Consider the following 72,089-nt stretch of genomic DNA (forward strand, 5'->3'; position numbering starts at 1 on the left):
ACTCCTGTGATATTTTGAGTCAGAAACCTGTGAGTGCTAGAAATGTCAAGAGAGAACCTGTTCTGGCAAGATGCCCAGCTGATCTCTGGATCAAAGAAGAGTTCTGAGAATATTCTGATTTAGAGCTGTGAAAAAAATATGCCATGAAAGCTGAACCACACAAAACTTGTTGGTCTCAGATAGTGTTACAAACTCCAAAGTTGCATAACACTTTTTCAGCATAGGAAAAGTTCTTAGAACATTTTCCTAATGTTCATGAAACCTGAGCCCAAGTTTTAGGGCTGAATTTCAAGCAAACCTGGGCAGATTTATGGATCTGCATCAAAATTGTGCCAATATTTGCAAAGTTTCAACCAGAAACCAGGTGAAGATGAGGAGTTTGAGCTATATTTCGTTTTCAATTTGGTTTCATGTCAAAATAAAACTAAATCACGTATGTGTACATATGCCCATATGGCTCAAAAACCACAAAATACATTCACACAAACCCCTACAAAGTACAATGTGGTGCTTTGCACTGATCTGCATCTGATCAATAATGTGTGAAGTAATGAGTGCTTAGGTGAACCAATCCTCCTGAACCATGGCAGGCTTGCCCATCATTAATCTGTAATGTTGGGCAAGAATGTCACTTCTTACTGCTGTAGAGGACGGATGGATTTAGGATCCAGGTCCTCTAATCCAAGTACAAACTGCTTTGATACTTTGAGCTGAGCTGTCTTTTGCAGAATGCAGGAACATTGCCTTTGCTATAACAGATCAGACCATTGATCCATCAAGTCCTCTGACTCTGGTCAATACATGATGGTTCAAAAAAAAGGCACAATCCCCCACCCCCCCACATTCTGCTACTATTGCATCAATTGTGCAGTGCTGCGAATGGGAGTGGAACAGCAGGACAGATTCCTTCCCAGAGCTCTGCAGTCTGAGATCTGAACACTTTTAGCACATAACTACAGATATTATGCTTGGTAATAATATTAGCCACCGTTTTCTAAAGTCTATTTACGGTGTTTGACTCCTTGACCCCCCCTTTAGCAGTGAATATCAGAGGCTGATGCCACGCTGTATAAGGAAATGTTCCTTTTTAAATTGTCCTAAAAGTACCTGCCACTAATACCATTAAGTGACCTCATGTTTCTTACATTATGGAATAGCAAAAAACCCACCAAAAAACAAAAAATGAATCAGTTTGCACTATACCCTTCAGAATCCAAAGTCCCACGATTAAGCCCTTTTAAACACTCCTGAAGCAAGGCAGAAGATACAGGTGAATAAATACAGAGCTACAAAGAGGCTTGTTATGAAGCAACGTGCAAACATTTCATCTATGAGATGTCAAGGCTTTCCTAAGCCTGAATGTGATATTTGCTCTACCGTATGTGGAACCCATTGTTTTAATCTTCCTCCATTTCCGGAGCTGGTTACTTCCCCCATAACCTGGCAATTCGGAATATCAGTTGCAGCCTTTTGAGTTTGATATGAATGATGCACAGTCAGAGTGATTCTTCCCTTCACTGGGTCTGCTGCAGTACTGCTGCTGTTTCTTGAACATCCCGTTGAATCAAAGGCCTGCTAGCACCTCTCTGGTGAGTTCAGCAGCACAATCAGGTGCCTTCTGTCAGACAGACCTGGAATTCTTGGCAGAAATCAGGATTTATAAAGTTCCTTTTTTAATTTTAAAATATTATTTAGGGATGCCAAAAGCACCCCCCCCATATTCAATTTATAATATATACTTCTTTATCTGCTCCTTATTTACACTGAGTTAAAGTTGGTTAAACATTTTCAAATTTATAAATATTGAAAAAACTTTGCAATAAGAAAAAATTGGAAAAACGTTTGGCAAAAATTGTCCACAAATTCCCCACCACCACCACCACCACTTGTTTTCCAACAACAGCGCTGGCTGACATTTTCAAAAATAGGTGCCTAAGTTGTGGCCACAAAATATTCCCTCACAAGCTCACACAAATAATTTATTTTGCAAACTAGGCAGTTGTCCAGTTTAAGCAGGTGCCTGCTTTTACAAATATATATCCACATTAATTTTTCACATGCCACAGCCTAGTTTGAATTTATAACTACCTATCTGAACATTCACATGTACACTTGCTTTGTATATAGATGCGTGTTTTTGGAAAGCTGGCTATGTCTCCTGGGTCCTGCTGCTGAAGTCATTAAAGCAGAGGGCTGGGAGACAAAAGGATTGGGGTTATAATCCTAATTCTCCCAAAATGTGAGTTTGAACATGCCTGAGTTGCCTATTTCCCCATCTGTAAAACGTGGATAATGATACTTACTCACCTTTGGAAAGCACTGGAGATACTCAGATGAAAGGTGCTAAAAACAGTGCAAATTACAATTGTTAATGTCACATGGAACATACCACAATGGGCACTCTAAACAGATTTATATCTTTTGCCTAAGCGGATGGACTAGAGGTGCTTAGATACAGAAGTGGTGGGTACTATAAGATTAGAACCTCCCAGGTCTCCTCCACCTCTAACTTCTAGAATTCTTCTATGATTCGGCTGAGAAAGGAAGATCACTCCAGGGAATGTCCAGGCCACAGTCCCTTCCCCCTTGCAATGCACACTTAGCCTATCAACAAAAACAAAATTTAACTACTGCCCACACTGCACAGCCAGCAAAGCTGCCAAAAAACGAGCTACATTCTATCATGCCTCATGCACCGTCAGCAAAATCACCAGCTGAATCCAGACTCCAGTCTTTACTGATAGTGACGATTCATGAAGCAGAAAGAAGAATAGAGTTTGGTTTTCACACATCGGGTTGAGCCTGCAGTCCTGGCACAGAGAGAGAGAGAAAGAGAGGATCTAGTTTTGATTTGTAAACTGAGCAAATTGATATGGAAGTCACAGATGGTGAATAAATATGGGGTAAGGAGATGTCATTTTGCAGTCATTTTACCTGACCAGTTTAAGAGGAATGTGTTGTATTTGAGTTTGGTTCAGTGAAAATGTAATCTGTGCAGCCGTTACTCATTTAAGAGGCCTTCATTGTTTCATGAAATATATTGGGGTTTGGTGCAAACACAATGAATTCAGCCTTCTAATATTGTGTCTTACTTTTCGGTGCTTATTCTTTTATGGCATTTATTCGTTCATCATTCTTCTCTCAGGGCTTTAGTTTAAAAAACATTGCACAGCAAAGGAAAAACATTTGAGCAATCTTAACTGGTGTAAAACTCTATCCTAGGACACTGCTCTGAGCTCTGCCTCCAAATCATCTGACAAAGGATATATTCTGTACTAAGTCATTTGTTACACAGGCCTTTTTATAGCACTGATCATGGTAGTATCTAAGCACTGCATTGTGTTTGATACATTACTATCTTGTTACATTTTTAGAACCTGATGTCTTCACAAATAAAAAGTAAAATAAACTAATGGGCTGGTGGAGCAGAAGTGTCTAGGGGGTACAGTAAGGGATGGGGAATCATGCCTGGCAAGAATCTTGGGTTCTAACACCAGCTCTGCCAGTTGAATAACTGTAAACTTGGGCAAATCACTTAAAGTCAGCAGTGCCTCAGTTTCCCCATTTATAAAGTACCACAGCACTTCACCCCCAGGGTGAGGAATCAAGGATGTGATGTAACATAATCCTACCCTAGCCACGATCATTGGCATAGCAAATACCGAATGACCCTTATGGGTACTTGGAAGAAAAGGATCTCCTTGGTCTTCTGACTGCCCTGCGTCAGATGAAAAAAAAAAAAGAATGGAAACCTGAATTCCATCAGCAGTGGAAAACAAAGGATGGGACTGATAGGCTGAAATATAATGTTTCTCTAAGCCAACGTTATGTCACAAGTCAAGAGAATTTACCTCTTGTCTCAGTCTCCACAGAACCTTGCCCAAAGGAGCTTTTCAGAGGGTAAACGGCTTCATCGATCCAGACTGCCTGTAGTCAACAGCAGTATTCAGCACCAAACACTGAAGACTGAACATCCTACTTTGCAGAAGAGATCTCTCGTATTTTGGAAAGTGTCTCAGGTTGCAAGGATATAACCGCTGTCCCCCTGCTGGCCAACAAACAACTCACCTTCGTTCTATGAATACGGCACATTTACACTACTGGAAGGACAAGGCACCTGACCCAAGATCTGTCAATCTGAGCCCTGCCCTTCCTGACTGGACAAAGGGAGTCATGAACAACTAGTGCCCAACTTGACCGTAATAATCTCTGTTTGCCAGAGGCTGGGAATGGTGGGCAGGGGATGGATCACTTGATTACTGGTTCTGTTAATTCTCTCTGGGGTACATGGCATTGGCCATTGTCAGAAGACAGGATACTGGGCTAGATGGAGCTTTGTTCTGATGCAGTATGGCCACTCTTACGTTCTTATTAACCAATGCCCTCTTCCTTCAAACATGCCGTATCCTGATCAACACTTAAGAAATCCAATTTTAATGCATTAGAGCTAATCAATTACCACCTAGTGTCAAATCTTCCATTCCTGAATAAGCTCAGAGTAGCTAGCTAGCTAGCTAGCAGTTAAATGAGACTGTCTCATTTAACTGAAACCAATATCTTAGACCCAGCACAATATGGATTTAAGCCAGGATGTGGGATAGAAACTGTATTTGTGGCTCTGCTGGATGATCTGCTGGTGTTGATAGATGGAGGGCAGATGTCCAGTCCCATTCTCCAGGCTCTCCCTGCAGCATTTGAGACAATAAATCATAAGATATTGCTGTTCTACCTAAATGACATTGCAGAGATCCAAAAGAACACACTGCAATGCTTTGAGTCCTTCCTGGAAGGATGCGACCAAAGAGTTATGATGGGAAACTGCACCTTCACCTCCAGACCCCTCACATGTGAAATCCTACATGGCTTATTTCTCTATCAAGTCCTATTCAGAATTTCCATGCAACCACAGGATGAACAGCTAAGACAGCAGACATTCAAGTGCTAACAATATGAAGCTGACACACAGCTCTCCTTATCCTTCACCACGTACAGCTGTCTCATTACCCCTAAAATGGTGGTTGGTGATTGGACGAGATTAGTTCATGGATTAGGAACTGAAGCCAAAAGCGAGCAAGACAGCAGTGAGGCTTGTTGGCACAGGACAGCACTTTGAGGACTTTGCAGCCATGGTACAGTCTCCTTTTGTTGCAGGCACACACCAGTAATTGCTCCATTTAGTCCAGAGTTTAGAAGTCCCAGATCCTTGCTGACACTCAGTATCCAGGAAAAATGCTTTCTGCTATCTCACTTGGTTAGGAGACTCTGTCCCAACCTGATGGATGATGGCCTGGACTTGTTTATACACACCATCATCTGCTGGCTGGACCACAGTAATGCAGTATACTTGGGCATGAAGTCACTGGCCCTTAGGAAATTCCAATAGTACATACACTACAGGGGCATCTCCTTGGCAACATGGGCTCCTGCAAGCCCATCAGAGCTTGGACCACTCCACTCCTCAGGATGATGGAGCTCTCAAGTGCCAGAAGAATGCTCATTTGTGAGGGAGGCATATCATTCTCAGGGGCCTGTCCAAGGCTGTACAAACAACTCCCAGAGGCACAGAGGACCCTCAGAAACCTCATTACCTTCTACTCCAAGTGTAAAGTGCACTTCTTCACCCTGCCTTCCCCAGTATAAATACAAAGTACAGCAGACATCCAGTTAAAATGATTTAAAAATCCATATAATTTCCTCTTTGTGAGAAAAAAGATGAAAAGGAGAAAGACAACCATATGTGATAAAATGCACTACTAAAAGGTGCTCAGATGCGATGATGATGATGAGAGTCGTAGAAGAACCCGTATAACATAGAACAAGTGTAGTAGTGAGCTGCTGAAAGGTCTCACTGGGCTGTGGAAAGACTTTATTATAGGTTAACTTCACTGATCCTCAACTCACTGATTCCCTAAATTCCAATAACTGAAAGCTGTAGCTAAAAAATTCAGAGTAGAAATAAGAGACAAATTTTAATGGTGAAGGTAATGAACCGTTGGAACAACTTACATACAGATATGTTGGATTCTCCATCATTTCAAGGCTTTAAATCAAGACTGGATATCTTTCTAACAATTATTCTGTAGTTCAGAACAGAAGTTACAGGACTGATGCAGAAATCACTGGGTGATTTTGGCCTGTGTTACTCAAAGGTTAGCCTAAGTTAATTGTATCCATGATTGGTGGATGCATTGGAGAGGTTTTAGTTGGGGGCTGAAGGTGATGGCTAGTGGCGTTCTGTTATTTTCTTTGTTGGGTCTGTCCTGTAGTAGGTGACTTCTGGATACTCTTCTGGCTCAGTCAGTCTGTTTCTTCACTTCAGCAGGTGGGTATTGTAGTTGTAAGAATGCTTGATAGAGATCTTGCCACTAGCCATCACCTTCAGCCCCCAACTAAAACCTCTCCAACACATCATCAAGGATCTACAACCTATCCTGAAGGACGACCCATCACTCTCACAGATCTTGGGAGACAGACCAGTCCTTGCTTACAGACAGCCCCCCAATCTGAAGCAAATACTCACCAGCAACCACACACCACACAACAGAACCACTAACCCAGGAACCTATCCTTGCAACAAAGCCCGTTGCCAACTCTGTCCACATATCTATTCAGGGGATACCATCAGAGGGCCTAATCACATCAGCCACACTATCAGAGGCTCGTTCACCTGCACATCTACCAATGTAATATATGACATCGTGTGCCAGCAATGCCCCTCTGCCATGTACATTGGCCAAACTGGACAGTCTCTATGTAAAAGAATAAATGACACAAATCAGATGTCAAGAATTATAACATTCAAAAACCAGTCGGAGAACACTTCAATCTCTCTGATCACTCGATTACAGATCTGAGAGTGGCTATTCTTCAACAAAAAAACTTCAAGAACAGACTCCAACGAGAGACTGCTGAATTGGAATTAATTTGCAAACTGGATACAATTAACTTAGGCTTGAATAGAGACTGGGAGTTGATGGGTCATTACACAAAGTAACACTATTTCCCCATGTTATGTTTGCAATACAGTTTGCAATACAGTATCCTTGATTTATTTCCAAATCATGACTGTTCACTTAGTGCTAATTAGCAAGGTTCTCCTTGTAATTAATGGTCACACAGCTTTTTGAGATTCTCAGATAAAAAGAGCTATATGAGGTCAGTGCATCATTATTGTATGCTTTGATTACAGAGTATGAAGAGAATATTCTTTTAACAGCTCTGTTTTCGCTTAACATGTAGTTCAGCAAATGAACTCCACTGCATTTCCGCTCCTACAAACAAGAATGCAGCAGAGGAGCTTGTTTGAAGTTTCTCTATGGTTATTTCCCTGTTATGAGTAATCCTGGGGAGGGGGAAATCTATTGTTAACAAGTTTCAAAATATAAATATGAACTGGAGTGATTAGAGCTTTCAGAGAAGTCATCCAGAGATACATATCTATACAGAGGGATTATTAAATAGCTCCTAAAGATTAAAGCAACATGTGATGGTATCTTCTTTAGTCATCGCATTAATCATATCACTGATTAAAAAATGACAGCCAAATTTTGTGTCTTAGAAACTGATAATACAATAATTAGCATTTGTCCTTTTCTTTTGCTGGTATCTGTATGAAGGAAGGGGAGAGAAGGCAGCTGGAAGGGGGCAGGATTTGGTGTTCTGTTATTGTTTAACAGTGATTAAAATTGCGATTAATTGTGACTATTTTTTTAATCAAGTTAATTTGTTTTGAGTTAATTGCTTGAGTTAACTGTGATTAATTGACAGCCCTAGTTTTATACATCATTGAATTCCAATTTCCATCCAAATGCAGTGTGACACAAATCACAAGTAAAAAAATTAATCTAGTAAATAACAAATGAGGCATTCACCATCTTTTGAACATAATAAATATAAAAGTTAAGAGTTTGAATAAATGTACGTAAGATGTGTAACTGCTTAAATAGATATGTATAGCTATAGTGTATCCTCCTGGTTAGCAACAAATGTACCAAATTGAATGGAACGGCTATATTTAGTAGTTGAAAAATCAGCATGTTTAATGGTTATACCAACCAATGAGAATATACCTTTCTTTAGGAAAATAATAAAGGTCCACATGCAAAAAAAAAATCAACAATTTAAATCAAGGCTTCCTGCTTGCTGATTTAAATCTTGATTAAAATTGGTGATTTAAATCACTTCAAATCACCCCACCACACACTGAGTCCATGGAAGAGATAAGATTAGAGCCAAGCCTACTGATTTCCACTCCAACTTCTGATCACACGTGAGTCAGATGACAGTGCGTCCCATGACATAACACCCCATAGCCAGATCATGTTTGAACATGCCATAACATGATCCCTCGCATGTGACTGGCATATTAGGCTGATGAGAAATCTGGAATGGAGTTAGAAGTAGTTTTGATAAAACTGGGGAATACATGAGAGCCGAAAAAAGGGCTAAACTGGCTGACTTTTAATGGCCACATGGCACCAGATTTAGGAGAGCACTGGAGTGTAAAGGCTCCCTTGAGATTCAAATATTCTAAATCAACAATGCTATTATTTGTGTAACAGTAGCAGCCCCTAAGTAAGATCAGGGTCCCACTCTGCTGGACACTGTACAAACACATAATGGGAAACAGACCCAGCCCCTAGGATCTTACAATCTAACTAGACATGGCAGACAAAGGATGAAAGAGGGGAAGAATTATTATTCTCATTTTACAGATGGGGAAACGGAGGCACACAGCAGGGAACTGACTTTGCCCAAAATTGGAATTAAACCAGATCTCCTTGAAATCACGAGAAGAATTCTATTTACTGGTCCACAGTTTTTAACTGAGAGCTGCAGTAAATTCAGCCTAAGGTAACCAGAAGGCTACAGAAAAGGCATTGATTCCAGGTTCTACTGTTTTTTTTTCAAAAGGGCCAGATGCCAGTATATTTACTCAAGTTGGGTAGTCCCTGTAAAAATGACACACACACCTTACTCCACAAGCAGTCCCAATACTTCGCTGGGACTATTTATGGAGTTAGGTAGTAGTTAGCATGAAGGGCATAAGAAGCTGGCCCAAAATGGAGGTTACATAACCATAATCTTCCCAGTTTTTAGCAAACTTGCCTAGGAGATCAGCAACAAGGAAGCAGAGGACACAGATGACAGCTGAGCTAGCCCTCTGTAGCGCTGCATTTTGATTGGTACTGCAGAGGAATACTTATCAGTTTATAATGAAACAAAGGATGCCACATCACTGTTTGTGCACGATTCTGGCAATGAAAAATAAAATGCTGAGGTCATCAACATTGAGTAAGTGTTAGAAAGGTCCTGATGCAAACATAAGCATCCTCTCTCATTGAAAAATGTTGTGTCAGCTGCTACCCCTAGAGAAAACCTGACAAATTTCAGGTGCAATACAGTCCGTACAGGCTACTCAATAAGGATATGCTTAGTCTGCAAAGAGGCTTAAGCGGCACGCCTCACAGGGAACAGATTTGAAACTCTGATTCTCCATAGAAATAACTACTTCTTAACAAGGATTCTAATTCCACTTAGGGGATACTACTGCTTAGGTCTTTTGTGTATCTCCCTCCCTCACTGGTTCTGTTTGTTCCTCTTATGCAGCTTCCTAGCTGTGATATGTAACAAAATTGTTGTTTTTATTATTACACATTTAAAGGCACCCATCATCGTGGCACCTGACTGCATTTCACATGACCTAACCAGAGAAGCAAGACCAGGCCAGTTGGCTGAGTTCCCAAGATTCCATAGCTCACAATGCGTAGATGGCTTGAGCACAGAGATGCATCTCGCAACTCTTTAAATGTGACCAGGCTTCTGCTTAAGTGTTTCCAGTGTGACTGAATGGCAGAAGAGTCAACCCACTAATAAGAGTGCCTTGCCTCAGCTCCTGTGAGATTCTCCCTTGGACAGCAAGTTCCAGCATTCCAGCTGAGAATAGACCATATGGTGAGCCAGAGATGGACAGGCAGATCCTTGATGTAAGCTGTCTTTCCATTGGCTTCAACAGTCTTTGAAGCAGACCCTAAATGATAAATTTCAATTGAAGTCAATGGGAAGCACTTATATCCTGATGTGTGGGGATGGGTGAACATAGACTTGGGACCCTAGGAGCAGTGATGGGTCTAGTGAGACCCAAAGACTATTGACTGTAGAACAGTTATAGATTTTGCAAATTCTTACAGTGCTTCCTCATGCTGATCAGCATCACCTGTCTTTTCTGGGGTAAGCTTCATCCAGCTGGCTGTCATTTAGGGCCCAATTTTGTGCCAGGCATTCCAAGAGTCCAGCAATACCTTTGGGTGGTCAAGGAAGAACAAAAGTAAAGTCTCCATGAGAGAGCACACAGTGTATATGTGTGCATCTCCTCTGACAGTCCATACTGGACTGGTAACAAAATGATTTTCAATCTCTGCGGATAGCAGAACAGAGATTTAAAGGAACAGAGTCAGTAAAGGGAGAAGATGACAAAGAGCATTTAGTAGAGGATGGAGGGCAGAGTGCGTGTCAGTGGAAACAAGACCTGAGCTACAGAGATAGGACCCTTAAAGGTGGAGACAAGGAGTTTGAAAGAGAGAAGCCAGTGGACAGATCTGAGGATAGTGATGATGTGTCTGGAGCTGTGGGATTCTTTAAATGTAATTTCTATATGGTATTACTTTCTATGTATACATTATTTTATATGTGCTCTAGAGCTTCCTGATTTAGTGTTATCAAAAAGGGCTCATATGCTGACTTTGTCAAAGAAATATTACAAATTAATCCAGATAAGTAATGGAACTAAAGACCTTTAAAACGAATTGGCCATTTCACAATCTCCTTAATGCCATTTCTTGTATAACAAAAAATGGAAAGGCAATTAAGGGCAAGTACCAGTAGTCCAGTCAAGGGTAAATGAAGTTCACTTCTCATTTGGGGAATATGGAGTTTGCCACTGCCCAGCCTGGAACACCAAAAAGATTAGTATACCCCTTCATTTTTTACCACTAGCAAGTACCCAAAAAGTCAGCAGCCAGCCTGTTGCATGAGTGTATGATTAATATGCCCTGGACCTTTCTTCTCAAAAGAGCAAAAAAGATCATCCATCAGTAGCCCATATGGTTAAGAAAAAACACACCCACTGAATTAGCCTCCAGCTTGTGAATGATAGAGAAGGAACATCTTTAAGAATAATTCTTTCAGAACCCTGTTAGGGAAATGAGGTGTTTTTATGGGTGTCTCCTTACTGACTGGAGAAAGCCTACATTTACTTAAGTTTTGATAAACCAGTACTGAGCTCCTGCTGGGGAATTTCATAGAATCATAGAAATATAAGACTGGAAGGGACCTTGATAGGTCATCTAGTCCAGTCCCTGCACTGAGGCAGGACCAAGTATTATCCAGACCAGTGGTTCTCGCCCTTTTTTAGACCAGGACCCAATTGTAAACATTGATAGCCAGTCCCAACCTAGTGAATAGCTTAAGTAGAAAACACACAAGTATTTTGGTCCCCAAATACTTATTACCCCTAAACAGCACCACTATCCCCTCCTGCCTCAGTCTTGCACACACAGGCTTAACCGTGTCACAGACCCTGCAATCACTGTAGCCTCCCTCACATTTACTTCCTCACCCATCACTTGGTGCTCCCTCAGCACTTTGTGGGCAGTGTGCCTGGCTGTCCCCAAGCTGCCCAACTCTGTCAACTTCTTGGGAAAGGCTGAACACAGTGTGCCCAGAGCCCAGACCCCACGCAAGCCCCGTGGTGCTACCAGTGGATCTGCGGTGTGCATGGCCAGCCCCAGCCCCAGCCCCACCATGAGTGCCCAGCACGCTGGATAAAGTTTGCATGGGCACATGCGAGGTGCCATGGGACCCTTTGCTTCTGCATCTCTGTCACATCAGTAATTCTGTACAGCTCGATTAGGTTTGCAGTCACAATAACTTTTAACCCCAGGTGTGCTGGCTGCAAAGGTGCCCCATGGGGACTCTCCCCTTCCCACATCTCCCTGGGACTCTGGTATCTGCCACTGCTTTGTGAGGCAAGAATAATCCCCCTTTCTACTCCCCCAGTGCTTACCAGCTCCCGGGTCAGAAAGGGGCTGCTTGGAGGCATCCTCCCTCTTGGGGCTGCTGCAGCCCAAGCCTGGGTGATGAACCCAAGGCACTGAAAGTCTCCAGAGGCACCCAGGGATGGTACTAGGGCTAGATGGCAGACCCAGACAGCTTCCTCCTGCTGGACTGCACTTGCTTTCCTAGCCTGCAGATCTCCATCTCCTGCCTCCCCCTCGATCAGTCACATGTCCTCCAAGTTGTGCAGCGGGCCACTTGCAAGGCAGCTGGGCACCATCAGAGGCCGCCATGCACATGGCAGAAATAGACAGGCGGGCCTATATTCCCTGCCATGTCCCTTCCTGAGGCAGTCAGCTGGCTGGGACATGAGACTCCTGCTCCCCAACACAGTGTTTCCCATAACTCTTCACATGTTGATAGGTCATCTAGTCCAGTCCCTGCACTGAGGCAGGACCAAGTATTATCCAGACCAGTGGTTCTCGCCCTTTTTTAGGCCAGGACCCAATTGTAAACATTGATAGCCAGTCCCAACCTAGTAAATAGCTTAAGTAGAAAACACACAAGTATTTTGGTCCCCAAATACTTATTACCCCTAAACAGCACCACTATCCCCTCCTGCCTCAATCTTGCACACACAGGCTTAACCGTGTCACAGACCCTGCAATCACTGTAGCCTCCCTCACATTTACTTCCTCACCCATCACTTGGTGCTCCCTCAGCACTTTGTGGGCAGTGTGCATGTTGCATTTGACTGGCTAATTGATAACACCTGCACATTCAAATAACTTTATTGATATGCACAGTGAAGCAAAGGCAGCATCTATTTTAAAAAAAATTGTATGAAAAATATAACCTATTTTTAAAGTTATGGGTTGAGAAATGCTGATCTAAACCATCCTTGACAGGTGTTTGTCTAACTTGTTCTTAAAAATCTCCAATGATGGGGATTCCACAAACTTCTGAGGTAACCTGTCCCAGTGTTTAACTATCCTAATAGTTGGAAAGGATTTCTAATAGCCAACCTAAATCTCCCTTGCTGCAAACTAAACTGATTATTTCTTGTCCTACCCTTGAGAGACATGGAGAGCAATTGACACTATCCTGTTTCACCTATTTGAAGACTTATGTCCCCCCACAGTCTTCTCCTCTCTAGACTGCACACCAAATTCTTTCAAGCTTTCCTCATAGGTCACACTTTCTATACCTATAATCATTTTTGTCTCTCTCTTCTGGACATTCTCCAATTTGACAATATCTTTCTTAAAGTGTGGTGCCCAGAACTGGACACGGTACTCCAGCTGAGGCCTTCCTAGTGATGAGGAGGGAGAAACATGGGCTAGGACCAGGGAGAAATCAGTTCCACAAGCCCTCTGTATTCAGACTACAATTGCTTAGAAAGAGCCAGAAGGGAGAAGTCAGAGGCAAGAGGATAAGAACTTGGAAAAGTTCTCTCAGACCTTTACCAATGCTCACTTGCCTCTACAGCAGTGGTGTTCTAGTTACAGCTCAATGATACGAATAAATAATATAATCAATATTTGTATAATATCACTACATACAACCTTTCACTAGCTCCAAATGCCCTTAACATTGATTTAAAAAAAACACAATCAATCAAACAAACAATCAAAATACAAACAACAGAGAATAGCCACCACACAGGAGAATCTTCAAGCAGTGCAGAGCTGCCATAGCAGCTGCTACTTGGTCAGAGGAAGGGCTGTGGAGGCTGTTCCTAATTGACTTGAGGTTAGACGTAAAAGGTGGAAAACACGGCTTAGACTCATAGGCTTTAAGGTCGGAAGGGACCATCACGATCACCTAGTCTGATCTCCTGTGCATCCCAGGCCACAGAACCTCACCCCCACTACCATAATAGCCTCCTAACCTCTGGCTGAGTTACTGAAGTCCTCAAATCATGGTTTAAAGACTTCAAGTTACAGAGAATCCACCATTTACACCTGCGAGTGACCCGTGTTCCATGTTGCAGGGGAAGATTTGAGACTATTCAGTAAAATCTTGGGACCAGATCCTCAACTTGTGCACACTTTGTAGCTGTATTGAAGTCAATGAGTTATTTTCACCAGCTGGGAATCTGGCCTCTAGTGCAAAATCCTGCAGTTTTCAGTTTTTACTCAATCATTTCTCAGGCAAAATTAACAATCGAGTCACCAGGAATCACTTATGTTTGGGTGGCAGGATAAGGCTTCATAAAGTCACCATAAAATGATAACGCTGGCTCTGGCTGTATGATAATACACATTCCTCCTTTTCTTCTGTATCTGTCTCATCAGTAATTTGGTGCAGCTCAATTAGGTATGCAGTCACAATAACTTTTATCATCATTATAAGGGCAAACAAACACGCCGCACATTATGAAACTCTTGCTGCTGTTCAGAAGCCCAGGTGGCCATTTACCGCTAAAGATGTACTTTTTCATTAATGAGTTATTGCTTTTTATCAGGCTGCACTTTCCATATGAGAAAGAATCTTCCACCCCAGGTAAAACGGATCTTGGGAAATCTCATTTAAATTTCAAGGACCTCTTAGGGATAGTCGCTAATGGTTATGCTAATTGGCAGAGGGTCTGAGTGACAGTTATGTCCGGGAATGATTTGCAAATCACATTTTCTTGGAGCTTATTAGCAGACTCATTAACTGTACAACAGTACATTACTTTCAGAAATTCAGATCTAAGCAGAAAATTAAAATTATTTGCTAAATGACTTAATAAAATTGAATAAAATGTGCTGAGAAAATGAAAACTAAAGTGAATCAAGGCTTCAGAATTTGGCCAGAAATGATTTCCATTTACAGTTGATGATCACCTCCATGTGAGAGAACTTGCACAGTATATATAGTACATTAAAGGTCCATTTGGAGATCACATCAACAGTGACAACAACAAAAGCAGCACATCACACCCACAGTCACTGTTAAGATTTTGTGTGTGTGTGAGGACAGTGGGGGACACGATGTTATTCTTGCAAGGCATCTCTCATCCCCCTCAATCTGCCCCTGCAATTCCTCTACATTCCTCACCCCTCCCAGCCTCCAAGTCAGCTAATGCAGTCAAAGAATAAGCAATCCCTGTGTCCCTGTTCTTGAGGGGAATCCACCTGTGGATTCTGTGCAGGTGAAGGGTCCAAGTGGGCATATCTTTTTGCAGGTCAGGGCCTTACATTTTGTACTTCTCAAAATATTCACTCCCCTCCTCACTCAGCCATGGATTTTGAGGGTCTTACAAGCCTGTTCTGGTCGCACTCTATTAGCAGATCTCCTTGGAGGGGATAGAATGTGCTTTGGAGTCTCCCGCAGATACATCAAATAACTTGGTTTCCAAACAGCACTGCAGTAAATTTATTTGCAATCCAGTTTATTTGCCCATATGTTAAAAATGTTACAAAACTGATAGGATGCTATTCAAAACACATGCTGCGACTCAATGTATGTTCCCCATATCTTTAGAATACACTGCATTATACCAAACTACTTGGTGCCAAGTGTTAAAAGGGGGAATCTAAGGGGTGAACCATAAAAACAACGTATGCAAGCATGATTCGTTCAAAGAACATGCTAACAAACATTTCCTAACACTTGCCCGGTAATTGCACACCTACTGTAGACTAACAGAAGCTCATACAGATATTTCTGTCCAGAAAGTGCCAATTCTGTTTGGATTTCAGGTTCAAAGTCTCCAACTAAGGGCTAGTTTACATAGCCACATAGTTCAGATTATGGGGGTGTGAATTGTTGCATGCACTGGTGTGCTGTGCTGTAACTCCTGCAGGGGGATGCTGGAGGTGTGAACTAAATAGTACCTAGTTCCTGTCAACTTAGTCTTGTTTAGAGAGGACTATGCTAATACAAACTAGGATCTTTTCGTTCATACCTACAGCATCCACATGGGGAGTTACAGCATAGCACTTTAGGGTGCACTGCTATTCACACCTCCATAATCCGAACTGCAGGGCAATGTAGACAAAGCCAAAATTCAGTTGCATTCACCTGATTGTGTCCTAGACCAGTGTGCAACAATGCATTTCACATGATTTGAATGCAAAACCATACAGTGAGCCAAGATCACTCATCCCCCAGGTCCATTTAACACCGAAGGACTTCATTGGGAGTTAGGTCCCTCAATACCTTTAAGTAGCTGGGACATTGTGCCTTGCTTTGAAGATCTGGCTCTAAATGATATTAAAGTGTTCCAGTTTTAACGTGTTCTGTGCTCCAAGTTTCCTAGCATGTTAAGTATACTGTTAATCTATTTGGCACACCTGCAACCTGTTTTATGAAACATAAGAAATACACTGCAGTGATTATTTCCCAGTATGCGCAAACAGCCATGTTGAACATTTTTAAGGGGGAGAGAGGGAAACCACCTGAGATATTTTGCCTTGAAGAAAAAAGAATCCCTTGAGAAATGTTCAGTTTTCCAAACAGTAGCTCTCTGTGCTATTCTACAATTTGCAAGTGTGTTACTTAAATACTCTGATTTCCAGTTCTATTCTGTTCCTGGCTCTGCCTGCTGAATCTTTAATATCACCCAAAAATACTTCCGGGGGACTGAGGAAATACAATGGTGCTCCCAGTGCAGTAGCTGTCAAAAGTTCAAAGCGTCTTGCACTGACATGGCAAGAAAGCAGCCAGTGTTCCAAGCTGCCGAGCGCTCTCTATGGAATCAATGTGTCACCAGATGAATCTGCAAGTCATGCTGTTGGGCATGCCTCGCTTTTAAAACAGTCTATATTAATATATATGAATTTAGTGCTAGTGAATGGTGCTGGATTGGCAGCTCTAGAGAACATGATCCTCCCTTTAACTGGAGAATAACAATGAACAAGTGGCAATGCAACCTTCGTCACACCGCCCCCACCAACATGCCTCAGTCCAGACCCGGAATCACCACCCAGAGCGTAAGAGGGTAACTCACTCAGTCCTTGGCTCCTCTCTCAGGGCAGGGTGATAATTTTATGCTATGGTTTTCTGTCACCTAGGAACTGGGAAGATGCCATCAAGTCTGTTCACAGAGGACACTGTGCCGGCACCAGATGGGAATAGCTTTTGGCCACGGCTAACCTGATCCAAACTCAAAATGCAGGCCTGCAGGTGATAGGAAACCGAATGACACCCTGGATTGGTGTAGAGCTATCTTATCCTCACCACAGGTTTGGAGGTTTGACCTTCACTGCTGTCAGAAATCGGACCTCTGCATTGTGAGTTCAGTTCCGCCAGCCTATACATGCAGAAGATTCAGTTTCCCTGGGAGTTACGCAAACAAGGCGCCACTGAAGTGATTGAACGGGATGTGAGTCTTTTCCTTCTTCAAACATCTTGTGCTGTTTACGGTGCTGCCCTTTTCCACCAACCCAGTTCCCAGAATGTTTGATTCAGTGTGAGGGAAGGTAAACCAGACCCTGTAGGAAGCTCAGGGCAGGGATGGGCATATCTTCTGACACATGGGCTGCAGGCTACAACAAAAGTACTAGAGTAGTTCTGGTTGGCTGCTGAGCATTTAAAGAGGTAGCTTCAACCACCATGAGCCACACAGCTCAGTTGAACCCACTCCTCATTCTAAATTGCCAACTTGTACCTTAAAAATACTCACTGTCTCACTCTTTCAGCAACTGAAATAGCTCATGTCACTGACTGGACAAGGCAAAAAGGAGGACTATCAGGGCAAATGTGTCCCACTCCTATGGAAAGGATTTATTTTCCCAACATGGGACAGTGCTTAACAGGCACAATTGAGCTCCCTCTATGGAAAAAGGGATAGATTTGTTATTTTCATCTCAGTAGTTTTGCTGGAAGCTTTCGCCCTCTGAGTATAATGATGTTATTGTAATGTATACATTGCTTTTCACTTTAATATCATCCAAATTTATGCTGCTCATAAGCTGGTAAACAACTCCCCAAGTGAGAGTAAAAGAGACCAGTTTCTTCAACAGCACTGGTGGCAAGGAGAAGAAAAATCTGTTTCAAGGGAGTTTTACTAGCTAAAAAAAGGTGCAGCATGTTCCATAATCTAAGTTTCTCATCCGTCCCTAGTAGTAAAATGTAGAAGGAAGGCATCTGTAGTGCAGACCCTGGGGAGATTGCGGTCATTGCAACATAACATACGGTGCTGCAGCAAATCAATAGAATTTGCATCACAATATGTAGTTTCCTAGCCGTATACTGAAAAACATTGCACTGTTATTAATAATTATTTGATTACAGTAACACCTAAAGTTTTCACCCAAGAGTGGGAGCTCACTGAGTTCTGCAGAAAGTGTTTACAGACTCAGAAGAAAAAACCTCAGGAAACAGGAAGTATTATTCCCATTTTACAGACAGGGAACTGGTGAACAAAAATATTAAATTATTTCATTTAGAGTTTCAGGGTATTTGGCCTATCCAAAATGAAGCCATTTATGAGCCTAAATATGAATTTTGGAGACTAATTTCAGCCTCCATTTTTTGAAAATCTTGGCGCAGAGTTCTAATCTTGGTTCTGACATGGACTTAATTATGCCCTTGGGCAACTCACTAACCTTTCCATAAAATAGGGAGATTGATACCTATTTTATAGGGATTTTTGGGAAGCCTAATTACATAAGGAGTGTACAGTGGTAGGTAAGTGCAAAGTATTAAGGCCAGTGAGTGGAAAGAATGGAACTCAGCAGTTGCCAGCACCCAGCCATGTGCCTGTTACTTAAAATCATGCAGCCATGGGACCACGTATTCATCTGTTTAAGGAACAATTGCTTTGCTTTCGCAGAAGTTTTGTGAACTTGAAAAGATGCACATTTTGACTGAAGCCCCGTAGCTAACTCCCCTCCCTATAAACTAGATCCCTACAGCAAGTTGGAGCTTTTCCAGCACTTTAAGATAGCTTGTCTGCTTTCTAAAGTTGGTTGTTTTGAAATTCTTGGGCAGATTCTTAGCTGATGTAAATCAATGTCACTCCCAACCAATGGAACTGATTCAATTTACACCAGCTGAGGATCTGATACCTTTTACTGATCTATCTGTAGTAGGGTTTGGTACTGGCACCTGTCACTCCAGTATCAGAGCACTTCCCAGATTAACGCTATTGGCATAGTGAAATCAGTGCTATCATCATGAATCCATTTCTCTTCTCTTTTTTGGGAGAAACAATGCTTGGGGTTAAGTATCAGAGGGGTAGCCATGTTAGTCTGGATCTGTAAAAGTGGCAAAGAGTCCTGTGGCACCTTATAGACTAACAGACATATTGGAGCATAAACTTTCGTGGTGAATACCCACTTCGTCGGATGCATGTAGTGGAAATTTCCAGAGGCAGGTATAAATATGCAAGCAAGAATCAGGATAGGGATAACGAAGTTAGTTCAATCAGGGAGGAGGAGGCCCTCTTCTAGCAGTTGAGGTGTGAACACCAAGGGAGGAGACACTGCTTTTGTAGTTGGCGAGCCATTCACAGTCTTTGTTTAATCCTGAGTTGATGGTGTCAAATTTGCAAATGAACTGAAGCTCAGCAGTTTCTCTTTGAAATCTGGTCCTGAAGTTTTTTTGCTGCAGGATGACTACCTTTAAATCTGCTATTGTGTGTCCAGGGAGGTTGAAGTGTTCGCCTACAGGTTTCTGTATATTGCCACTCCTAATATCTGAATTGTGTCCATTAATCCTTTCACATAGGGAATGCATCCGATGAAGTGAGCTGTAGCTCACGAAAGCTTATGCTCAAATAAATTTGTTAGTCTCTAAGGTGCCACAAGTATTCCTTTTCTTTTTACGTAGGGACTGTCCAATTTGGCCGATGTACATAGCAGACGGGCATTGCTGGCATATGATGGCATTTATTACATTGGTGGATGTGCAGGTGAATGAACCGGTGATGGTGTGGCTGATCTGGTTAGGTCCTGTGATGGTGTAGCTGGTGTAGATATGTAGGCAGAGTTGGCATCAAGGTTTGTTGCATGGATTGGTTCCTGAGTTAGAGTTACTATGGTGCAGTGTGTAGTTGCTGATGAGAATATGCTTCAGGTTGGCGGGTTGTCTGTGGGCTAGGACTGGCCTGCCTCCCAAGGACTGTGAAAGTGAGGGTGAAAGTGCTAAGACACTGTCCAGGATGGGTTGTAGGTCGCTGATAATGTGTTGGAGAGGTTTTAGCTCTCAGTCTTCAGCTTGGGGTTAGAATTGTAAATGTTATGGTGGAAAGGTCTGTAAGTGAGAGGGGTCTTGAAGTTCTATATTAAACAAATTCGTATCCTCAATGAGGAAGAATAGTGTACAAGAGAACACCCCTTCCCTCCTCTTTTAGGGTGCCCCCCCACTTTAATTGTTTCTTCTCCCAAAGTGGGTGTGAGAAAGTTTAGGGACATTTGGAACCTCTAAAGTGCTATAAATGGTAAGGATTTCCCAGGACCATGAACTGAAGACTTAAAAATTCACCATGTTTTAGAAAAGGCACTCAGAGCATCATAATCATGGAATCAGACAAGAGAAGGGAAAGCAAAGGACTGAGCATTTTCAGTAACACATAATTGCTTATAAAATCCAGCAGGTACTTGTCTTTTACATTTCTTTACAACTTCTTGATTTTCAGAAGTGAAAAACCGGTGACATTTGGATAGCACTCCATATGGTGGATGCAGGACCTAGATGAAATTTAGGACTGGTGTGCACAAGGTATGAGGCGTGTGAGGGTACAAAGACCCTCTGCACAGAGGTCAGGCACAATCTCAGTTCATGTGCTCCCATCCACAAGCACCAGGAGACTCTGTGCTGACAGCAACACTAAAGTCTCCGTAGCTAACAGGGCAGCCAAAGGGCCTGCTCCCCCACCTGCATTGGCCAGGGGAGTTCCATCAGCACGGCAGGAAAGAAAGTGCATGCTGCAATCAATAAAATGGGGAGACAGTGGTCATATAAGCACTCACTCCACCAGAGTCACCACGGTGATGGCTCTATAATGAAGTCTGCATTGAGATTTGCACCTGACGCAGAACTAAAATCACTTTCTCACCCTTTAGCTATTGTGTTTTGCTCCAAACATAGCCCAACAGCTCTTTAAATGGTTCATTGTAGCTTGGCGTCTCTCTTCTCTGCTTCTTCTCCCCTATAATCACTACCAACTCAAGCCCTACTTTCCTTCTTCACCACATAGCCCCATTCACCCAACATGTTCTCAACCATGCATGTACCCTCCCCTAGCCTCTACTGCTCCATGACACCCCACAGGTTCTCCACTGGCCCTCCTCCCACAATCCTGCTTCCTCTAGGTCACCCACCTAGATCCCTCCTAGGCCCCCCAAAACTCCCAGGCCCCCCACATATTGCCTACATCCCACTCAACATGTTTCCCCACATGCAGTCATAGTCCACACTGTACCCCCTAACTCCTGCTCCACATTCAGTTTTGAAACTTTGATATCCATCAACATTTAGAGGCATCAGCATTGCAATGTATAACACTGATACATCTCAGTTCTGTTCCAGGTTGAACATGGTAGGAACAAGAAAAGTAGGAAGCATGGCTAGTGATATAGAGTGGGTGAGTGGAGAGGACTGGGTGAGTGAGGGGGCAATCCAGGAAGGTGGTGAAAAGGAGGTTGTGGAGGATGAGAAGGAGAACTGATGAGCACAGCATACATAGGTTAACCGGTTATTTCCTTGCTTTGCATAGTTCAGTTGATAGACTAGGCCAGGGGTGGGAAAACTTTTTGGCCCGAGGGCCACATCTGGGTGGAGAAATTGCATGCAGGACCATGAATGTAGGGCTGGGGCAGGGGGTTGGGGTGCTGGAGGGAGCGTGGGGTGTGGTAGGGGGTGTGGTGTGCAGGAAGGGGCTCAGGGCAGGGGGTTGGAGCACAGCAGGGATGCAGCGTGAGGGAGGGGGCTCAGGACAGGTGGTTGGGGTGCAAGGTGCAGGGGGTGCAGCAGGGGGTTGGGGACTCAGGGCAGGCGGTTGCGGTGCAAGGGGGTGCAGCGGGGGTTTAGGGACTCAGGGCAGGGGGTTTGGGTGCAAGGTACAGGAGGGGTTTGGGCTCCAACCTGGCGCTGCTTACCTGGAGTGGCTCCGGGGTGGCAGCTGCGTGCTAAGACAGGCTCCCTGCCTGCCCTGACCCCACGCCGCGCCGCTTCCAGAAGCAGCCGGCACCATGTCCCTGTGGCCCCTGGGGGAGGAGGGCAGAGGGCTCCATGTGCTGCCCTCCCCTGCAGGTACCTCCCCCGAAGCTCCCATTGGTCACAGTTCCCCATTCCCAGCCAGTGGGAGCTGCGGTGGGGAGGCACCTGCAGGGGAGTGCAATGCACGGAGCCCTCTGCCCCCCTCCCCCAGGGGCCACAGGGACATGTGCCGGCCGCTTCCGGCCGTGGCGCAGGGCCCGCGGCGCAATAGGGGAGGGGCAATCCCGTGGGCCGGATCCAGAGTCCTGACAGGCCATTGTTTGCCCACCCCGGGCTAGGCAGTCGGACAACCTTAACTGAAAGCTGACCAAGTGCTGTGTGCAAATGTATGAGTAGAATGTATAAAACCTTGCTCCATCCCCTGCAAGCTGCTTACTGATAACAAACTTGTGCATATTTGAAATTGAGTGCAAGATAGAACTGGATACAGTGCCCAAACCAGAGATCAGTCCACACCTATGTGGATGTTAGATCAGACTCCCAACTTCCCTCAAATATGGGTCTGGGCTGTCAGCGCCAATCTCTGATTTGACCCATTTCACAGACAGGCTCAAGTCACAACATTTGGATTCATATCTAAAATTCCCCAAAGTTCCGATGTGTTGGATTTGGTCTGGGCCCATCTCTACGCTAGCCAACAAAGAACGAGCCTGTGGGTGGTAAGGAAACATGCAACCAAATGTAATCACAATTCAAATTGAGAGATTTCACGAACAGCCATCTGTGTGTCACTTTCCTCTCTCTGACAACCAGTGATGCCCCTCACTTACTACTGGCTCAGGCCTTGGCCCACCTGGCCCATAGGTAAATTCAGATCTCCATGTTTGGGGAGGTTGGGGGGACACCAACACAACTTTATTTATTTCAGAGGGTGTGTATTTCCACTATTTAAAGTATTGATAATCAAAGATCTTTGCTTTCCTCCGAAGTAAACATGCTAGACATTTGTGATGTGCAAGATTCAAAAGATCCAGCAGGTCTGTTTCAATAAACACCTAAAATTTCAGTTGCTTCTCCGAACTGCTCAGACAAGGTGGCTGCATGACAATTTTTATTTCAACCCAACCCAACCCCTTCAACCCAAGCTATTTTCACACCCCGGGATCATCCAAGTCCTGGTAAATTTCCATTTGCCTGCAAGGCAAGTTAGGTTCTCAGCAGCACCTATGAAAAAAATCAAGCTACTAATGTCTGTAAAGTGTTTTGAGATCCTCAGATGGAAGATCTCTAGACAGGAAAATTATGTCAATAAAATGGTTAACTTTGTAACATAGTCTAATAGGAGTCCCTCCTGGGATCTTGCTTATCTCCCACTCAACACCAACTTTCCTGCTCTTGCCAGTACAGCAGAAACAAGGGAACCAGATAACTGCTACCAGTTTGCTGTACTAACTCAAATTTTGCAACATTTCAACTATACTCCATATATCTGATGTTTTACAATGTATTTTCCCTGCATTCACGTTGTGCTACACTGGCAATTTTAGGAGTGGCAGTATCTTGGACTGCACCCCTCATTCCCAGTGCACTGCTTTTAAAAATGTATCCTGAGTACTAGCAACCCATCATCTGGGCTCTTAATTCTCTGCTGCTACATCCTTCCTCTGGGTTTCTGTGTCTGTAGCAATAAAAACAAGGCAATAATTTTACTCTCATGATTGCGGTACTGAAGCTTGTTTTTATCCCAGTCTCTTATCTTCTCCATTCAGAGCCAATGTATCTTATTACTTTGCAGCAAACATGGTCAGAGAGATGAAAGATTCTGTCATATATTTTCTCCTTCATATTAAACCACAAGGCTTTATCCCTCTCTTTCATTTTTCAATCTTAGAACTTCATTGTTTCCGACTATCTCTTCCATATTTGAATCTCACAGTGATTTCTGCTTTTTGCCTTTTGTGTAGATGCAAGTATGTGCTTTTCACAATTTATCCACTTTATCAAAACAAAATGAAATTGGTAACACTTTAAAATAACAGACCACTGAATGCTGGTTCATTGGTTATTCTCTGCAATAAGCTTCGCCTGGAACACTTAGCATTATGCAGATACTGTGATAACATATTTTCATGGTTTGCAATATTTCTGTACACACTTCTTACCTGTTTAATTCATTGTAACTCATAGCTGAGAAAAGGGGCCAGATCCTTTTCACTCCTACATGATTATGGTGAAACCCAGGGATTCCTGCACTTTCACTGCAGTGTTGTAGTTGCAGGCTGCCCTTAATTAGGCCATCCTTACTCTCTCCCCTACCCTCAGTGGAGTACGGCTCAGCTCCAGATGAGAATTAAACCCCTTGATGGTTACATTAACAGTTTAATTAATTGCCCCCCCTTTCTTCTCCCTTCGGGTCTCCTAGACTTTTTGTTTTAATAATAGGCTTTGCCCAAACAGTGGAAGTTAGTTGTATCCTGCTAGGGAAGAAATGGGAACCAGCAAATATGGAGTTTTGCAAGCTCAGATTAAATAATAATAAGATGCCTTGCAGAGGAAAATAAAATGGAAATATCAAGTCCCCAGCTGAGTAAAGGAGTGGGGCTTGATTGCAGCTCTAGGCCACTAGTCACATTTGTTGGGGCATGAGCAGTGGGACCCAGTGGAATTCTGGCTGGTGCTTGAGGAATGAATGCTGGAACAGGGGCTCCACCATCCTTTGAAAGATCAGTGTAGAGGGAGGGGCTGTTTCCCCAACGCTGTGGGGAATCTAGTGCTCGTGGTTTCACTAGCCTAATCCTAATGTAGTGCTTTGTCCTCCAGACTGCAACCAAGAAGGGGCAAAAGTTCCCTGCCAATTGGAACAAGAGGGACAGGGGGAGGAGTGAGCGGAGGTACTGAGACACATTGAGGCTGGGAGGTTGGCTCCAAGGTGGGAAGGAGGATCCCAGGAGGCCCTACTTGCTCCTAGACCCATGTCAGACCTTCCGGGTCCCGCTCACATCTCTCCATCCCCAGCCCAAGCCCAGGCCCTGCAGCCAGCCACTGCAGCCCTTCTGGAGCTGGCTTTCATCCTCCACACCCACACCCCTGTGAGAGTTCACACAGGGGCACAGCCCCAGCAATATTTCAAGGGCAGGGGGTGCTAGCCCTCTCTTTTTCCCCCACTTCTGCTGCCCCAGTTACAACAGGAGCTTCAGGCCCCTGCAAAGAAAGGCAAAGGGGGAAGCTCCGTGTGTTCTTTCAGGGCACCCAGACAAAGCCTGCCCAGCTTGTTCCTTTAGGATATAGGATTATCCTAGCAACAAAGGGATCTTTCCCTAGTGCCCTAGGTTGCTTGTCTAGCACAATCCTGGGGCCCAATCAATCAGCTCTGTCTATTGATTTCAACAGACTCTGGATCAAGCCTCAAACGCCAGATTTTTTTAGGCACTTAAATACCTTAAGTGCATAGGATGCAGATGCACTCTGGAGCAAGCCTCACTGGTGGGCCAAATTCATGTGGTTGCTTTGCAGACACTTTGGCTCAGATCCTCTAAGGTGTTTAGACACCTAACTCCCATTGATTGGGTGCATAAATGCTTTTGAGGATCTGGGCCTCCTTGCCAGCATTGGTGGCACAAAGTGGCCACAGGGCAACCATGAATTGTGCCCATTGAGAAAAACATTCTGGAGCATGCTGACTGCAGTCATTGCTATTTACGATTCTGTCCCACCCCAGAATCTAGAGAAGTTTTGAGCCTCTATATCTAGCCGAAGTGTGGACTAAGGATGGACTTGAACCAGTTCAGAACATTTGGTACAGTAGCAACTCTTCAGATCTTTACCTAATTAATGTTTAGCATAGTAATAAATACTGCAGTAGCATTAACTGCTTGCTAACAGCACATACTACATTTTTAATAAAAATACATAATATTTTACTAATATGTAATAATATCTTATAAATACCACAGAACAGCAGATAGGTTGCAAAAATGGAAATAATTTGCAATTGTAATGATTTTCACAATAAAGTGTGTACTAACATAATGATAAACAGTAGTGTAATAAAATGTAATACTATATACCATATAAACATTGTGAATGCCATGGTGATGTTAATGGGCATACACTGCTGCATCAAGATCACCTACCATCTGCTCTCTGATGTAAGTTTAACATACTTATCCTGCAAACACCTATGCCTGTGAGTAACTTACTGTTTTCACAAAAACAATGAGGAGTCCGGTGGCACCTTAAAGACTAACAGATTTATTCGGGCATAAGCTTTTGTGGGTAAAATACCCACTTCTTCAGATGCATGGAGTGAAAATTACAGATACAGGCATAAATATATATTGGTTTCATCTGCCAATATATCCTCACTGTTTTTGTGGATAGGAGACTAACCCCTGTTACTGTTTTCAGGAAGTCACATTGAGCCTAGTGGGATTACTTGTTCAATCGGGTTGCTCACAGGGGTAAAGATACATGTAGGTGAGAATGCTGGCAGGATCAGGCCTAAGGCTGAGTTTCCAATTGCAAGGGGTGGGCATATACCATGTCTGCTAGTTCATCAGCTGGCAAGAAAGAAATACAAGTTCCCAACTTTTTAAAAATCTTGCTACAAATCTCATCCTGACCCCAAAATGCTCTCACATGTGTTTTGTTTGTGTTTCCCCCTCCCTCCAAAGCATTTTCCTAGTCTTTTAGCATCCTTAATGCTTCTGTGCAGAGGTGCATTACCTCCAATATGCTAGAATGACAACAAGCAAAAGCAGTTTGATGTCCCGATGGTTAAATCCATAGGAGACCTATAGTGTTTAATGAATCCCCTATGGAGAATTCCACATTAGCCATGGTTTAATGCTCCATAATGGCAGTGAGTAATTTATCCACGAGCAATAGAAAGTCTTAGTTCTCTGTGCATTAAGAGATATTTATGAGGTAATTTTAACAGTTTCACACTGGCTGGTCATTATGTTACTGGATGTTTACCGATGGTAGTTGTAGCAGAGGCAGAAAAATACTTTCCTCGTCACTGGCTTAGTAGTAAACAATGATACAGTGGCACTTTGTGTGTTGGTGTGGCTGTTTAGAAAGAGGGCAAAGGCAACAGCTGTATGAAACAGATCATGAATCCTCTGACCTCACGGCAATATGCATAGTTCTTTTGATGCTTACAGCAGTTCTGCATCAGTATGGGTCCATCAACGTCAGTGGAGATACTCATTTATGCCTGTATTTGAGGCGAGTCTGGCCCTTGATGTCTGAGCTCAAGACTCTTGCTGGGAAGTGACCCTGCCTTGGCTTGACACTAGTGCTGGGTAAATGCTGCAATAAACAAACAAACCTTTCTTCCACGTTTTCAAATGAATTTGCTTCTTCCGTGGTTGCACTTGCTTCTCAAAGTGTTAGCAAATTGATTTACAGGCAGGAAGAAAAACAGCACATTTATTCTGGTGCTGCTGAATATTGTGGGAAGTGAATGTCTGAATTCCTGATTGCAAGCATTCCCACTGGAAACAGGAGTCTAAAGCTACACCTTTACTGGAACTAGAAGGCATAATTTCCTGCTTCAGTAGATGTACCTGCTAGTTCTGATTGAACTAGCACTCTAAAAGTATAGGTGTAGCCACAGCAGCGTGAGTGTCTGCAGAGACTAGCAGCTTGAATACATACCTATGGTTTCAGACAACTGTACTTGGGGCTGCTAGCTCCTGTCACCCCTCAGGCTGCCATAGCTACACTGCTATTTTTAGCATTGGAGCTTGATCGGCGCTTCTCCATGCATGGCTATTCAAGCAGGAAGTTACACCTTCCAGCTCAAGTAGACTGCAGTCACAGGGTGCAACGGCAGTTTAAGTAGACATACCTGAGCTAGCTTTAATACAGGCACAGGGACCTGCAGCAGCACTAGCTTCAGTGTAGGCTGTATAAGCCCACCCAGGGCCCTGGGAAATTACCTGCAGGATTAGCTAGTGATGAAGCCTATGCTGCTGCAGCTTCATGGCTCCAGTATCCAAGCCAGGTTGATCAGAACTAGCGCTGGCAAGTCTCCTCGAGCTGCAACAGTAACCCATGACCGCAGGGCAGACATACCCTAAGAGTTACACCTATCCAGTCAGGAAGCAGAATTCGTAACATGTGACCTCACCATAAAATCCTCACTTAAGAGCAGATGGTGCCTGGCCCTTACATGAGTGAGCAGCACTGCGGGAGGGCATAAGGAAATGTCATCCCTGGCCTTGTACAGTCTGTGCAAGGGCCAGGCAGAACTGCTACCCTGTGATCAAGGGCATGCAGGAGCAGCTTTCTACCTCTACCCCAGGGTGCACAAGGGCAGGATGGAGCCCTGGCTCCACCACCCACCCAATGTGCTGGCCAGAAGAGCTAGCCAGTTATCAAGGCATGTCAAAGGGCAGGCTGGCCCTTTAAGGTGGGTTTGAGATCCAGCTGTAATCTGATCCCAGCTCCTGCCCAGAGCAGGGGGATTCTGAGGAACAGAGGAATGCTGGGAAAGGGCACCGCTCTATATAATCTCCATTTCCCAGTCACCGAACAAGTTTAAGAGGAGATTGTTGGAAAGACTCACCAATGATCACCAAGCATCTCCATCAAGAGCATGGAAGGCTTCAGAGAGAGCTGGCTGGTTGGATAAAGAAAAGCCTAGAAAGCAACATTTCTGTATTTTGACGCTGCTTGGAGAGATCCTAGAGAGGGTTGAATCCTGGGAGTCTGCAAAAGAAGAGACCTTGGGCAAGGAGCCAAAGAGGGGCTTGAAGACCTGAACTAGGCACTTGTGTCCTTTTCCAGACTCCAGCAAAAGTGTCGGAGGAAGCTCCCTGCACTCCCCCAACCAAAAAGAGGCAGCCCGTGGTTCAGATCACTGGGACTTTGTTCCATTTGTTTCTATTTGAACTGTCACTAGCCTGGAAGGGAAAGAGTTTTTTGGTTTAGCTGGAGGTCATGTGAGAGGTCATCTGAGGCTTTAGCCAAGCTCGATGGCAGAAAGCCAAACCATTGCTATGGGGAGCATGCTGTACTCCCCAAAAAGGGTAGTAGCAGGGCACAGATGCTCTGCACCTGGAAGTTCTTGGAGGTATCCTGGCTCTCAGTGCTCCGCCACAGGCAGACAGGCTCTGCATCACCCTAGCACAGGGCTGTACCAAAACGGCACGCTATAGTCACTTGTGTTTGTTCTGTTCTCACTCAGGCAGATCCAGTGAAGTCTTGCCTGAGTAAAACCTAAGTATGGCTCTCAGGGAATGTCTGTAAGAGCAGCCCCTGGCTAAGATACCCACCTTGGCCCAGGTCTGAATGTCATTTTCCCCTTACCTTGTTCAGCAGAGCGGCAGGTTGCATAGAGCTGCTGGCTCCCCTGTGCATGGGGACTGTTGCATATGCAATATGCTGAGTCCTGGGCAAGGTACTGTGTACTCTGCACCCAGTTCCCTACATACAATGGCATTCCAGTACTGAATGCTGAGGCAAAGTGGAAGTGAGCATGAACAGGGCTTTTATTTCCAAAAGCTGTTTTGCTGGTGATGTGCAAACCAGAATAGAATCCAGCCTGCTTTCCCAGAGCTCTGGGGGCTCTGGCAACTTAGAGCTGAGCTGGCTCTGAATGCAGTTAGGAAGCAGATCTGCGGAGTAGGTGTTCGTATGACACATCCCCACTTTTCAGAGGAGAATTGCATCAGAAGGAGATTAAATGCCCTCCCACCTCTGCTTCCATATATAACAGAGGTGGGCAAACTTCAGCCTGTGGGCCACATCCGACCCGTGGGATCATCCTGCCCAGCCTCTGAGCTCCCGGCCAGGGAGACTAGCCCCCGGCCCCTCCTCCCACGCAGCCTCAGTGTGCTGCGCTGCCGGCACTCTGGCCCACTGCTCCTGCCGGGCAGGGTGGCGGCATGGCTGCAAGCTCCTGCTGCTCTGAGTGGCATGGTAAGGGGGCGGGTAGGGGTTGGATAAAGGGCAGGGGGTCCCAGGGGGCAGTCAGGGGGCGGGGGTGTGGATAGGGGTCAGGGCAGTCAGGGGACTGGGAGCATGGGGGTTGGATAGGGGGTGAGATCCCAGGGGGCAGTTAGGGGCAGGGGTCCCAGGAGGGGGCGGTCAGGGGACAAGGGGGGGGTTGGATGGTCAGGGGTTTTGAGGGGGGCAGTCAGGGGGCAGGAAGTCGGAGGGGGCGGATAGGGTGTGGGGTCCAGGTTGTTTGGGAAGGCACAGCCTTCCCTACCTGGCCCTCCATAAAGTTTTGCAACCCCGATGTGGCCCTTGGGCCAAAAAGTTTGCCCACCCCTGATATATAAACTCCTTGGCCATCCACATGGATTTGCTGAAATCTGATGCAGCATCAGCTGGATGTGAGTTTCTGAGAGAGAGAGAGAGTGGAGCTGTCTGTCTCTCCTAGGCCAGGAGCAGGTATGTCTAGGCTGAGAGGAACCTACCCAAAACTCATAGGGAAACAATAAAGTAGGTAAGATCCAGGCACACAGACCTTTGGTTGCTTTATCCCTTTTCTCTGCTTCCTGTGTATCTTTAGGTGAATAAATTTGTTTTGAAGAAGTTGTTTGTGAGTGAATTGAATCATGTGCTGGTAACAGGCTTCTGAAGGAAAAGGCCCCAGAAGTGCCAGACATAGGTGGGCCTGTCGTGTTATCACAGTTGGTAAACAGAGACTGGAGCTCTGGGCTGCAGCTCAAGATAGTACTCTGTGGTCCCACCCAGAGAGGAGTGAAGGTGGCAAACCCAGGTACCAGAGTGGTGCATTTGAGTGGTGCTGCACCAAGGTCTAACAATGTAGCTTGGCCTTTAACAGTGACATCTGTGGGTTCGATGTTTGCTCCAGGACTAAAACAATCATGTGTACAGCATGGCTGTCGTGACCATTTTAGAAACCCAGGTATCCATTCAGGATGCAATGGTCAGAGGAAGCTAAAGTGGTGATGGTGGCAAATACTGCAGTTATTTCAGATGATTTCTCAATGTGAAGAAGCCAGAATTAATGACCCCTTTTGAAAATAGGTTTCAGAGTGGTAGCTGTGTTAGCCTGTATCAGCAAAAAAAAAAAAAAAAAAAAAAAGGGGGGAGGGCCACAAGTACTTCGTGTTTTCTTTTGAAAACAGTGGCCTAAGCCAATTGATTCCACCCTCTCCTCCCTTTCCATTTCCTCTACTCATTTCCTTTTGTCTTGTAACTGTACTGCACCCAGGAAAGCTCAGCATGGATGCAGCATCTACTACTGTTTCTTCCATCACCCTGTTTTCTAACTGGGGTTTAACAGGCACAAGAACAGACCGAAAACTCAAAGTGCATATGGATAATTCAGTAGCTTTGTCATGATTAGAAATCAGGATGCTCCTGGCTTCTCTCAATCCTTTTACAGGACTATTACATTGTGCTGTCTTCCTGACATCCTGCGATAGCTTTTCTAGTGGTCTTCTGATCTCCCTCTACTGCCATGGCTCACCATAGCAACAGCATTGGCAGAACTAACTGTCCCATTGGGGTGACTCAGATGTGTTCTGAAGTGCCTCTAGTGCCAATTAGTGCAAAAGTGGCAGTGGATTTGTCTCCTCCAGCTGCAGGCTATGAACTGAAGTGAGATCACCAGCTCGAAGCATGCAGTCTAACAGCCATCAGGCAGTAAGAAGGTTAGGTCACTATAGACCTATCATTGGAGCTGGTGATCTAGAGATAAAAGGCTTTCGTTATCAGTGTCCTTGGAGACATCCACTGCCATAGGATCAAAGGTTTGATTTAAGACACGGAACTAGCCCTGAGGTGAAAGTCTTCTACCAGGCCTCACTTAGAGGGGAAAAAAACCTGATTAAAGTACAGTTTCTGGGACAAATTTCAAGACTGTTCCATCCTCCAATGATTTGAGTATTGTCACATACACTACTATAAGGGGCAGATGGTCCAAAAAAAAAAAAAAGTTAGGCACATGGCTCTACGTTGAGCGTATATACACAAGAAACTGACCAATGCTGGTTATTCATGACAATTAACCACCCTCCATATGCACTCAGAATAGGTGCACACTTGTGTGTGTACTTCGCAGACTTGGTTATTGCTGAGTATGGTTAAAAGTTGCCAAGTCAGGCACTCAAAAACTCACTAAGGATGCAAAAACCAAACATTCAGAAGTTAGTAAATGCCAGAATTAAAGTTACCTGTGTTACCTTGATGTGTCCCCATTGGGCGTATGCAGAATGATATCTTTAGTTACATGGTCACATACTACTTTTCTACAGACCTCTTGCCTTATTTAGTGCACAGGATTAACAGTACTCACTGAATGGGCAGCTATTCAAAGCTGAACAATGAAAATAAAACAATATCAGGTTCCCAGGCCTTATTTACTGCCGCACATTCAAACCGTGTAAAAAACAGAATTATTAAATTTTCTCACAGGCTGTTCTATGACACTCATCACTGCAATAGCCAAGTGCTCGACACACTAATGAATGTGTCTTCATTTTTCAGATGGGGCACTGAGACAAAAATTAATTTCAAATGCATCCACTAATGTTAGGTGCCCAATCTCAGATGCCTATGTTCTGATTTTTCAGGGTACATTGCTTTCAACATGTAATATGGTATATAATGCACAGTTCCTTTTCATTTCAGTTGCAGCTGTGAGTGCTCAGCACTTTGGCAGATCAGACCCTAGGGTCTCACATTAGGACCCAGAAAAATAAGCAACACAGTTAGCGGCCGGTTCCTCAACCTTGACTCCTCGTCCCAGACCCCAACCTGCTCATCCTAATACCAGTCTCTTTCCACCCTCACTCGGAAACTAGTTCCAATCTCCTCGCCTTGCCATCCTCCTCACCCCTAGTCACTCCAGTCAACTTCCTCCTTCTTGCTGCTGGGCCCAGCGGGAGGCTCATTGAGAGCATGGGAAAGCATCTGCTTTCTCAGTTCCGGTGCCCAGTTGCCTGCAGAATCTGGGAGGAGCAATTACAGGGAAAGTCCTGCTCAGCCCCTGCAGCCCTGGGATGGCTTGTAACTTGGCCAACTATGGGTGGATTTTCACAGGAGCAGCAAAAAACACATCTTTGACACCTCTGACATCTCTACCAAATTTCCAGGCTGTGCTCCAAATCATGTGAACACTAGAACGTCTCAAAAGAATTTTTAATAGTTAAAACAATGTATTTTCCCCTAATTTTGCTCTTGGAAATGACTAAATGATTGTTGCTGAAGTCTTAAACACAAAAATAACTCTCAGACTGAGCCAAGCACCCCCACATGGAAAATTTCAGCCTTAAGCAGTTAAAGTTTGGCAAAGTTTTAAGAAACCAAAAACAAGGTCTTATAATAGAAGACTGACTATATATTCAATGTGAACTTGACTCACAGCCCATTGAAATCAATGGAAACACTCCCACTAACTTGAAGGGGCTTTGGATCAGTACATATATGCTATGAAGTGTATTATAAGTGTAGGGAGAAATTTTATACTTCAGGATGGACACTAACTCTCATGACTGGATCTATGTGAAACTCAGTCACTTTGAAGTTCATGGGGTAGATCCATATATCCTTAGAGGAACCCTGGAAATTCAAAGTAACTAACAAGTATCACTTTCTTTAGCTATGAAGTCATAAGCCAATCTAGAAATCCATATATGTGCTATATGAAAAGAAGGTCATTATGATATCCCGGAGACACCTATCCAGCCCAACAAAGATTTTGGAAAAGCTAAACTCCCAAATCACTTCAACAATAGTATGCCTGAATAAGGACTGTCAGGGCTAGATTCCAGCATTGTAAAAGAATTGAATTTAATAGACCAGAGAAAGGCAAGTGTGTGTGTGTGTGGGGGGGAGGATTGTAGGAGGAACTTTTCCTCATTTGCTTTGCTTCTCCAATCACAATGATCCCTTGATTGCACTGAATCAGTGATAAGCATGAACATACTAATTCTATCACTTCCATTCAGCTGCCTACCCAGCCAATTCCATATAAAAAACACTAGCATACGCTACACTAATGGTCATTAACGCTGCAGTTTCCAATAGTGTTAATTAATAGTGCAGCATCTTTGAGCATTAGCAAGGTTCCCCAAGTTGTGCTACAAAGCAGTTTTCTTGGAGATCACAACATTGTCTAGAAGCTATGCTTTTATACTTCCAGACCGGAGCCTTATCCTGATCTCACACCAGTCTAAATCAGGGGTAGATCAACTGAAGTCAGTGGAGCTGCGCTGATGGAAAACTCGTTTCTGAGAGATCAGAGTCAGAACGTGTGTGTGCAGCCTCTGATGGTAAAGAAGACCTTCAGAACTTGCTTCTCCTATCACTACCCCAGAAAAGAAGCACTTTATTCTGATTTTTCACAGGCATAAATGACTACACAAAGTGCATGACTGGGGAGGAAAAAGGTCTGTTATATGAAAACTCTTAATATAAAATATTTTTGCCCAGGTTGTTGGTTTCTCCCGAGTTGCAACTGTAACAGATGTCTCCTATTCTAGCCATTTCCATATGTCCCCTGCAGAACTAACAATACTCCTTTTATTGACTCCTTCCAGCCTTTCAGTTCAAATTCAAGATGACCACTAAGCACATCTGTGAGCAAGTGGGCTAAACCTTGACATCATGATAATAGAGGAGAGAGAGGATGAATGCGCATACACTCAGGACTATGCCTGTCAGCAGGATACCTGGAACAGCCTTACTGGGAAAAACAGCAACTTGAAAGCATTATCTAGTCAAATTCACTCCGAAGTAATCTATGAACAATTAGATGTTGCAAGGCACTAATAACCTTGGAATAGCTTCAATAAACTATTTTCTTCATTTTATTGTGACAATCCAAATAATATCAATTTGCCATTTCTAGTTTTAAATGTATGAGTGGACCAAGATACAGAGGCCAACTCTCTGATGATTCTTTCATAGGGGCCCCATTAACTACAATCAATGATGTCTGGGGCCCCAAACTTTGCATTTATGCCTGTAGCTTGTCTAGCTCATGAATGGTTAATAAATGACCAACAGATGTTGAGTAAAATTTTCAAAGTTGCCTGAGTGACTTCGGAGCTTAAGTCTCATTTTCAAAAGTGACATAGACACCTAACTCCCAAAGTGCCTAACCTGCTTAAATGCTTTTGAAAATCCCACCAAGCATCTGTCTGCATCTTCAGACACCTTCAGATTTGAAAATCTTGCCTTAAGTAAGTTGGGTACAGTTTTCAAAAGCTCTTCTCAAGCCATGAGATAGACATGAGCAATATTTGTTATAAGCATACCAGTAGACAGCATTATAAATTATTATAAGACATAGATAAAAACAACCTATTGCATTCATTTGATGTTACAACAAATGCCTAACTATCTATTAAGACAAATTAAGCACTTATATTATATACTACTTAGAAGTAATATAAGTATGGACAAAAACCTCACTGAAAATTTTCTCAACTCTTATGACTAGAACAATATTGTAGTAATGCAAAGTGTAGAATAATTCCATCTGCATATACAACATAGCCTCCCTGCACCATTCAACACGAACATCTGCAATATAAGCTCATCTGACACAAAGTTCCAGCCTTATGATTAGGTGCAGAACACTGAAAGACTACAATCATTTAGACAGTGCCCAGGGGAACTGTAATGGAATACAGAGCTTTTCATCTCCAGGTCACCAGTTTGGATCCAGCACAAGCTGCTACTGATTTAAAGTCCATGAACTATCATTGGCTGGTCTTCTACCCATTTCACATAGGAGTTCTCAGAAGAGTTCTTTGTGGACAGGCAGCCACATAATTAAAAACACCTCCACAATGACACTGTTTGGCACCGCTATGGGCAGACTGAGTAGCTGTAATACTTGAATGGGGCATTGGTATCAGTGAATCACTCACTGAATGAAGTCCATTCTGATCAAAGTTGGAAGGCTCCCAGCTGGTGGAAGCACATATGGGGAAGATTAAAATGACACTATCAGTGCTATCCCTCTTCCATGATTAAGTGGAGCTTTTGTTTACAAGGCTGTCAATGTGTGAGTATGATGCTTAAAAAACCAAAACATCCCGGATTTTGCATTGACCTTCATAACAGGAGGCAGAACACCACAATCAGCTAATGACTACGTAGCTGCCTTTAAACTGGTGACTCCTTTGACCTCTGGAACATATCTAGGTTATGCACCGCCCATCGCCAGCTGATATACCCGGGGGTCAGAAATCACTGGGAGGAAGCAGGGAACAGTACTAGCATGTATTTGTTTGACCTTACCTCTCTAATTGCAGTGGAGGGCCAGTGGAAACGTTTCCTGTGTCTGAATCTTGGCAATTTGAAACTAGTCAACAAGGCGTTATATACTGCACATGAAAACAAAAACAAAAACCAGATCAGAGGGGATTTGCTATGGTATACATGGTGCAGAAGACTAGATGTACAGGGGAACAGGAATGATACACAAAACTTTTCACTCCTAGTTTGAATTAACCCAGCTCAATAGTTACAGTTATTGTTAACAGGTTTCAAAGTGGTAGCCGTGTTAGTCTGTATCAGCAAAAACAACGAGGAGTCCTTGTGGCATCTTTTGCATAGTACAGTAAAGGTACACAGCTCTGTGAAGGTTAGGTCATTGCCAAACATCCCTATCCTGATGAGTTTACAGTTAAAGGCAGAGGCAATACAGACAGGACAAGAGGAAAGTCTACCATATCGGGTAAGGCCATCTGAATGCAAGTGGTTCACGTATGAGGGAAAGTTTATTAACGGAGGGTCTATGTGAAATGTGCTGGTATTTAGGAGTGGGTTATTTCCTTCCTGGAGGCAGGAGGGCGGAAATGCTAACAATACATGGTAGTGTCTTCTAGTCTAATACCTCTAAAATACATACACTTTTAAAAAGTAATTGAAAGTTTATAATTCCCAGACATTAAAGACAATTGCCAGTATTGCAATAAACAACTCCAATAACTATGCTTGTCTGTTCGACATTCATTCATTGTGTTTGCATTTTTGGCTGCAATTATGCATTCGATGTGTTGAAAGCCAGGCCTTGTGTGTTTAATCAACCTTCAGAATATAAAATTCCCAACAATATTCCTTTCTAGAGTTCTTACACTACTCTTCCAATCTCACTATTACCTGCTACTTTTATGTCCCCACTGCCCAGCCATCTCTCTTCATTTTCTCAATTAGAAGCAAAAACAGTTGCTCTATCACTTTATTTCACAAACAGCAACATGATTCAGTAATTCTCTTCCCATGTAAGCACTTGATGCTCATGGCAGAGGCTCATGGCTGCTCCTCACTCTGGAAAGCTGTACAATTCTTGCCTGACTTTTTGCTTTCTCCACTGACAGTTCTAATACCACAAGAAAAGGAATATTTATGTTTGCAGTGCTAGTTATTCCACTTGATTATCACTCCCATCTAGAGTTGCCAACTTTCTAATCGCATAAAACCAAACACCCTAGCCCCGCCCCCGCCCCCCACTCACTACATTCCCTCTTCCTCGGTGGCTCGGTGTCCTCCACCCTCACTTTCACTAGGCTGAGGCAGGGGTTTGGGCTCTGGGATAGGGCTGGTGATGAGGGGTTTAGGGTGCAGGAGGGGGCTCCAGGCTGGGGGCGAGGGGTTTGGTGTGCAAGAGGGGCTCCATGTTTGGGGGGCTCAGGGCTGGGGCAAGGGGTTGAGGTGCGCGGGAAGTGAGGGCTCTGGGCCGGGGATGAGGGCTTTCAGGTGCAGGCTGGGGCTCCGGGGTGGGGCAGGGAGTTGGGCTATGGGAGCAGGTACGGGCTCTGGGCTGTGAGCGTGGGCTCTGGGATGGGGCTGGAGATGAGGGCTTTGGGGTACAGGAGGGGGCTCTGGGTGTGGGGGGAGCTCAGGGCTGGGGCAGAGGGTTGGGCTCAGAGGTAGGGAGTGGGCTTGCCTCGGGTAGCTCCCGGTCAGCGGGGCAGCAGGGCTAAGGCAGGCTGCCTGCCCATCCTGACACCACGCTGCATGCACCCCAGAAACAGCCAACAGGTTCAGCGCTAGTAGGAATGGGGGCGGGCAGGAGGCTTTGTGCACTGCTCTCGCCCACAGGCACCGCCTCACCAGCTCCCATTGGCCGAGCGTAGAGCTGGTGCTCGGGGCAGGGGCAGTGCGTGGAGCCCCATGGCCTCCGTGCCTAGAAGCTGGACCTGCTGGCTGCTTCTAGAGTGCAGCGCGGTTTCAGGACAGGTAGGGACTAGCCTGCCTTAGCGCTGCAGTATCGCGGACCAGACTTTTAACTGTCCGGTTGGCAGTGCTGACCAGAGCCACCAGGGTCCCTTTTCGACCAGGTGTTCTGCTTGAAAACCAGATACCTGGTCACCCTACTCCCATCCCCCTGCATGTAGGTGACCAGACATCCTGATATTAGGGGCTTTGTCTTATATATACACAACTATCCCCCCCCACCCAAAAAAAAGTGTCCCAATTTTTGACACTTGCTATGTGGTCACCCTAGCTGCACCTCCATTGGTGCCTTCTGCCCCCAGATTCCTCTGACTCCTCATAGCTTCCTGTCATGCCTCCTAACTCATTCCCCCTCTGCCTCATTTTCTGCACTTCCATATTCTCCTGTTCCTCACCTGGGCCTTCCCATGCGACATCATCCCTGAGCTCAGCCTGTGTTCAGTTCCCTTTGAAAGGCTGGCAAATGGGGACCATCTTTGCTAGGGGCAGCTTCACTCTCAGCCACAAAGATTGTAGGGAAACGGCAGCCCCCTTGCCGAGTTCAGCCTGCATCTTCACTCTTATTTCCAGCAATGGGAGGGAGGAGCGATTTTGGATAAGGGCAAAACTTGGCAAGTTGTAGGAATCAAATCAGAAAATCATCAGATCCTTTTAAGAAAAAGGCAAATATCATGGCTAAGTGGCAATGCTGGGGAAATGATTGTTAATTTGTTTCAAATCAGGAATACTACCACTCCCTAAGTGAGCACGCTGCTGGTTTCAGAGACATCCCTTCTGCTATTGTTTATTAATACCATAATGTGGTTCTCAGTTTCCTAAGACAATGGAACCCAGCACCCTCCCTTCCTCACATTCTCTCCATGAGGCACTCCTCAGCCACCACCTGCTCCCATCTTTGTCCTTCTCCCTAACACTTAGCTCATACCTCAACTAGCCTTCCAGTCGTTACCCAAATTCAGAGTAAAAGCCCATGTGACTTTTCCAGTATTGTTTTACCATAAAGAAACACGTGTAATGATTTCTCAGTGACTTCAGCCTCAGTCCTACACTGAGGACTGCACAGTCACACCCCTGCAAGCTCTGATGCCTGTAGTGGGGCTGCCTGTCTGTACAGGGGTCCACCGATGTAGTTCTCCATTCTGGCCCTTAATGGCCCCGATGAAAAGCACTGGTGGATGAAGTCTGCAGCTCTAGAGTTCAGTGGTCAGAAAACTCCAGTTATTAATTGCCAGGAATACAGCAGGGAAGACCCTGAATGAGATTTCTGCCCCCCCCCCCCGATAGTAATGAATCCCCTTAAGAAGCTTACAAGTAGGGAAGCAGCACCCACTTGTCCTGACTACCTAGAGCCAAGGAATGGTGGGTTTTTTCCATAGAAACAGGATTGCTTCCTCTGCTGGGTTGAGGTGGGGGAAGCAAGAGAGGAAAGGACACATCCAGACGGCCATATTTTATAACAGTACCCTCTCCACACCAGTTACAACTGGACTATTGGAAGGTGGGTAAGGTAATATTTTTGATTGGGCCAACTTCTGTTGGTGATAGACAAGCTTTTGAGTTTACACATATCTCATATCCTGGGACCAACACTGCCAGGCAGGTGAATGTGCAATTGCCTGTTTTGTTCACATAGATGCCCCTCTATGCATCCAAATATAATTCTGAGCAAACTCATTTACTGTAAGCATTGCCATCATATTTCTAAAGGCTCTATGAAAATTTAGCCCATGATTCATTGCAAAAGCAGTCTGCATTCCTCCCTGTGCCAGGATATGATCTTAGGAGTACAAGGGGGACCCTGAAGTTCCCACCCCACCAGTAAAGGGGTTAAAGAACTTGTATCACCTTGCTTTAATAAGGTTTGGATTTTCAAGGGGGCCTAAGGGAGTTAGGCACTCAACTCCTACAGAGAGTTTTATTGAAAATTTCAATTGGGATTTGGGTGCCTATGGTGCTGGGTGCAGGAGAACTAAAGATTGATAGGTTTAGCTCTCCTTCCCCCTACAACTCCTTTCCTCCCAGCTGAACTGGTTCTTTCTAAGCAAAAACTGCACAATTTCCTCAACATCCATCATCATATTAGGGAGATGAGGAATAGAAGAGCGCAACCCTAACAGAAAAGGTTTTACATCCCACTTATGATAAAATATGTGCCTGTGTCACCAGGTGATTACCTGGTGGGCCAGGATGGCATGACCACCACAGAAATGGTGGTGATGGGGGGCGGGGGAGTTAGAGAATGTAGCAGTTCTTATAAAAGGTACATCAGTATTTATTATCTTCTACACCCATTTACTTCAGTGCCATTTCCCTACAACTCCTCTATGCCCAGAGCACTTATAGGAAGGCAGGCCCACCGTGTAGCCAAATTCTCCCAAGTTTAATACTTGCTTTCCCAAGGTGTTGCTTCTCCTCAGACACTGATCTAGCACTGTCCTTAGAGCACCCTTCTAGCACAGCCCCAAACATTCCTTCAGCAGCTCCTCTCACCCCTTGCAAGGGCTTGGGATTGACTTACATAGGCCCCAGACTCCTCCCATTCCCAGCAGCTCTGAAAGGACTAGTGGTTAAGTGGAGCCAGCTGAGCAACCCCCTAGTTCTTGTTTTCAGAGAGAGTCCATTACCTACAGCTGCTTGTTTATCCCCCCCCCATCCATATGACAGTTCACTTTGTCCCAGCCTCTCTTTTCCACAGCGTGGGGTTCACTTATGCAAAAGATGGCAGGATCCAGAAGGAGTCCTCTGGAGGGGAAATCAATCTCACCCAGAGTAAATAAAAAGCTGCCATTTGTAGGTTAGAGAAGATCAGCTCAAGCCTGTTACATTAATGACCCATAAAACCAAAATCACACAGGCACAGGGTTTTATTGGCAATGGAATTTATACCTCAATGGCTAGACCTTTGTTGATTCGTAAATAATGGGGACTCGTGCTGTTTTTCTTCTTTGCATGAAAACTCCTGTTAGCTGTTCAGGGTTTGGAAAAAAAACAGGTGTTATTAGTATTCTGGTATTGTGCCTCTGTGCCTCGAAGAAATAATATCTCCATCTTAAAAGACATTACCTCAGAACTGTGATTGCCATTAAAAAGGTAACACTGCTAAAAGTTGCTACCGCACAGTGATATATGAGGTACCATACTAACTCTCTGTGCTTTGCACAATAGCAGAAAGATGCTAATGTATTTTCTGGCTGGAGTGCAACATTCTCTGCTCTCTGGAGTTCAGTGGTCATGAGTGCCATGTGTCGCAACTCATCATCAGGGCCCTGTGGAAGACCCAGCTTCAGGGAAACTCCTTGGGTTAAAGATGGATAGGAGAGACCATACACATTTTCCTACAGACTCTATTGGATGTCACTTCCAGGAGTGCAATTGCCAGAATGCAATGGTGCTTCCATGCAAGGAATCTTAAGTCTAGCAGATCTGCATGCTTGGTGTTGTAATATCATTACTGCTGCTGTTTGTTAGGAAAGCAGGTTAAAGGAACAACAACATAAACAAAGGATCAAATTTATCAACTACATTATTTGTTGTGAATTATTTGGGTAGCTGTATGGTAACACCATGGACCCAGCACTGGTGGACGTACCTATATCTCGGTGCACTGGGAGCCTTGGAAGTTCCCTGGAACCTAAGAATCCTATTCCCCAGTAGGTGATGCATGATTCTGGCTTCTGAGGTAGAAAGGTCCTTGATAAAATGGTCTCTAGGTACTCCCCCCACAATTGACAGAACTATCAAGATGCACTGAAATTATTGCCATCTTCCGATGACAAATAGAGATTGCCTCAACGTCACCCTCTCCGGGAAAATGGAAAAGAAAAAGAGATGTTCAAAATAAGGTGGTGTCAAGATTATAGTGCTAGCTGATCCACTGCCCCCTTTCTGATCTCTCTGAGTGCACCCCCCCTCTCCCCAAGTGTTAGGCCCCATGTCTTTACCTAGGATAGAATTTTGCAAGACTGGAACGTAGGCTACAGTACCTTGTGGACTGACCATTCTTGCATGGAAGGTCCAGCTGAATCTGGCACCTGAGGTTCTTCCCTTCAGAAGTCTATAACCAGTGGTGTACAGTGATCAGACAGGCTTCTTAAAACAAAAAAGTGTTGTTTATTTTTAGCAGTATGAACAAAGCATTAGAGAAAAATAGTTTTAAAATGACAGTCTACAGCCATGTCTATCTTCCCTAAAGCCCTACCATTCTGTGATGGTGCTCTAGGCAGGCCTAATTTTTTCAGACACCTCAGCAGAGTCCTACATCTCAATCTGATCATCTTCCAAAATGACTCTTTCTTGCTTGAGAGAGTGTCCCTTTTAAACTTGCCACAATTTGTTTGTTCTTCTGTGGTTTTTGGCCTTTTGTTGTTCTGGTCAAAAACAATTTTGGAGGTTGGCTGGAGAAAGAGACAAAAATAATCAAAATCAACAGTTCTGTCCTTGTCCCATAACAATTCTGAAGTGTTTGCTGAAATGGCTTATCTGTAAGCCATTCTTTTCCTTAGATAAATCAATTTAGTCACATAGAAAACACCCTGGTAACCAGACCAACATACAGTATTCATAAATTATTACAGAACAGCTCCAGATCCATCACAGATGGGTTAGAAGTGCTGGCTCTCTCAACATAATGTCCTCTAATCATTGTTACTGTTCCACACAGTAGCTAGGAAATGGACATGGGACTGAAGACAGAACTCACCTGCTACTATCCTTACCCCAGCAAAAAAATCAGAAAGAGAACTCATACACTACCGTTTCCATCCCAAACAAAGCAGAGAGCATTTGTATGCTGAAATCTACATTTAAGCTCCAATGCAGGACCTGAACAGTGACTTCAGCTGTGTTAAACCAGAATCACTTCCCAAACACATGGAATGTGTGATAGTCTGAAGTGCTGATCTGTTGCTATAAAAGCATATCAGGTCACTGTTAAGGCTTTGCGTTGGAGTGCCAGTTTGAAGAAGAGGGAGTACATACTGCTTTTTGGGATCTCTTTGAGATGGAAGAATAAGCCTTATGAAGTGTTAGAGTGGGGTCCTGATAGCATTGCAGGCAGCATGAAAGGAGAAAGGAATATGCTAGTCTTTCCCTTTTATTTCTTAGTCCCATTCTTTTCATTTTTGGGGGTGGATGGAGTATGTCATGCTGCCCCCTTAGGTGCCACTAAAAATAGATTTTGTTTGCTAAAATAATAGCAAGAGTTCCTATGATTAATATAATATCTTTGCTGGGGTAAGAGACGGATTGTGATCTGTTACACTGCCATAAATCAATTGAAGACAATAGAGTTACTTTGAAAATATACCAGAGTAAGTGTAAGCAGTTGTAGCACTTGTGGAAACAGCGAGGGGAGATAAACACCCACAGAAGTACTTCCTGAAGACTTTTAATAAGCAACCAAAGAACAAACTACATTATAAATCTGGAACAAGCAAATGCCCACGAGTCATTTTTATTTTTACCTTGTGTGCATTAAAATACATAGGAAGGCTTTATGAGATGGGCTGTAGTTTTTTTCCTCCAGACATTCCTAATGTATAATATGGTTAATTTGAATTGGAAAACAGAACAACCTTGGAATCATTCGAGACATAATCTTGGGGATCTTCCAGTGAATTCAATTTATTTTGGCCTTTGCATATGGGACTGAATAAACACTGGAACTATTGGAGGCATTTTTGGAATTTGTGGACCAGACAATGCTCTCAGTCACACAAGTGTAAGTCTGGGGCAATTGCATTTAAGTCAATAGAGGTCCTCTGGATTTACACCAGTGAGAGATCAGATTCTGACTCCATCCCTACCTTTTGCTTTTTGAATGTAGATGAGAGAGAGCATTAGAGCCCAACATGTCTATTTTAGAATCACATTTACATTCATAAAATGAGCATCTTAGAAAATATTTCCTCTTTTATTTAATTTGAATAATAATTGCTAGTTTGGGATTTTCAAACATTCCAAAAACTACTCGAGGTCATTAGATTGTGTGGCACTTTTTGCAAGAATAGGGACATTATATTCCAGTGTCCTGGCCAAATTCTAATTTGACTAGTTACATTCTGCCACCTAAACCCCCCATTTCAAATGGATGCTTCACTTCCTGCCCTAAACTGCTTTGTAGTGTTCCCCTGTGCACTGTTTAACAGCTGTGACTTTCCATCCCAAAGGTGACTGCATGTCAACAACACGACATGATTTTTCTATGTCTATGTACATATATACATAGCTGACGTGTGCCTACGTACATATTCACCACACACAGAGTAAGGAATAAAGAACTGACATTTTAAAAGTGCTTTAGGATCAAATGGAATGAAAGTGGCTATAAAAATGTAAAATATTACTATTATCGACATTGATTGAAATTGTTTCATTAAAGATGGTGCTTTTTAAGGTTTCAGTGGTGATACTGAGAACGTGAGGCCAAGTCATGGCTCAGATACCTCATAGTCAGTCAGTAAGGGCACAATGGAAAATGCCTGGGACAGCTATTGAAATCTGATTGATTAAGAGTTGGGCTGGGATTTTCAAAGGCTACGGAGAGAGCTAGGGGCTCAACTCTCATTGAAAGTCCAGTGAAGACTGGGCAAAGCATCCAGTCAATCGCTGCTATTTCTAGGGTTATGGGCAGGTTTTGCCTTAACAACATGGGCAGGCAGAGAATTTAATCTCTGAAGGTTTGTCAATAAACTGATCCATTGCCACAAAATGAGAGCATGTCTGAGCATCTCTCTCAGCTGTGAGTGAGCTGCAGTTCATTTCCTTTGCTGGATTTATTTTTATTTTGGCCATTTGATTTTTATTTTGGTTGAAAGTTTTGATTGGCTGCCCTATTTTCTGTAATTATCCTAAAAGCCCCCCCGAGTTCCCTCTAGGATGGTAGTTTTGTGGCACCTTTAAACTCTCCACTGGGTGCCTTTTGACAAATGTAATTGCTTTACCAGCAGGGAGGCTGCCAGAGAGGTAGGACTGATTGTCAGGTGTCTGAAGATCTGAATACATTGCCAAGGCTAAAAACTGATGTGATTATGCAAATTAATCTCTTTCTCTCTCTGTGAACAGAACACAGTAGCTTTCCCTGAACTTTGATCGTTGTTTTTAATATGGTAAAAGATTTGTCTTGTCAAAGAAATGCTTGCAGAGCAAGGAAGGAAAGCATTGGGAGGAGTCTGAGTGGAAATTAAGGTTCAACGGGATTGCACGGACCAGATCATTAGCTGGTATAAAGTGGTGACTATAATGATGCTAAGATGATTTCTGTTCTAGTCTAGTCAGGTTCTTACATTGTGCCCAATGAGGCAGCATCTGAGCTAACTTACCCAAATGGAGGACCTAGCTAATCGTAACTCCAGGCATTTTCCATAAAACTGCCTTGTGAAAACATCATTTTCAAAAGGGATTTAGGAGCTTCAATCCCATCAACTGCCAATGGGATACTGGCTCCTAAGTGCCTTGATCCCTTTTGAAAATGAGATAGAGGGCTGGTCTACGCCACTGGAATTAGGTCGACATAAGGCAGTTTACGCCCACCTGACTGTCAGTATCTACACTATGTTCCCCGCCCTCGCCACTGATGTAAGATGCCCACTACACATTCACTCCACCTCCACGAGAGGCGGCATGCTTAGGTCGGTGTAGTTAGGGAAGTGCAGTGCCCACAAAGTTACTTACATCAACTGTTGGCTGTCAGCCACATGCAAGCCTCTGCTGCCACCTCTTCCTGAGGGATTGGGCGGGAGGGGAGGAGATCCCAAGCCTGGCTGCCGCCCAGACTCAGGCTCTCCTCCTCCCCCAATCCCTCACTGGGAGGGGCAGCAGGGCTCCACGCTGTCAGCCTGGCCGTGCTCCAGCGGTCAATCCCGGTGGCGGGGGCGGGATTGTCCAACTGTCGGTGCCCACAATGCGGCACTTCAGTCAGTGGAACCGCTCCTGGTGAGGACACACACCGCCGACAGCGGGGGCATAGTGTGGACGTGAAAAACTGCAGTAATTACTGCAGTGCTGTACATCAACCAAACTTAGGTCGACTTAATTTTGTAGTGTAGACAAGGCCTGAGGCTCCTAAATCAGTTTGCCTTTGCAATACTGAGCTCAGAAATGCCTAAATACCTTTAAAAAACTGGGCCGTAAGGTTTTGCCTTGAAAGATCTGGATTCAGCAGACGCTGAAGGCACCTACCATCTTCGAGAAGCGTCTCCCACAATCGAAAATTACCAAGGGCAGATTTCAAATGAAGTGTGAGTAGCCTCTCTACCCCCCTCCCCCCCACATGGAACAAAGACAGTGCCATAGACTCAGGAAATAAATAGTGTCAGAAAGTTAATAATAATTAGAGAAAATATTGTGAGAGTCAGAACATGCGAGGAGGAGGTGAACCCATAGGGAGAGCAGGCTATAGCAGACTAGTCTCGGTAGTGGTGCTTTGAATAAGCAGCTGTCAAAAACCTCTCCATTGCTGGAACATACGTAATTCAGGCTAGTGGATGTGACAGCCCATGAAAATGAAAATGAAGGGAGAAGCGAGAGAAGCTGTGAGATCAGGAACAGCAGCAGTTTAACAGGTGTAAAGTGAATGGTGGGGGAACGGTTGAGATGCATTGGATTATTTTATCATTCAAACAAGCATTCACTTCCCATTACAACCACACACTGGCATGGGAACAATTGTAGCACTCAGCAATTTTTAAAAGAAGGATATGTGAGGGAAAAAGAGAGCCAGAGTGGGACAGTGTCATTGATACATGTCAGCTATGCTCACTGGGCAGCAGGCGTGACATGAATGGGAAGGTGGCTGGGAGACATAGGCAATATTTCACTCCAGCAGAGAGTGTTACTAAAAGAGTAACACTTTGTGGACGTAAAGAAAGCAAGAGAAATGGAAACAATGAGTCAGGGAGGTCTGGGGACATGAAAGCCTCCACATTACCAGCAGCTTATTCTCAAGAAGCGATAGGAATGCTGTGGAATATAGGGTATATCTCCACTCCAATCAGAGCGTTAGTTTTGACCTAGCTAGCTCCAATAACATAGCAGCGAAGCTGTGGCCATATGGGCTAGCCAGTTGAGTATAAATTCAGGGCCCCAACCAGGATTGCACGGCTATTGTTATCAGAGCTGGTTAGATCAAAGCTAGTTTGGGTACATCTAAACATATTGCAGTCGCATCCCTGAGCGCCATGTAGACATAGCCAGAGAGTACATCTTCAAAGTGTAGCAGCACACCCACGCTTGAGATGTCATTGGGTTAAAGGGCTGCTGTCTAGTCAATTTAGACCCAACATTAAGGTTTTATAAAAACAGGTATTTCATCCATTATTTTTATGGCTGCAAATATGTTTGTAACCCAAACATTGTACTATTGGGCTAATGCAGGACAGCCAGAAAATGAAGCTTACTAGAAAGTGACTATAAATAAAAGTGAAGGTAACAAATCTGTTTTCATTAGATCTGAGCAAATGATTCATAGCAACTCACCAAATTGAGCCTCTTTGTCTGCTCACAAAATATCAGTATCACATTCACTGAAATTATTCCTTTTTGTGCAAATGTTGTTTGCAACTGAAAACTCAAGATGTGTCACTTTGCTGCAGTTGATCCCCTAACATTGTATTGTTCCTCTCCCGACTGGATGAACTTGACTCTCTCTAGATATTTTTGGTATGAATGAATATATGTAGAAAGAGAATTTAAAATTCACTTTCCACTTGTGTGTACCTGTGGGAGCTTAACATTTGCTTCCCTTGAGCATTTGTTCAATTGCTCAAATGTCTGCAACATGGAGGGCAAACATGGAAGGAGGCCAAACCTGAGGGAAGTGAATGCCTTTAAAATGCAAACAAATATTTACACTCTTTTGCTTTCCCTTATAAATATACAACTCCACTGACTTCGGCATTTGGCAGCTAGAATGCTAAGGGATAGTAAAAAAAACAACCCACATATGTTCTTATACAATACCTTTCATCAAAGGATCTCAAAGCACTTTACACACATTAATTAATTATGCTTCACAGCACCCCCTGTGATGTAGGTATTCTCATCACATCTATTTTATGGAGGGTTATACTGAGGCATCACATGGTTAAATGATATCCCCAAGGTGACAGATTCATTCAGTGGCAGAGTATCCAGGAAGTTTTTGGAAAGCGTAGGGGACAATTTCCTGGTGCAAGTGCTAGGGGAGCCAACTAGGGGGAGCGCTTTTCTCGACCTGCTGCTCACAAACCGGGTAGAATTAGTGGGGGAAGCAAAAGTGGATGGGAATCTGGGAGGCAGTGACCATGAGTTGGTTGAGTTCAGGATCCTGACGCAGGGAAGAAAGGTAAGCAGCAGGATACGGACCCTGGACTTCAGGAAAGCAGACTTTGACTCCCTCAGGGAACAGATGGCCAGGATCCCCTGGGGGACTAACATGAAAGGGAAGGGAGTCCAGGAGAGCTGGCTGTATTTCAAGGAATCCCTGTTGAGGTTACAGGGACAAACCATCCCGATGAGTCGAAAGAATAGTAAATATGGCAGGCGACCAGCTTGGCTTAATGGTGAAATCCTAGCGGATCTTAAACATAAAAAGAAGCTTACAAGAAGTGGAAGGTTGGACATATGACCAGGGAAGAGTATAAAAATATTGCTCGGGCATGTAGGAAAGATATCAGGAGGGCCAAATCGCACCTGGAGCTGCAGCTAGCAAGAGATGTCAAGAGTAACAAGAAGGGTTTCTTCAGGTATGTTGGCAACAAGAAGAAAGCCAAGGAAAGTGTGGGCCCCTTACTGAATGAGGGAGGCAAGCTAGTGACAGAGGATGTGGAAAAAGCTAATGTACTCAATGCTTTTTTTGCCTCTGTTTTCACTAACAAGGTCAGCTCCCAGACTGCTGTGCTGGGCAACACAAAATGGGGAAGAGATGGCCAGCCCTCTGTAGAGATAGAGGTGGTTAGGGACTATTTAGAAAAGCTGGACGTGCACAAGTCCATGGGGCCGGACGAATTGCATCCGAGAGTGCTGAGGGAATTGGCGGCTGTGATTGCAGAGCCCTTGGCCATTATCTTTGAAAACTCGTGGCGAACGGGGGAAGTCCCGGATGACTGGAAAAAGGCTAATGTAGTGCCCATCTTTAAAAAAGGGAAGAAGGAGGATCCTGGGAACTACAGGCCGGTCAGCCTCACCTCAGTCCCTGGAAAAATCATGGAGCAGGTCCTCAAAGAATCAATCCTGAAGCACTTAGAGGAGAGGAAAGTGATCAGGAACAGTCAGCATGGATTCACCAAGGGAAGGTCATGCCTGACTAATCTAATCGCCTTTTATGATGAGATTACTGGTTCTGTGGATGAAGGGAAAGCAGTGGATGTATTGTTTCTTGACTTTAGCAAAGCTTTTGACACGGTCTCCCACAGCATTCTTGTCAGCAAGTTAAGGAAGTATGGGCTGGATGAATGCACTATAAGGTGGGTAGAAAGCTGGCTAGATTGTCGGGCTCAACGGGTAGTGATCAATGGCTCCATGTCTAGTTGGCAGCCGGTGTCAAGTGGAGTGCCCCAGGGGTCGGTCCTGGGGCCCGTTTTGTTCAATATCTTCATAAATGATCTGGAGGATGGTGTGGATTGCACTCTCAGCAAATTTGCGGATGATACTAAACTGGGAGGAGTGGTAGATACGCTGGAGGGGAGGGATAGGATACAGAAGGACCTAGACAAATTGGAGGATTGGGCCAAAAGAAATCTAATGAGGTTCAATAAGGATAAGTGCAGGGTCCTGCACTTAGGATGGAAGAATCCAATGCACCGCTACAGACTAGGGACCGAATGGCTCGGCAGCAGTTCTGCGGAAAAGGACCTAGGGGTGACAGTGGACGAGAAGCTGGATATGAGTCAGCAGTGTGCCCTTGTTGCCAAGAAGGCCAATGGCATTTTGGGATGTATAAGTAGGGGCATAGCGAGCAGATCGAGGGACGTGATCGTTCCCCTCTATTCGACACTGGTGAGGCCTCATCTGGAGTACTGTGTCCAGTTTTGGGCCCCACACTACAGGAAGGATGTGGATAAATTGGAAAGAGTACAACGAAGGGCAACGAAAATGATTAGGGGTCTAGAGCACATGACTTATGAGGAGAGGCTGAGGGAGCTGGGATTGTTTAGTCTGCAGAAGAGAAGAATGAGGGGGGATTTGATAGCTGCTTTCAACTACCTGAAAGGGGGTTTCAAAGAGGATGGCTCTAGACTGTTCTCAATGGTAGCAGATGACAGAACGAGGAGTAATGGTCTCAAGTTGCAATGGGGGAGGTTTAGATTGGATATTAGGAAAAACTTTTTCACTAAGAGGGTGGTGAAACACTGGAATGCGTTACCTAGGGAGGTGGTAGAATCTCCTTCCTTAGAGGTTTTTAAGGTCAGGCTTGACAAAGCCCTGGCTGGGATGATTTAACTGGGACTTGGTCCTGCTTTGAGCAGGGGGTTGGACTAGATGACCTTCTGGGGTCCCTTCCAACCCTGATATTCTATGATTCTATGATTCTATCCAGAATGCCTTGCTTCAAGTCATTTATTAACTGCAAAATTTAAACTTTAACATTGTGCATCCAAGTATTAGACTTTTGCTAAAGGTACTGTATAAGCTAACAGATTAAAAATGTTCATCATACTATTGGCCAAATTCTTGACTGTTGTAAACTTGAGTAGCTACATTGTCTTTAATTTACACCCACAGAGGATTTGGCACTATGTTTCTAAAAGGAGAATAATTAAATAATTAAAGGAGGAATTTAATTAGCTGACAAAAGTTCAGCCTGTTCTCCTTTTGATATTGGTCGAGACTCAACCAATTTAGTTATTAGATATTTTATATATGAAACTACTGAGCTTCAAGACAATAACATAGAGCGGCTGCAGGGGAAGAAGAGGAAAGATAATAGAAAACATTGATGGGTAAAGACAAGCAATTAATAGCCTGAAGATTTCTTTTTAAACCTGCTATTTTGTAAACAATTAAATGTACTTCTGTATGTTTTTAAATTAGATCCACCATTGTGCCTTAAAGTTTCATAGATTCCAAGGCCAGAAGGGACCATTGTGAGCAGCTAGTCTGACCTCCTAGAGAATATTTTTTAAAAAAACCAACCCACTCCTGATTTAAAAATGGCCAATGATGGAAAATCCATCATGACCCCTGGCAAATTGTTCCAAGGGTTAATGACCCTCACTGTTAAGTTCTAGGTCCCTATTCAAGAATGCACTTAAAAGTCCATCCCTCTTCAGGAAAGCAATTATGTACACATGAAGTTAAGCATGTACTTAAGTGTTTTCCTGAATCAGGGCCCTAGTGACATAGAAACCCGCATAGTAAAACCTTGGGTCTGATTCTCTATTACCTCGCAGCGTGTGTAGTCATTCACATCAGTGAAAAATCAGTGCATAATGGGCATAAAATGGTACTATTCTGACTCAGCCTCATTTTACACTCTAGGCTGCTGTAAATGATTATAAAAGGTGTCTCAGCTTCCTGCCCCAGTCTCCATGCCCAGTCGGTCCCCAAATCCCACTCGCCCCACGCCTCCAACGTCCAATCCCAGTTGTTCATCCGCCCACCCAGGGTCTTTGCCTCAATCTACCCCCATCAGGTTTGGCTCTTATCCCCTCTGCATTAAAATTAGGCAGCTTCCTCTTCCACACTGCATGGCCATCAGCAGCGGGAGCATTCAGAACACAGGAGAAACCAGCTCCCTGCTCTCAGTTCTGGTACCTAACCTGAGCACGACCTACAGCAACCCAGAGCTGCACTTGTACAGAAAGAAAGTCTTTCTCAGTCCTCTACAGTCCTGAGCTTGAGCATGCTCCATGCAGATAGAATCTTCAGAGTTTTTAGCAGCAGAGCACTAGCAAGTCTCTACTAAGCATGTTCAAACTGTGATTTTTCAAAGACTTATAACTTGGCTGAATTTGGGTACATTTTCATGGGGATGGTAAAAGACACATCCTTGACCTAAAGGCCATTCCTCCAACCCCATCAAACTTCAAATCACTGCTCTTGTGATAGAGCTTTCCAAAGAAAAGGTCACCAGAATTTTTTAATATGGGCATAATTTATTTTCAACTAGCCTTGTTCTTAGAAATGTTTGAATTGTTTTAGCTGAAATTTTCCAAACATCATTCAGCCCAAATGGTTAATGTTTGGCAAAGTTATAAGCAACCGAAAACAGGGTCTTATAATGGGAAGTGTCAGGCAACCTTAAGTTATAATAGGTAATAATAGTTATTAAGCCCTGCTTATGATGATAAAGGAAGGATAGAGGTCAGTTACTTATTTTAGGGATTAAACTACCAGAGTACCTGGGTAGTTGATTTGGCAAGGCACTCTTCACATTTACCACCATTCACCCCCTCATTTCAATGTGCATGGTTACAACAAGCAGAATAACAGAATTAATACAGTATCTGATTGCTACATGGAAAAAAACACCTTCAACTGAGCCTGCTCTTAATGGTGATTGTGTTAGAATTGTCAAGTGATAACTAAAACTGTCAAAAAAAATTTTCACAAGTTATCATTTTTGGTACTAATTTCAACCCAAAGATCAACTCTAACAGTTAATTATCTGAACATAAGAATGGGCATACTGGATCAGAAACAATGATCTATCTAGCCCAATATCTTGTCTTCAGACAGTGGCCAGTGCCAGATGCTTCAGAGGAAATAAACAAAACAGGGCAATTATCAAGTAATCCATCCCGTCATCCAGTTTCAGCTTCTGGGTTTAGGGACACCCAAATCATTGGACTGCATCCCTGACCATCTTTCTAATAGCCATTGATGGACCCATCGATCTCAATTTATCAAATTCTTTTTTGAACCCAGTTATACTCTTTAGCCTTTACAACATACCCTGGCAACGAATTCCACAGGTTGACTGTGCATTGTGTGAAGAAGTATTTCCTTTTGTTTTAAAGCGGCTGCCTGTTAATTTCATTAGGTGACCCCTGATTCTTGTGTTATGTGAAGGAGTAAATAACATTTCCTTATTCACTTTCCCCGCACCAGTCATGATTTTATAGTCCTCCAATTCTAATATATTTTTGAGATGGGGTGACCAGAACTGCACGCAGTATTCAATGTGTGGGTATACCATGGATCTATACTGTGGCATTAATATATTTTTGGTCTTACTATCTATCTCTTTCTTAATGGTTCCTAACATTCTCTTCACTTTTTTGATTGCCACTGCACACTGAGCAGATATTTTCAGAAAACTATCCACAATGACACCAAGATCTCTTTCTTCAGTGGTAACAGCAATACCCCATTATTTTGTATGTATATTTGGGATTAAATTTTTCAATGTGCATTACTTTGAATTTATCAAAACTGAATTTCATCTGCCAGTTTCTTGCCCAGTTACCTTGTTTTTTGAGATTCCTTTGTAACAATTTGCAGTCATCTTTGGGTTTAATTAATCTTTGAGTAATTTTGTATAATCTACAAACTTTGACACCTCATTGTTTACCCCCTTTTCCAGATCATTTTTTAATATGTTGAACAGCACAGGTCCCCGTACAGATCCTTGGCTATTTATCTCTCTCCACTGTGAAAACTGACTATTTTTAATACCATTTGTTTCCAGTCTTTTAACCTGGGTCTGATTTATAAGAGGATCTGGGCTGAAGTAAGAGATTTCTGTATTGATTGAAAGGTCAGAGGAGGGGGAAATGACAGCATTATTTATATAGGTACCTCTAAACCTATATGAAACACATGGCAACATACCTGTATAAAGCATTGCTCTGTGAAGTGCATTGTGAATCAGCCACAGGACAGCTATAATATCCTCCAATATTGCATAAAGAGCACATTTCTCCTATCCTATAACATCAGTGTGCGCATAAGAAGGGGACGGCATAATTCTATCATATGTCACCTAGTATAAAGTAAATTCACATATTGAAAAAAATCCTTAAGAGTCATAAGAGTAGGATTTTAAGACTGAAAATCTCAGCTATTTAGGGATAGATTCTGCTGTCTTTATTCCTAGTGAGTAATGGCTTACTCCACATGTGGGCCCTTGGAAAACAGTGTGGCTACTCAGAAAGTGAGGCATGACTCAATGTGAGTGTGATGGAATTTGGCCCCTCAGCCCAGGTTTTCAAAGATACTTAGGCACCAAAAGATGCACATGTGCCCTTAAATCTTCAAAAGATATTTAGGCGCCAAAATCACATTGAAATCAATGGAAGTTGGGTGCTGAAATATCTTTAAGGGTCTGAGCCTTCACCGCTTCTATTTGATAAGGTAATAAAACATCCAAGGGAGCTAAGTCCAGGATTGCAAGAAGGTTGGGAAAAGGAAACAAGATTCACATGGATATTCAGATTTTTCAAACTGTTGGTTGCACAACTAATTCAACTGGGCATGAAAATAGGTAATTAAGGATACACACAGTGTAAAGGTTTGGAAAATCTGGCCTTCTATGTAATCATACATGACAACGGCATTCTGTTCCAATGGTTAGGAGTGGCTATGGGGAATAAAACACCACCAACACTTCGTCACATATGTGGTGCTTTTTATCCATAGAACACAAAGTGCTTTCAGAGAGGCTGGGGCAAAGCTCCCTTCTCCCCTCAACTAGCTGGGGATAAGTTGGGAGAAGGGGACCAAAATAAATGCAGCCTCCTCTCTCATAGCAGGATAGGTGCCTGCTGATACTAGGAAGGCCCTGTGTTAGCAGGAAGAAGACAACAGCAGGGGAAGTTTGCTTGCTGACCCGTCCTTACCTAAGGGTGGAAGGACTGATTGGGAAAAGGGCTGACTGAAGGAGAAGCTTCTTCTACAGCTGGCCTAAAGTTCAACTCAGCTCCAAGACAGAGAGCTAGGAGGCTCCTGTCTTAAGAAGAGGGACAGAGGGATTGTCCAAAGTACAACCCAGCTCTAGGAGGAGAGCTGGGGCTTCCTGAACAAACTAACCAAGACTCTTACATGGATCCAGAGTATGTGTGAACTTGAGTGGCTAAATAAGTGAGTTACTTCCATAAAATGAGTAAATAAAATTAGACCCGGCAAAGGGGTATTTTTGTTTAATTTTGTTTTGTTTGTTTGTTTTTAATTAATCTGATCTGGGTAATTGTTCACTAGAACCTGACCGGGGTGTTGAGGGCAATGTACTTGCAGGGCCATGCGAGGCCACAAGTGCACATGCTTGAGAGATTCACTCCTTGACATCCCCCATCTGACTACTTACCTTGCTACCTATGTACTTATGCAACACCCGTCCTCATTGTATCTAAGCATTCTGCTGTCTGATGACAAATGGAGCCAGATCCTTAAAGAAGGTGTATAACTACATACACAACTTACCATTTCACACACCCAACCATGGTAACCTCACATGCAAAATAGGCTTGAAATTGCACAGGTCTCTTTGCATGCTCAATTGTGTGGCTATCTTGTTTTAAAAACTGGCCCATCAGTTCTGGATGCAAAGCAGCGGTTGCTACCAGTTCTGTCAGCAAGAGACAAAGCAGATTTGAAATAAGAAAAAAAGAAATAATACGCTGGAGCTGAGAAAGTGAGGCCACAAAGTCCTAAGAACTGCCTCTGACTAGAAATGCCAGTGACTTAAATTTGAGGATTGCTTCATAATCACACATAATTAATGTTTGCCATTTTTCTGGAAACTGCCAGATTATTATTATCTCATCTTTTGTGTTTCCAGGAGAAACACACTAGTCAGCGAGTGAAGCATTAGGAAATTATTTATAATTATGCTGTTGAGAGCAGTTGGCTAATTCCATCTGCTAATTATTACCACTTCTAGAAGTATAGGTGGAGTGCTATAAATAACATTAGTGTGTGCCATGCTGGTGCCAGGATACTGGAACCTGCATGGAGTGTTGGAACAACCTCTCTGGCAGCCTCTTCATGGGTCTTTGATCTCTCTCTGTAGCCTTCAAAGCACAAAGAATGAATTATTCTGTTCTCTCTTGGGAGAGGCAGACCAAGTGACTTGCAAAGCCAAGTATTTCTAGCATTCTTTTGTCGGTGGCCTGACACCAAAGAGGACTTAACCAATTAATGGAATTCCCATTTCTGGACTGGTCTCAGTGTGTGTAGGAATCTCTGACCCATGTACCTGGGTTTTAGACAAGGGCCTTTATGGGGAAGTGCTACTGAATGAGCTAAAGGGAAAGCCTTCCATTTTTATCTGGACCTTGGTCTTGTATAGATAGTAAACAGGAGACCTTCAGGCACCGAATTTTCATGTGTTTGGATTGCTGGTTACTGAAGGCTGCTTCAATCAGGACACTGAGGCTCAGGGGTTAAGTGCATAGCTGTGAGAGTTTTACAGGTCGGATCATGAGTATTTACATAACATTGGCTGAACAACCAAATCAGGAGTACCAATGAGGGGTGTTGGGCAGGGATTGCCCCTCCCCCAAGGTTTTTGCAATACCTGAATTGGTGCCACAGTCCCAAAGTCATGTCCCAGCACATGGTGGGCTTAATGTAAACCCAGGCATGGATTTTCTAGGGGCCTGTCTCTGGTAAGAAGTCCGGATGAGAGGTCCCCAGGACATTAGAATGTCTATATTTAGTTCCCTGGATACTGGAGGAATCAGTTAATTTATCATGTATTAAATGCATTATTTTCCTCTTTAAGTACAAGGCCTATCTGTATAGCAAAAACAGACAAGAGCTCTTGTTAATTCAGCTTATTGTCATAGCAGTTTTCCTCCATTCCTGGAGAAAGAGGAAAAAGAGCCCCTCTATTATGCTCCTCAGGACTGGCTCTAGGCACCAGCAAAGCAAGCACGTGCTTGGGGCGGCACAATTCACCCCCCCCCTTTTTTATTTTGGCTTGGGCAGTTGCACTCTCGGAGCTTGGAGCATCAAAAAACCTAGAGCCGGCCCTGATGCTCCTACTGTAGGGCACATAAGGTTCTTTTATGGGCTTCATTGGGAAGCAGGGTTATAAAAAGTTATGAAATCCCATTTCAGCAGAGGCTACATGGGCACTTACAGAAGCGAGAGGGGAACTAGCCAGCCTTACCATGCATTTTCCAGTGCACTGGCAATTTTTGTTGCAGGGTGATGAATCTAATATACTTATGAACATAGTAAGGGGGCCTAATTCCACTCTCAGTTCCTCTAGTGGAATTCCATTCAGTCATACTGTGCCAGTGGAAGTGAGGGTGCAAATGGGTGTACTAATTCTCATATCCAGAGGATTTCATAAAGGAAAAGATTTGTTAAAATCACTCCGTAGAAGACCTGTTGGGTAACATTTTCAAAAGTGACAAAGCGCCAGATTTTCAAATGTATTTAGGCACCTGAAGATGCAGACAGGTGCCTAAGGGGATTTGTAAAAGCACCTAATTGCCATTGAAATCAATGGGAGTTAGGCATCTTGGCAAAATCCTAGTCAATGCCTAAATACCTTTAAAAGTCTGGCTCTAGGACCCATATCCTCAAAAGGTTTCAATGAGAGTTAGACATCTAAATACATTTAGGATTTGGGCCTACTTTGTTCTGAAAACAGGACTTTGGTGCTTCTGAAAATTTTACTCTTTAACCCTCTCCAATTCTTATTTTCCTTGTAGTGTCTTTTATAAATGGCTTCAGGGACACCTGAAGCATCATAAGAACATAAGAATGGCCATACTGGGTCAGACCAAAGGTCCATCCAGCCCAGTATCCTGCAGAAGAACATAACCTTTGCAAAGATATGTTACATGGCATATCTAGCATAAAACATATTCCAGTTATGTCATATTTACACTCATAAGCATATTTCCATAAAGCATTATGGAGTGCAACATCACACATACAATCAAAATTCTCCTTTGTTCTGGGGAAATGTAGCTTTTCAACATAAAGCAGGGGAAGGTGCTTGAGACAGGAGTTCCATGTTCCAGTATCAATGTAGACTCAATTAGAAATATAAGAGTTGCCTGAATGGATCAGGTCTTAATATGGGAGAAGAAAGAGGGCACAAGAAGAATTACTGAATGGGAAAGAAAGGACACCTGGATTATTATCAAAGAATCATAGAGATCAGAGGTGGAAATGGGTTCTGTAATGAGCACTTGTGAATGCAACTAAAAGCATTTACCACATACGCTGGGACATTTTCAGATGCCCTTTGCATATTTATTCACATTAGGTTCATTTTGCCAATTTTCCTGCCAACACTGGTGTGTTCCCTACAGCTTAGTCCCAGTGATATACCCAGCCTGGTTTTCAGTGGCTCATACTGACCATTGTAATATTTCCTGAGTAACTTCCCCCAAAAAGGTAACTTCAGTCTATATAATGGGCTCATCGAATGTTCATTTGCAAAAAAAGGAAAAATAATCCTCACTAAACTGCCTTCCAGAATTAAAAGAAAAAAAGCACCAAAAAGATACGTTTTTGTTGATATTTTTAAATAACAGCTATTGTTTCCAACTCAGTGCTCCCTGTTCTCCTCCTCCTCCTCCTCAAGTGTCATTCTTCTAGAAGAGGAAGTTTCTTCTTTATCCCTTCACCAGTCAGTAATTCTCAAGGGTTTCTTACTGTTTGCTGCCGGCCCACTCTTTGAATCTGCCTCACTTTTGATCAAGAATCATATTCAGCATTTAGCACATACCATCTAAAGAAGCCTCACAGCCCCCTGGGCTACTAGTCCCATGGGGTATCTGAGATGCAGAGTGGGTTATATGATGTTTTTTCCTTAGGCCCTCTAGCAAGTTATGAGCAGCACTTACATTAGAACTTAGGAGTTCCTGGCTCCTAGTCCTGAGTCCACTAGGCCCTGCCAACTCATGCTAAATTTGACTGCCAGTTGCACCTCTTTTCTCTGCTCTAGCACACTCTCTCCCTGGTAGCATCCTCTTTTCCAGACTGTTTAAAACTGCATCCTGGAAAGATGCCTGAAATATCCCAAATTTTTCCTTGGAATTTCCCTCTCTCTCTCTCTCCATCCCTCATTTTGGGCATGTCCCACTTGTCTGTCATGTCAGTGAGGCCACATTTTCTGGAGTCTCCCACTTTTTCACTCTCTGTCCATTGCCATGTCCCCTGGAGTATTCAGCATTTGCAGTCACGAGTAGCATCGTTCCTGCTGCTGAGGAATTCACATTGCCTGAAAGTGAAAACAACCCACAGTGAGCTAAATCTGTACTATAAGGATTATCTATGGAGCCTTGCAAAAGACATCCAAGTCAGCACCAGACACCCTAAGTCACTAAGTTTGAGTCTCAATAGAGGCTGGCATTTCAGCCCAGGAGTCACAGATGTAGGACAACAAACTGTCTGCTAACAATCCTCAGGGAAGGGCATCCAGACACTAAAAAGTGTCTGCGTGTGTGTGCATGTATGTTGATATTCTGTCTTGGTAAGTCAAAGGCAGAAATGACTCTGATATGATCCTACTTGCAGCAACTCCTCTGGGCCAGTGGATACCAAGAATATGCGATGTGACCATCACAAAGGAGGAAAGTCTGGACTCGGAAAGTTACCTTTTCTTTATATTTTAATTGATGTATTTTTCAGGCAAGCTTTAAAGTCATGACAACCCTTTTTATGTCCCTGATTTAAAGGGCCAAAGTTTCCTGGTGTTTTATTTTTATTCCCTTTTATTTGATTTGATATTTTCAACATGTTGTAAGAGAGGATAGATCAGCAAATCACAGCCTTGCAACAGGACGCAAGCAGTAAAGCATCGCCTCATTACAGACACAAGTGTTTGGGATTAAAATTATAGGCTAGTAGCACATATGAGACAGGATTATAATTAGGAGCTAGACTCATGAGTGATGAATCACAACAGAGCATTATCTGTACCAGCAGCCTCATAGGATACACTGGGTCAAAAGTCAAAGATTTCAGAAAAGCAATTCAGCAGAGAGCAGCAACAGGAATTGTATGCATATCTCAGTGCTAATGGGTGACTTCCCTCTCCTGCTATATTTTCTTAAAGTCCAGTTAGTTTTCATGGAAAGGTCCTGTATTGACAGCCTTAGAACATAAAGTCATGTGTGTAAGAGGTTTTGATTCTGTGGAGATCAGGTTTGGAGTGTTGTAACTTTAAGGGAAGAGATGAGCAGGATAGAGTTAAAAAGAACCTGATCCTGTATTAATGGGAATGCTACAACATAGCCAAGTTACTCATGCTCAGGAGCCAGAGTGAAATGAGAATGGGGAATGTTTCATTAAGCATTTAGTTAGCATGATGAGCATCATGCGTAAGCCCTTTTTCAGACTTGCCAATTCTCCTATATTTTTTTTTTACCCTGAGCATTTAAGAATAAGGAAACAAAGGGGATTGAGACTTTCTGCCACCCTGAATAGAGCACAGTTCATGCTTCCCATGAATTTATACATAGTGTCCACTCGTGTCTGATTCTTAGCTGGGGGTGCAGTGGGGTTGGGCCATATCGTGCTTTGTTTGGACAGGTGCAGGATGTTCATGAAAACATTTGCACATCCTCAAAATATCAGGAATTTTAGTACAAATGATCATTTGTCCAGAAATTGGTAGCGGAGAGTGAGTTTTCATTAGTCACTATTTGTTATTCATTAGTCTCCTGTTGAGATGTTTCAGTCATCCAATTAGAAAGTAGAAAGTGTATCAGGTGAATTAGAAGACCAATCACACCCCATTAATATAAATGATCAACTACAGATGAACTAGGTATGCAGATATAATTTTCTAAAGGTCAGATTCACAATAATCCCAACAAGGAAAATCAACTTTCCAAAAAAGAGTATAGTGATAACAATTAACCCTTAATTCTCTGCATCGGTCATACACATTGATAGAGTTTATATAAGAACACTAGCTCTTTCCATTATATATAACTAGAACAATATGTTAGTACTAGTGTGATTCCAGGTGCAAACAGTCTAATTCATGGTCTTTTTCAAATATTTTTCAGGAACTCTGCAAGTCACATTATCTTTCAGTCTGTGCAAAGCTGACTAAACTTTTATGCACATTCAAATATGTGCAAATTCTAGTTGAGTGCACATTTCCCTATTCTGATGCAACCTGCCTGCAGCATTTACTCTCCCTTTTCATTACATTTATATATATATATATATATATATATATATATATATATATATATATATATATATATATATATCTACACACACACATACACAACTGCACCTTTCAATTACAGAAACACCCTGCATCTTAACATTTGGTAATTCTGCTGTCCATGCAGAGGTAAGTGCTGATAGTGTGACAGCTTGGAGAATGATTGCGCTTTGGAATGTTTAGTTCCTCTGTTCAATAGCGCTGATTGGCTGTGGTGATTAAGTGAATCAGGTGAGGGGGAAGTGGTATTCATGGGCTGACCAGGGGGATCAGGGATGCAATCAGTTTAAGCATCTGAGAATAAGTGCTCATTTAGTTCTTCAAGGGTACTACACTTCAGCCAGATGACTATTTGTTTGAGTTTCTAAGGAACTGGGGGAAGAATTTCTACACTGTGTGTTCAGGCCAGTAATCTTACCGTCCAATTTTCTACCTCCTGATTGCTCTACTGGGTGGCATGGGTATATCCGCTTCTGAGTACAGCAAAGCCCAAAAGGATGCAACCCTCTGCAAGGGAGAGCATATAATGACTCTCCACTCTAGTCTGTGATTTGGAGGCATGGGGCGGGGACACCGCATTCTATTCCCAGCTGAGTCACCACCTCTGTTTGCTTTTTCTTTTGCTCCTATCTGAAGTGCCTGATTCCTAGGGAAACAACTGTGATACCAATACAGTTGAAGTTTAGGGATCTCTCCACATAAGCAGTATAATGTCTGTGGAACCAGATGCTCATGTTGTGCAAAATAGCATAGTGTCATGAAGTCAATGGGGTTACACTGATTTCCACCCGCTGAGCGTTTGACTCCCATTTAGTGATTTGGACTATAAACCATGGTCTGAGAAAGAGGAGGTTAGATGATGGCTATCATGACACCATGCAATATTTGGTATAAATTATACAAAGATGATACTGTATTGTGTGCTGTACAAAAATCACCATTCTATTGCATAATCTATTAGCTAGAGATCTGACATGGGTAGAGGAATATGGCCCAAATACTTCAGGTTTTACATGGTTCAGGGCTAACTGCACTTTGACCCTTCCTTGGTATCTCTCTGAGTGTACCGCCTGTAGGTTTTAGGCCCTGACCCTTTATCCCTCTGGAGTGGAATCCCACACTTCTTCCCCAGCTTACAGTACCTTGTACCAGCTGCACTTATTCAGCAGGTCGGACTAGACTGGCTACCTGTGACTCCTCCCTTGGGAGGCCAGTGGTGATTACAGTGAGCCAAATGGCTCCTTAAACAAAGTGTTGTCTAATCTTAACAAGAACAAAGCAAAAGAGAAAAGGTTTTCAAACCAACAAAAGGCCGACCACGCGTGCTTGTCTCGCCTAGAGTCTGACTATCCTGAAATGAGACTTAGGCAGGTTAAAGCTTCCTCAAGACACCCCTAACTGCTGAAGGGGGCTGTTTCTCTCTCTTAGCCATCTGTACCTCTTCTCAAGAGAACATGTGCAACTTTAAACCTTCCTGAAGTATTTTTTATTCTCTCCCTTTCACAGGGCCTGAGTCGCTCCTAGGGAAAAGCTGTCTGGCAGGCCCAGCCAGGGAACAGAGCCAGGGCATCTAAGTGAATTGCTCTGCATTGTCCTGTATCCCTTGAAGTGTTTGTCAAGAGATGTGAATATCAGGAACTACCAACCCCCGGCCCCCTTCCAGGGCACATTTCCTGCCAAACCCACAAGTGAATCAACACAATATCTGAACACAGTAAACAGCACAACGGTCTGGTCAAGATGCATTAGTCATAAATTATTACAGACAGCTCCAACTCAGTGGGACAGTCGCCAGGGTAAGGATGGCAGGATTGGGCCCTGCACACATGGCGGTGCTAGTGTGACATGGAATGGCTAGGAAGGCAAGGCATCCTTTATAAACCAGAGCTTTTTCTCAAATGAAGCTGCTGTTTTCCATGTCCACCCCTACTCCTGTCAATCAAATCTAATCAAGCCAGCCACTGGAGGCCTGGTCAACCTGCCCTCAAGCTCACTTTTTTCTTTTGATTGTTGCTCTCCCACATGCAGACATGCTTGCCACATATAGTGGGGTCAAGAAAATGTCCCTTCTTAAACATGTCAATTAACAGAATATGCTGCACTCCCACCAGGCCTGCCTCCTCCGTGGGACCTTGCTTTGCCATTCACTGCACTCCAGGGCACAGGGCACTGTGTGTTGCCGGTGACAGTCATTGCCGGATCTCTGTAGGAAGCCTGGCTCTTGTACATCAATGTGCGTGACAGGCAGCCCTGCGGGTCACCTTCCACAGCACTGTCCATCAAACTTGAGATGCAGCTTTGCCACCAGGCTTTTCCCAACTATACAATAAGTGACACAAGGCTTCGTAGGTTTGTTAGTGAACCCTAGAAAACACAGCAAGAAACTACAGCAGGACCAAATGAAGCTAGGTGAATGGGCAGCATGACGGCTGATGAAATTCAGCATTGACAAAAGGGTGTGAAGCACACTGGAAAGAATAGTTTGAGCTACCCAGAAACACTGCTAGTCTGAGGTGGTTGAAAGAAAAGAGGGAGCGGTGGGGAAAACACAATGAAAATGTGATTTCCTCCTTTAACACCTGTCTAAACTAGGAGCAATGTATCTGAGCACACTTCCCTAGTATTTTTTTCTAGTTTGAAAAAAAAAAATGTTGACCAGCTTTACTGCTGCATTTAAAATTACAACTAACTGTAACCATTCAGGGAAAAGAATGGAGTGTCATTGTGGGCAGCTCAGAGAAAATCTCTGCTCAGAGGGAATCAAAAAAGCAAACGAAATGTTAGGATGCATAAAGAATGTGAATGGAAACACCACAAAGTATTGTACTGCCATTGTGTAAACTGATCCTCACTGGGAAAACTGTGCTCACTGGTGATCACCCTATCTCAAAATGATGTTACGCTCTGATGGACCCCAGAACAGCAATCCCAAAACACACAAAGGAATGAGGCAAGACACACAGGTAGGTTGTCAATCAAAACAGGCAATAGCCAGGAGCTGGTTAGATCAGCAACAGGCTGAACAAAAGAGCATAAAGGATCAAATAGCAGATGTGTAGCAGCAAGCTCTGAGTAGCTGCATGCATGGGTACGTACACACACACACACACACACACACACACACACACACACACACACACACACACACACACACACACACACACAGAGTCCAGGGAACAGGAAGGCAACACAAACACCAGTCCTCACAAACGGATACAGGAAAAATCTGTTTCAGAGATGGGTAAGAGTAATGATTAGCAACACTGAAAAACTTCTATAAGAAGAGCTAAAGAAAGGATTGGGACAGTGTTGCCTAATAGCTAAGCACCGATCCTGGACTGAGGAGGAGACCTAGATTTTAGTCCTTGCTGTGCCTCTGGCCTGTGTTATAACCTGGGCAAATCATTTTGCCTCTTTGTCTCAGTTTCCCCTTCCATAAATAATGTTATTGGCCTCCTTTGTAAAGTGCTTTGAGCTCTGTATGTGAAAAGCACTGTATAAAAAGCTGGGTATTGTTATAATTTATTATTGGTATTATGGTAGTGCCCGCCATGTTGTGTTAGGTGCTGTACAGGCATATCTGTTTAGTCTAGGGAGGACAGAATCAAGACAGGATGTGACTGAGGTATAACAAATAGTACAAAGAAAATAAATTAAGAACTCTCCTTACCACTTCCCATAATACAAGAACAAGGGGAATAAGTTAATGATATTGAAAGGAAGTGAATTTAAAATAAATACAAGGAAATACCAATTTAAAGAATGCATGATTGTCCTGTGGGATTCCCTTCCACTAGATATCGAGGCCAAGAGTGTAACAGAATTATTAACAAAAAAGAAGTAGACATTTATATGGACAATGGGAACATCCAGAGTTACATTAAATAGGGTTTTAAAACAAATAAGAAGGGATATCAGACCATCATGCTTCAGGGCATAAAAACTAGTAATACATAGATCTTACAAAAAGAAAAGGAGTACTTGTGGCACCTTAGAGACTAACAAATTTATTAGAGCATAAGCTTTCGTGAGCTACAGCTCACTTCATCGGATGCATTTGGTGGAAAAAACAGAGGAGAGATTTATATACACACACACAGAGAACATGAAACAATGGGTTTATCATACACACTGTTTCATGTTTCATGTTCTCTGTGTGTGTGTATATAAATCTCTCCTCTGTTTTTTCCACCAAATGCATCCGATGAAGTGAGCTGTAGCTCACGAAAGCTTATGCTCTAATAAATTTGTTAGTCTCTAAGGTGCCACAAGTACTCCTTTTCTTTTTGCAAATACAGACTAACACGGCTGCTACTCTGAAACCTGACATAGATCTTAGAGATCCATTGAAGAACAGCTAAAGTCAGTAGTATTATTCCACATTTTACAGATGGGGAAACTGAGGCACAGAGCAGTGAATTGATTTGCCTAAGTCACCACATGTTAGTGGCAGAGCTGGGAATAGAACCCAACTCTCGTGAGTCCCAATTCAGTGCTCTGGAAACTAGGCAACACTATCTTCCTAATCTCTAATTGATGGGGATTAGATAGAAACTTCCCCTATGGGCAAGTTATTCCATAACTGTCCACTAAGGGGGTTTCTTGCACCTTCTTCTGAAGCATGTGGCAGTGGTTGCTGTCATATATGGCACATTGCCCTAGATAGACCAATAGTCAGATCCAGGGTGGTGATTCCTATGTTCCCACTGGGCATAAATCACAGCTGCAGATGGGATACCAGCCCACAGGAGCCATTTCTCTGCTGGTGCATAGGAAATATAAACTCATAAAAGAGCTGAAAGTTTAATACCTCAAGGAATATTCAGCAAAATAGAGTTTTAATTTAGGAATCATTATAAAATGGCTGATAGGGCTAGCATCCTGTGCATCAAATTTCCCTGTTCTGGGTTTGGAAGCATTATTCCTCCAAAAAGGTATGAAGGAGACACAGTACTTTTAAAAATAAATATAATTAGATCATCATAATCTCAGCATTTAACAGCGCTCCCAGCTTCTCCCTGGGCCATGGGACTCCTATCGGAGTTAATTATCCGAGTGCAGAGGTGACCTGCTTATGGTCCCTGGGGAAGGGTATCTTCCTCATGAGAGAAGGTAGGTAGATATCAGAGATGGAGAGGTTATAAGGGAGAACTTTTCAACAATCAGACACTGAAGAGTGAATTTCAGTGTTTCAGGGAAATTATTTCCCTTTCTGTTCCCTAAACACTGTGGTACAGGTGACACCATCATTGCCATTAATTATTATATTGTGATAGCACCTAGGAGCCCCAACCATGGACCATTGTGCCAGGCACTGTACAAACACAGAACAAAAAGACAGTCTCTGCCCCAAACAGCTTACAATCTAAGTGTAACACAAGAGTCAGCAGGTGGATACAGACAGAAAAAGACAGGGAACACATGGAGACAATAGACAGTGTGGCAGAAAGTGATCTCAACACACTAGCTGTCTAATCATTGCCAAAGTTTTTTGTAGGCATAATGACACAAGGGAGTTTCAAGCAGAGCTCTGAAGGAGGATAATAATGTGGCTAGTATCTACTTCAAAGGAAGATCCTTCCATGTCTTTCCAGCAGGAGTTAAAATCTCCACCAATCACAGGATAATAGTAAGATGGAAGATAATGAGCTTGCTAGACCTTTTTTGCCAAAAAGATCCACTATATGTTGATGCATTGTGCCTTTGAGTTTGCAACTCAAAGCCCTAAATGCTGGTACTTTGCTCCAGAGAGCCACAAACTAAGTTTCCTTGCATGTATCTCCTGCCCCGAGTCTCAAACTCGGATAACTGCCCTGATGGTCACATTGCATAGCCATTCCTCATGCTCAGGTCCATCTCACTGAGCCCTGGTTCTTGAACTAGGACTGACAGCACTGTGCCACAACATCTCCAGTACAACAGATTCTTTCTAGAGAGGCATACTGGGCAGCTGGTTCTCACAAGCAGATTCACCTTATCAAACTACTGATTCTTGAACTCAGATAGAAGAAAAGGCGTACTTGTGGCACCTTAGAGACTAACAAATTTATTAGAGCATAAGCTTTCGTGAGCTACGGCTCACTTCATCGGATGCATCCGATGAAGTGAGCTGTAGCTCACGAAAGCTTATGCTCTAATAAATTTGTTAGTCTCTAAGGTGCCACAAGTACTCCTTTTCTTTTTGCGAATACAGACTAACACGGCTGCTACTCTGAAACCTTTGAACTCAGATCTCTCACATGCTGGCTAGAGCAAGACAGAAAATTTTCATCAAGACTGTTTTTGTCAGAAAATGCTATTTGAAAGAAACCCTTTCCCCGCCCCCATGAAATCATACCATTTTCACAAAATTTCATTTTATGAAAAATGGAAAATGGTGAAATGGTGCAATGTCCCGTTTCAACATTTGCAGAATGAAAAATTCTTATGTTTTCATTTCACAATGACTTTCAATTTCAAAGTTCACTTTGTTTAATATTAAAAAAGGTTGAAATCAAAGTAAAATATTTCAACTGATCCACAACAGTTTTTTTTGGAATTTAATTTAATGTACATTTTTGAAAATTTGTCTTTGTCCCAATTCAGGACTAATTTTTGTTTAATCAAAATTTTTCATGTGATGGAAAAAAATCTGTGTTCTGACCAGCTCCAGTGCTTGTACCTCATTGCGCTACAAAATCTTGAACTTGGAAACCTTGATGAGTGACACATTGTGACATTAAGTTTCAGTCTCTGAGCATTTGTTTAGAAGCATATTTTGCCATCTCTGGATGCCCTGTGATGTAGTGCATTGGGTCCCTGTTACTCCATCCTAGTCAGCCTGCATTGTGCAAGCATCACTCTTTGGTTTTGAAGGATCTTACGCATGAGACTTCACTTTCCCCAGCAGCCAACAAATTAATCACTTCCTCCTTGGCATTGAAATAGATCTCCCTTTCTGCTAAGTGGGTCAAAAATTCACGATCTATTTCAGCTGTTCTGTTCCCATGAATTCTATTACAATATGTTGCAAAGAGGAAGATAACAGGGAAGGCAGAGTGAGTGGCATGCATTGCTTTCTGGGGGGGGGGGAGGAAAACACACACACAATTTATTTTTCATTGCTTTATGATGAATATGAATTCAATTACATGCAGAGGAGAACTGTAGCAGTCAGTCAGAATAACACTCAGCTAGTAGTGACTATAATGGCTTTTAACAAGGAGAACTTATCAAGGTTCAGACAAGCCTGATTCTGGGTTGCACCTGATGAACCTGCAGAGAATTAATCTTGCATTCCCACAGCTTGTGGAGGGAAGGGGTAGAGAGATACTAATGGAGCCCCCTGGACTTTGTGCATCCACTATACCAAGCATACAAAGACAGCAGAGATTTAGCGACAGACACACAGGGCCAGTCAACATAATACTGGAAAAATACTGGATGACTGGAAAAAGGCTAATGTAGTGCCCATCTTTAAAAATGGGAAGGAGGAGGATCCGGGGGACTACAGGCCAGTCAGCCTCACCTCAGTCCCTGGAAAAAATCACAGAGCAGGTCCTCAAGGAATCAAGTCTGAAGCACTTAGAGGAGAGGAAAGTGATCAGGAACAGTCAGCATGGATTCACCAAGGGCAAGTCATGCCTGACTAATCTAATTGCCTTCTATGACAAGATAACTGGCTCTGTGGATGAGGGGAAAGCAGTGGACATGTTATTCCTTGCCTTTAGCAAAGCTTTTGACACAGTCTCCCACAGTATTCTTGCCAGCAAGTTAAAGAAATATGGGCTGGATGAATGGGGCAGAAAGCTGGCTAGATTGTTGGGCTCAATGGGTAGTAATCAATGGCTCCATGTCTAGTTGGCAGCCGGTATCAAGTGGACTGCCCCAAGGGTCGGTCCTGGGGCTGGTTTTGTTCAATATCTTCATTAATGATCTGGAGGATGGCGTAGATTGCACCCTCAGCAAGTTTGCAGATGACACTAAACTGGGAGGAGAGATAGATACGCTGAAGGGTAGGGCTAGGATACAGAGGGACCTAGACAAATTAGAGGATTGGGCCAAAAGAAATCTGATCAGGTTCAACAAGGACAAGTGCAAAGTCCTGCACTTAGGACGGAAGAATCCCATGCACCGCTACAGACTAGGGACCGAATGGCCAGGCAGCAGTGCTGCAGAAAAGGACATAGGGGTTACAATGGACGAGAAGCTGGATATGAGTCAACAGTGTGCCCTTGTTGCCAAGAAGGCCAATGGCATTTTGGGCTGTATAAGTAGGGGAATTGCCAGCAGATCGAGGGACATGATTGTTCCCCTCTATTTGACATTGGTGAGGCCTCATCTGGAGTACTATGACCAGTTTTGGGCCCCACACTATAAGAAGGATGTGAAAAAAAAGAAAAATCCAGCAGAACACAACAAAAATGATTAGGGGGCTGGAACACATGACTTATGAGGAGAGGCTGAGGGAACTGGGATTGTTTAGTCTTTGGAAGAGAAGAATGAGGGGGGATTTGATAGCTGCTGTCAACTACCTGAAAGGGGGTTCCAAAAAGGATGGATCTAGACTGTTCTCAGTGGTAGCAGATGACAGAACAAGGAGTAATGGTCTCAAGTTGCAGTGGGGGAGGTTTAGGTTGGATTTTAGGAAAACCTTTTTCACTAGGAGGGTGGTGAAGCATTGGAATGCGTTACCTAGGGAGGTGGTGGAATCTCCTTCCTTTGAAGTTTTTAAGGTCAGGCTTAATATAGCCCTGGCTAGGATGATTTAGTTGGGGATTGGTCCTGCTTTGAGCAGGGGGGTTGCACTAGATGACCTCCTGAGATCCCTTCCAACCCTGATATTCTATGATTCTATGATTCTAATACATGCAAAAAGAAGCATCTATGCCCCCTTCCTGTCCCTTTCATTTCACCAGTCAAAACCCCACCTCTCACTGTGCATTTTGGAGAACGTTTGCAAACAGGCGGTTGTCAAGGTTCCTTCCCCACTCTGAACTCTAGGGTACAGATGTGGGGACCTGCATGAAAACCCCCTAAGCTTATTTTTACCAGCTTAGGTTAAAACTTCCCCAAGGTACAAACTATTTTACCTTTTGCCCTTCAACTTGGAGAAGGCAATACAAAGGGGAAGGGGATCCTCACTTTCCCCTACTGTCCAGTGTGGCTGCGTTAGATCTAGGTACAGTCTGGCCCTTCAGTTCAGTCTGGTGGCTGATGCATCATCAGATTTGTCCTGACTCTCTCTCTCTGTCTTAGGGAGCTATCTTTACAGCTTAGGTATTTCTAGAGGTGCCCTATTATCCTAACGTCTGACCAGGTGATGTTAATGGAACATGCAATGCAGCCACACACTGGGCAGCATCTAGGAGCAGCAGCAAAACGGTTACACATATTAATTCTTTTAGTAAAACAATCTTAACCAACCTGCCACACTAACTTGGAGTAATTTCCCTCTAGAGTGAAACCATGGAAATTTCCAAACTGCATGTGCAAAATAGAAGTGGTTTTCCTCCTGCCAAAGAGACAGCTGAGTCAGACAGCTTCCCATTGCCTTCCCCATATCTAATCTCTCCACCAGGCAAAGGGGAGGTGCTGTGTGTGTGTGTGATGAGAAGGATTGGTCAGTGATCAAGCAGTAAGACTGGAAATACCCACGCAGGGTTAGGATTAGGTCCTATATAAGGAAATATAAGGTATTTCATAGAGGCCAGAAGCATTCTGCCTCTGAGAGAGAGAGAGAGAGAGAGAGAGGGAATGCCTCCTATCGCTACTCGGTGTACAGTAGGAGCATGCATGTGGCACCACTCCTTGAAGAGGTACGGTACTCCTCCCTGTGCAGCTGACTGGTGCCATGGTTCTATCTATTCTCCTCCTGTGCTTTCCCCTTTGGGTGCCATCTTCTTTCAAGGAACTAATTAGGGAACAGTGCCTGCCTCCCCCAGCATGCAGGGACTGCAATTCTGCCCTGCCCTTATATGTACCTACCCTTCTTTCCCTCTCCCCACCACTGTGTAGCCACATGTAGGGCATGTAGAATATACACCATTAACAATAGTTTCAGGATTCTAAAGCACCTTTCATCCAAGGCTTTGAAAACACTTCAGACATTAATTGGTTAAACTTTACAACATCCCCTGTGCATTGTTATCCCCATTTTACAGAGAGGGAAACTGAGGCACAGGGCAGCCAAATGACTTACCCAAGTTTATGGATCAAGTCATGTCAGAGCTAGAATCAAATACAGGGGTCATGACCCAGTTCTAGCTTCTAGACCACGCTCCCTCCCAGTGACCCAGGTGCTAGTTAAGCAGTATCTGTGACTCAGTGACCCATGTACCCAGCACTAGCTGACATGCAGCTTTGGAATCTGTTTAGTGGGAGCAGCAATGTTGGTCAAACCCACGCCCAGTGGGGATTCTTAACTGACTTTTGGGTAGCAAGCAGAGAGAACCTAAGTTTAAGGTCTCATCCTAAGCACCTCTAACAACCTACTTGCCAGATCTGCCTCTCAACACCGGTGCCAGTTAACCCAAGAATCTCTGATCCTCAGGTGAGACTGCTACCAGGTGAACTATATTGCTCTGTGCTCCTACTAGAAAAACTATGGCATTGCTGTGTACCACTGTGTAGCTTCAAAGTGTCCTCAACTCACACAGAAATACATGGGGAGGTGGCACCAGTACTTCAGCAAAGAGCTAGGTATCTGTTAAACACA

At 43.6% G+C, this 72,089-nt stretch overlaps 1 long non-coding RNA gene across 2 annotated transcripts; it reads right to left on the minus strand.

The window, feature by feature from the left end:
* Window positions 1–1,278: 1,278 nt before the first annotated feature.
* On the minus strand, window positions 1,279–40,809 carry LOC119841579. Of its 2 annotated transcripts, XR_005288595.2 has the most exons (4): window positions 40,716–40,809; window positions 36,388–36,473; window positions 2,308–2,343; window positions 1,279–1,639 (listed from the first exon to the last, which is right to left on the minus strand). It is a non-coding gene; the product is annotated as an uncharacterized LOC119841579 (long non-coding RNA). The 2 variants fall into 2 exon arrangements; XR_006275355.1 differs by lacking the exons at window positions 1,279–1,639; window positions 2,308–2,343 and adding an exon at window positions 23,089–23,373.
* Between the last annotated feature and the right edge of the window lie 31,280 nt (window positions 40,810–72,089).

The sequence above is a fragment of the Dermochelys coriacea genome, chromosome 13, assembly GCF_009764565.3.
Source record: "Dermochelys coriacea isolate rDerCor1 chromosome 13, rDerCor1.pri.v4, whole genome shotgun sequence".
Lineage (NCBI taxonomy): Eukaryota > Metazoa > Chordata > Testudines > Dermochelyidae > Dermochelys > Dermochelys coriacea.